This window comes from Dendropsophus ebraccatus, chromosome 4, assembly GCF_027789765.1.
Source record: "Dendropsophus ebraccatus isolate aDenEbr1 chromosome 4, aDenEbr1.pat, whole genome shotgun sequence".
NCBI classification, from domain to species: domain Eukaryota; kingdom Metazoa; phylum Chordata; class Amphibia; order Anura; family Hylidae; genus Dendropsophus; species Dendropsophus ebraccatus.
This window is the reverse complement of record NC_091457.1, coordinates 97,082,903-97,154,991: the sequence shown is the minus strand read 5'-3', so window position 1 is coordinate 97,154,991 and position 72,089 is coordinate 97,082,903. Positions and strand designations below refer to the sequence as shown.

Genomic DNA, 72,089 nt, shown 5'->3' with positions numbered 1-72,089 from the left:
ACAAGCAACAGTGTATACTTACATCTGCACTGCTTGTGATCTGGCAACCATGTCTCCAGTCCTCCAGCCACCTCCAGAACAATTAACAGCCAGATGAGGTGGGACCTAAAGACAGTGTTGGACTGGGGTAACTTGGGCCCACCAGGGAATTTGATTATAGGGGCCCACCCATAGGTGGATTATAATGAGGGCAGATTGCCAGATGGCCCTCATTATAACGCCACCGCCAACCTGCTTCTCTGCTTGCCCGGTGAACGGGTCCGCGGCCGCCAGATCCGCTGTCCCTTTAAATCCAGCTCCAATTCCAGCAGACGTGCCGCATGCAGGCACGTCTGCAAGATCGTCCTCTGACCGGTGACGTCACTTCTTGGATGCACCAGCGCGGAGGAGCAAGGAGCAGCAAGCAGAGAAGCCAGACGTCGGCAGGCTGCAGCAGCAGGAGGATCTGTCAAAAACTGCCTGGCACCAAGAGCAGATAGGCACTGCTGGGGAGCGCTGTGAGAGGGAGTATACTTTTATTTTTATATTTTTTTTTTTCCATGGGGGCTACACAGAGGGAGCTACACAGAGGGGGCTACTCCAGGTCACTATATAGAGGCAGCATGTGACCAGGTGACAGGCATGTGCTGCATGGCTAAAGGATTATATTTTGTCCTGGAGCTGCTAAACATGGAGGCCTACCTCCTGCTCAGGGGCCCTCCAAGGGGTAGAGCCCACCAGGGGAATTCCCCTGCTCTCCTGTGGGCCAGTCCGAGCCTGCCTAAAGATACGGCAGACAGAAGACGGTAGACCTGGATGCTGGATCACAAGCAGTAAGGATGTAAGTATACACTGCTGTTTGTGATCTTTACTAGGTTCACACTACGTAAGTTTCCAGCCGTAGAGCGCTCCGTGAATAAGCTGCCGGAGATTTACATAGTTTGCGTACAATGGAATGTATACGATCTACGGCTGCACAGTTCACACTACGTAAGAACTTACGCCCGGATCGTATGCGGTGCCGTAAAAAATGAACCAGACCATTGTTTCGGGACGGAAATGCTGTAACTTACGCCCGTAGCGTAACATGCGGTCCCGTACGGAGTGGTGATTTCTTCTTTTTTACACTTTGATTTGCCGATCCAAAAGGTTCTGTGGGGTGTCCGGGGCTAGCCGAAGATATCCAAGTAAAATACCGCTGTCAGATCGCTACGTACGCCGCTCGGGAAGCGTACATAGCTTACGGGCGTAAATTCGCGGACCGTACGTAGCCAGCCGCAACTTGCGAAAAATATGCGGCCGGACATATACGTAGTGTGAACATAGCCTTAAACTGACAGTACAGATATACACATGTCTGTGCTGTCAGTTTCCCGGGCTGCATGAACCATCCAAGGATAGTTCGTGCAGCTTGGGCTATTGCTATTGGGTGCTGAAAATTGTTGGGTGACAGAGACACATTAGGTGTGGGGACTCTATAACTTGCCAAGAGTTGTACAGGTATACTGTTTAGGGTAGGGAACCATCTGTATCAAGTTGCCTTGTTGTATAGAACGGTCTCTCAGAATTCCATCAAATTGCAACAATTTCACAATTATAAGTATAAAGCAGCGATGCAATATAAAATAATATATTTTTGCATATCTTAGCACCCGCAGGATGCTGCTGTGCCTTTGCATTTGTTTTTGCATTATGGTTACAGCTATTTATTACACATGGTTTAGAGGTGCTTCCCGGGGCAGTTGTGTAGTTACTGCGGTCCCAGCGGTCGCCAAGAGGGAGGCTGGGACGGGCCCCCGGCTGACGCGCGGCTCTCGGCTGTGTCCTATCCCTGGCAGCACAGCACCAGTGACCTCTGTGTGCGCCGGGAAAGTACTTCCGGCGCAGGGAGCGTCTATAACAAGCCCCCTGACCTGGAAGTAACATCCCTGACAGAGGGAGGTGGAGACAAGCTCCGGATGCCTATGTTAATCTTGGGGGTTTTAAAACTTAACTTTTATTAACTTTACTATATACAAAAATAGTGCTCAAATATAATTTACACCAGTGAAAAAGTGTTTTAAAATATGTGTGAGTCGACTATTGTAGCTTGGAAGATAATGGGCTATAATGGGGTTTACAGATTGTGTTACCCCTTGGGTTATGCTGCGGAAGCCGGTGATCTGGTCGGGTTACTCTGGCCACAGGTACTAAACAGATAGTATTGAATTTTCAAAACACACTAGATCAGTGATAAAGCTCAAGACACACTGTCCAGATAGGTAACAGACGCTGCTCACTTGCTAACAATCTGAGGCTAACAGCTAAAAAGTCTTAAGGACTCTAACTAGATGCGATTTAGTATACGCATCATGACCACCCCATGCTTGCTAAAGTCGCTCTACACATAACTAAAATACTTTCTTTCTGCCATCAGTCAGGTCTAACATGTTTCGCTGACACCTCGTCAGCTTTTTCAAAGAAAATGGCAGGGCACTCCAGCAGTTCAGGTAAACAAAAGTGAATTTATTGTGGTGAATCTGAACTGCCGGAGTGCCGCGGGATTTCCTGGGGGGGCCAAGTTGACCTCTTGCACCAGGGCCCAGAAGACATTAGCTACGCCCTTGGGTGCTGGCTAACTTTCTCTTTGCAAATTCCGCTCTTGTTTATCTGGATTATAATCGTTTTTGCATTTAATGTGATAAGGGCAGAATAGCCTGCAAAAAATATCCTGGAACAGCGAGTGTGGGGCCCACGGGGGACACATCTACAGCATCATTCCATGTGCAATTAATATCTGGCTGGAGTATAGACTATCACATAAAGTATCAGGTATCTGCAATGCCGGGGTGTGCTCTGTACTCCCCCCCCCCCTCATCTTATAAATCATTACTATCTGGGGTGATGACCCTGCCATGTACAGTTCTCTAAATGTCATTTTCTTTACTTTAATCTCCTCTGATCCTCTATCTCCTCAATTTTCCCTTTATCTATTTAGAAGCGTCTTAGCTGTCCAAGAGAAATATGGGCGACAACTTCTCTAATCAGGGGTGTACTACTGGCAAGACTCCAGTTGTATCATTCTGTTATTAATACAGCTATATTGTTGCATACTTAGGCATATTTAACATTCAGGGGTCTGGGAAAGCAGTGTTAATAGATGTGAAATGATTCGTTGCTGCCCCAGAGTGCTTTGTAATGTACAATGACATCGAGGTAGCTGTGGGGCTGCAGCTGGGTTCAGCTGAGTTCCTTGCTGATTTACAAGGCAGCAGTGATGACTGTGACAGGTCCAGCCTAATAAAACGGGCAATAAGTGCTCCTTAAAGACCGCGGATGACGCAGATTGCTAAATCCTCCTCACTGCTCTGTGCATTCTGCCTGTTCACATGATCAGGGGTCCCAGATGTGCGAATCAGGTGGAGACTCTGTTGGTATCATACAAAATATCTGATGCATAAACATGTGGAAAAATAGTAGTCAGTTTAAGTTAGGACTCATTTAGGCCATAATTTGTACGTCTGAGGTACAAATACATGGGAAATTGTCAAAATGAAATGCCAACATATCCCTACTGGGACAGACATGGGCCCAGTTCGTTTTCTGACTCTACCCAAGTTTTGGCTTTGACTAAGGGTGGTTTGCTGCACTTTTCAGTCTTTGGCAAAACCCAGATATGTTTAAAAAACAGACCCGAATGTAGTCACTAGCTGCCCTTAGGCCATTGAATGAATGGAGTATGTGTCTGTATGCCGTGGCTCGGGTTGCTGGAACTGATGTTGGGTCTGCTGGTGGGTTCTGGTGTTTTGGAGGCTACTTGTCACGGCGGCCAGGACAAGTAGTTTGGTTAGGATTTAGGATGAGTCGAACTTTAAGCAACTTTCAAACTTTCTTTGAAAAGGTCAAAAATAGGTCAAGTGCTCAGGTACTTAGTGCAAAACAGTGAAAAACATTGTTCAGGTACTTACTGCAAAAATCAATAATACTGATCCAACAGATAGATGAGCTGATAGAAGTAACAGTAACAGGAGTCAGGAATCGGATAGGAGGGCCCCTTGCCTAACGTACTATGCACTCTGCCAGGATGTGGATAGGTGTCTCTTTAGTGTTTGAAGAATATGCTCGTACGCACGTATGGATGACTCCCAGCTATCTCACCTAACCGCCTTCTGCCCCACAATGTCGGGTTTCTGTCCTACTGGGGTAGGATGAATCCCAGGTCTCTGGTTTGGGTGAAGCTGGCTTGTAGAACCCTTCCTACAAAGCTGAGCGTCATCAGTAAAGAGCGGCTTGCTGGCACTGTGCTCTACCACAGGTCCATTCTTGATCCGTCCCTTTTCTCTAAGGTGCTCGACTGTCCTATTTTAGTAAATAGGATCCATGGCATTGGCAAGGGTTGAGACTCCCTTGTCTCCGGTTTCCCTAGGGGTCTAGTCTAGTGACCCATAGAGGTTGGGTAACTAGCGGCAGCAACAACTATGTACAGGTCCTGCCTGGCCTGAAGCCAGGCACTAACAAACAAGTAAAGGGAATTAGTTACTATAAAGGGAAGTGTGTGTAGGTAGACCTAATGTTAGCTGCAGCTGTGCTGTGAGATTGTGACATCTAGTGGTAGGAGTAAGGAACAGCAGCCTCCTGTCCTAATCTGTGACACTTTTGAGTGAGACACATTTATCAAGCTGTAAGAAGAAAAAGAAAACACATAGTGGGACACTACATACTCCTCCACTTGTCTCCAGCCTCCAGCTGTCCCCAGCCTAACACTTGGGGAAAAGAAGAGAAAGACAGTGGCACAGCAAAAATTAGCATTATACAACAATATATATATATATATATATCTATATACAATAAGGCAAAAGTTCATGCAATAGCCAATATTAACTCCTTAAGGTCAAAGCCAATTTTCATTTTTGCACTTTTGCTTTTTCCACTTTATGTTTAAAAGTCCATAGCGCTTGCATTTTTTCACCTAGAGATGTATATGAGCGCTTATTCTTTGCTAAACCAATTGTACTTTGCAATGACAGGCATTATTTTTCCATAACATATGCTGCGAAACCGGAAAAAAATCATTTGCGCTGTCAAATTGAAAAAAAAAAGGAATTTGTTTTGATTTCGGGGAGTTTTGCATTTACGCCGTTCGCCCTATGGTAAAACTGACTGGTTATGCATGTTCCTCAAGTCGTTACGATTACAACGATATATAACATGTATAACTTTTATATTATCTGATGGCTTGTAAAAAATTGTTCCTTAAAATTGCTCTATTCCCATGCTTACAGCGCTTTTATCCTTTGGTCTATGGGGCTGTGTGAGGTGTCATTCTTTGCGCCATGATGTGTTCTTTCTATCGGTACCTTGATTGCGCATATATGACTTTTTGATCACTTTTTATTACATTTTTTCTGGATTTGATGCAACCAAAAATGCGCAATTTTGCACTTTGGAATTTTTTTGCGCTTACGCCGTTTACCGTGCGAGTTCAGTAATGTGATTAATTAATAGTTCGGGCGATTACGTGATTACCAAACATGTTTGTTTATTTATTTATTTATATTTATAAAATGGGAAAAGGGGGGTGATTTGGACTTTTAATAGGGGAGGGGATTTTTTTATTAATAAAAAAACATTTTTACTTTACTTTTTACTTTAACTAGAAGTCCACCTGGGGGACTTGTATATAGACAGCACTGATCTCTCATAGAGATCAATGCTGTGTATATACACAGCAAAGATCGATCAGATCGGTCATAGATTGCTATGGCCTGCTGCAGGCCATAGCAATCTATTGCCGAGCCGGGATCAGCGTCATTCTGACGCTGAGGCCCAGCACGGGCAGAAGAACGGATCTCCCCCCCGCGATCGCATTGCGGGGGGGAGATCCGTCCCACTAGACACCAGGGACAGCTACCAGGTTTGACAGCTGCACTTAGAGGCTTAATTAGCCGGCGCGGCAACGGGACCCGAGCCGGCTAATAGAGGCACTGCCCGGTTGCACGGCACGCGCACGCGCGGCACCATGATGTATCAGATACGTCATGGGTCGCTAAGGGGTTACAATTGTCCATAATACACATAATAACACCACTAGGCAATAGTTATATCGTCCATAGTAGGCTACAAACTTTAATAAAAGACAACACTACTGGGCAACGGTGAGATTGTCCATAGTAGGGCACACGCTTGTTAAGGGGTAACAACAAAACAAAAAAACATCACGCTGTAGGTACAGATAGAGACTCTCTCTCCATTAAGATGGCGGCCCACAACACCATGCCATGAAGGCTCTTGTGGTAAACAGTCCTTGATGAGGTGAAAAACTTGGAACCTTGAGGAGGTACCTACTGTAGAGTCCTTGTCCAGCCACACAGTGACCCACAACACTGCACAGTGGAGGCTCTGGTGTAGAGTAAGATCCTGGGTGCAGCAAACAAACGGCACCTTGGCTCTAGGTGCCTGGGATGCCCTTCAAACATGGCTGTAGGTCTGTAAGAGTCCAATCCTTGTTGGAACAGCACCCACTATGCAAAACAACAGCATTTCACAGGAACATTCTTCATTGATTTTATATGTTCATTTTGACTTTGTGATCCATGCCCAACATTTGTGCACTTTTCTTGGTTTTGTTTGCCTTCTTCATCCCTTCCTCTTTAGTCTCCTGTTAATGTTTGTCTCCATATTGTGCCACATAGTGCTAGACACATAGGACATCCAGTTGATCCGGTCGCATTCTTCTACCACGGCTACTTGGCCCACATAGTGCAGGGCACACATGTCTTTCATTATGTGGATCTTATGTAACATGGTGCATGGCATATATGTCATCTATGTTGTAGCTTTGGTCCCATCATTGTTAGAATTCTTCTACCATGGTTTCTTGTGCAACATAGTTACCCGGATTGTGGATATGGTCACACATTAGTTGGTACTTTTGAAGTATTGCTTGCATACAGGGCTGTTTCTCCTGCATTCTGGCCCCTTTCCTTCCTTCTCATTGGACATTCTGTAACCTGGTACAAAGAAAGTATAGATGTATGAATTAAAGGTGCAACGTCATATAGGCTTATTACTACAGAGTGGGCACAAAGATGTATTAGTCCCACCACATGTGTTTTGTGTCTCTCCTTTGAACCTCTCAAAAAAGCTTCTTACTCCAGGTTAAGTGGTGATAAAGGTATTTTTAAAGGGAACCTGTCACCAGGGATGCGGGCACAGAGCCCGCCTGACACCCCCCCCCCCCCCCCCCCCGGTGCAGCCCCCGGATACTTACCCTTTCCGACGAGTCCTGTTTCTGGAGCCGGTCCCGGGACGAAGATATCAGCATCCGAAGCGCGCCGCTGAGTCCGACACCCATAGAGAATGACGGCGGGCTCTGTACCCCCATCCCGGTGACAGGTTCCCTTTAAGGTTTCATTACTGGATTTCAGTATCTTCTATATGTGTATTCTTATGTATAGCACAGCTGAAGGTTCTAATGGGTTGATGTTTTCTGTGTACCAGGTGTTCTTATTGTCCTATAATAAGTGCTCTTTCCTAGCCTATTATCTTTTTTTCTTTCTTTTCCACACACTCCTTTCCACCACTCACAGGGCAGATTACTTAGCCCCTGTAGGAAGTTGTTACTTGTTGCATTTACAAAGCCCCTATGCTGCCAGGACAGTGAAATACGCCACACAAGTGACCCCATTCTGGAAACTTCACCCCTCAAGGAATCTAACAAGGGGTGCAGCAGGGATATGGACCCCTTGGTGATGGGCACATTTGTGCCGTGAAAATGAAAAAATTGTATTTTTCATTTTCAAAGCACATGTTTTACATATGTGCCTGTCACCAGTGGGGTCCATAGGCTCACTGCACCCCTTGGGTGTAGTTTCCAGAATGGGGTCACTTGTAAGGGGTTTCCACTGTCCTGGCAGCACAGGGACTTTGTAAATGCAACATGGCCTCCATCCTCCATTCCAGCCTCTAAATGGTGCTCTGACCCTTTGGTGGCTTGCTTTGTGTCCATAGAGCACGATATGTCCACATGTGGGGTGTTTACATACTCAGGGAAAATTACTCTACATATTTTGTGTTTTGTTTTCTTTTTTTTTAACCCCTTGTGCAAATGAAAAAAAAAAAATCTAAGCTAGACCAACATTTAGTGTAAAGAAATATTTTTTACACTAAATCATTGATCTAGCCTTGATTTTTTCATTTTCACAAGGGGTTAAAAGATTTAAAAAAAAAACACACAAAATGTGTAGAGCAATGTCCTCCAAGTACAGAAATACCCCACATGTGGACATAAAGTGCCATGCGGGTGCAGGGTAAGCCTCCAAAGGGAAGGAGCGCCATTTGGGTAGAACGGATGGGGAAAGCCATGTCGCATTTACAAAGCCTCTGTGCTGCCAAGACAGTGGAAACCCCCCCAAAAAGACCCCATTCTGGAAACTACACCCCTTAAGGTATCTAACAAGGGGTGCAGCGAGCATTTAGATCAATAGTGACTGGCACATAAAAATGAAATATAAATTGTTTTACACTATGAGGCTATGTTCACATTACGGGAACGGCCGTTCTCTGCCCGGCAAGATGATCTTTCCGGCTGCAGGGTTCTGATTCGGGCGCATCAAAACCTCCCACAGCACACAATGAAGCAAGCGTCCGGAGCCGTTCGCTTCATTGTGTGAACTGACAGGGTTTCCTACGGCCGCAATTCATTGAATTGCGGCCGCAGAAAACTGACATGTCAGTTATTTGCGGCGCTGCACGGGATCCCGGCCGGAGCGTATGCACATTATATAGGCTCAGGCCGGGATCCCATAGATCAATAGGCAGTGTTCACAGGCGCATAAAGGGGAGGAGGGACAGAGAGGTTGTGCAAAGTTAGGGCACAGATATTCCCGTTTGGCACTGGGCTTCAAGTTTAAGGGTGCGCTCACACCTACAGGATCCGCAGCAGATCTGCAGCAGATCCGCAGCAGATTTGATGGTGCAGATTTGATGCTGTGTTCAGTTATTTAAATGAAATCTGCTGTGGATCTGCTGCGGATCCGGTAAGTGTGAACATACCCTAAAAGTATATTTTTAGTACAATAACTGCATCACCAGCCGAAGGGACTGCAGGACAGATCTTGGATTAAAAGCAGATATCCGAAGGTACAAGTGGTTTGGGGGGGGGGGGGGGGGGTCAGATTGTGGGTACAGAGACGCCTTAGGCCAGTTTTCAATCCAGTTACAGACTAAACTTTCCAAACCCTTAGACCTTTAATTACCCATCAGACGCCCATGAGTGACTGTTTCAAATGCTTTTCCAAAATCCAGGTACACTATATCCACAGCCGCCCCCCTTATCCAGGCTTCTACTCACCGCTTCATAAAAACATATAAGGTTTGGTTTGACAGCTTCTATCCTTAGTAAAACCAAGCTTGTTATCACTTATAATACTTTTAGCCACTACATATTCCTGGATGTAGTCCCTTATAGGCCCCTCAAATAGTTTCCCCACAATGGACGTTAAGCTTACAGATCTATAGTTCCCTGGGGAAGTTCTAAAGCCCTTTTTGAAGATTGGCACTACATTTGCCTTACGCCAGTCCCTCGGCACAATACCAGTAACCAAAGAATCACTGAATATTTCATACAAGGGTAAAGAAATTACAGAACTGAGTTCCCTAAGAACTGTGGGGTATAATCCATCAGCCCCTGGAGCTTTGGGTACATTGACTTTATTTAATTTATCTTGGATCATATCTATAGTAAGCCAGTTCAGTACATTACATGTGTTAGCAGTATTGGCCCTGCCCACCTCAGCACTGGCCCCACCTACCCCAACTCCATCCTCTTCTTTTGTATATACAGAGCTCAAGAACCCATTAAGTAACTCGGCTTTCTTCTGATCCCCAATTATTACCTTCCCGTCACTATTTATTATTACTATTTAGGGGTCCTACATGCTCTGACCTTAGTTTTTTTGCATTAATATATTTGAAGAATTTTGGGGGGTACTTGGCAATACAGTTATTTAATGTGGATTTGAAGATTTCCCATTTATTAGCTGTATCAGTATGTGACAGCAGCCGCTCCCAGTCTATGCCCTGAAGTTCACCTCTTGAAAGGGTATTCGCCCAGGAGCTAAAAAAAATAAAATTCTCCCAAACCTAGCTGGTCTTACTTACCAAGTCCCCCTGAGTATTTTTAGCCATCTCTTGCCTTTCTAGCTGCTTCCGTTCCATAGTTACAAGTTTTTTAAAAAGCCGATCTATATCCAACATGGCGCTGGCCAGAAAACTACATCTCCCATCATGTAATGCTTATGCCTGATTGGTCCATGATGTAGCAGAGCAGATATCAACAAGACATAGCAGAGTTGAGGGATTGACATAGCAAAGTTGAGGCAGTGACATAGCAGAGTTGATGCCGTGACATAGCAGAGTTGAAGCCGTGACATAGCAGAGTTGAGGCTGTGACATAGTAGAATTCAGGCAGTAACATAGCAGAGTTGAGATAGTGACATAGCAGAGTTGAGGAAGGGGGCGGTGGGTGAACACGGGGGTGGGGGGACGCGGGTAAGCACGGGGGTGGGGGGCCGCGGGTGAACGGTGGGGGGAGGACGTGAGTTAACCGCATGGGGGCCGCAAATGAGCTGTAGAGGGGGTCGCGAGTGAGCAATGACGTATGTAAATCCCTGGCATTAGTAACCATACACTTTATAGTATAGGATTCTCTCCCCCAGCACAGTGGACCCCCTTCCATTCAGGTGCAAATTATGTGTGGAAAACAGATTGTACCCCAATGAAAAGTCAGCCCAGTGCTCTAGAAACCCAAACCCTTCTCCCCTACACCACGACTTCAGCCATGCATTTAACTTCCTAAACTCCTGCTGTCTGTCCTGCAATGCGCATGGCCCAGGAAGTATTCCACAAAAAAAAAACCTTGAAGGTCCTTCCCTTTAACTTAGCACCTAGTTCTAGTAAGAAACACCTACTGTGTATCCTGTCATTGGTTCCCACATGGACCACGATAGCTGGGTCATCCCCAGCCCCCCAAGTAATTTGTCCACCCTTTCAAACCATTCGGTTGAGGCTGTCTTGGCGACCACTTTTGCATTATGACTTCTCTACACAGGTGTAAACGGTTAATTTTGCAGTTTTCATACTTTATTTTATATCATACGTTATGTTGCTTGTCCCAATAAAAAGTGACCTTTTATAATCTGCAGATTGTGCTACATGGGCAAGGCTATAAAGCATCAGTGCCACTTAGCCCCGCCCACATCACCACCCACCTTCCGTCATTGCACATAGGCCACACCCCTTGGTGGCCATTGGTATGGGCTGACCTAGAGGGGGTGGGGCCTAGATCTTTAGGCCAGCTTATTACAATGGCCTAGGGGGACAGGGCCTAGATGGTGTCACAGAGGGGAGCTCTATGGTGCCGTTGTGGGCGGGACTAAGTGGCACTTCAGTCGAGAAGCCCCGCCCAGGTAGCACAATCCACAAATGATAAAAGATCACTTTTTATTGGAACAAGCCCCATTAGGTATGATATAAAATAAAGTATGAAAACTGCAAAATTTACCCTTTACACCTGTGTAGAGAAGTCATAATGCAAAAAGGGGGTGACAGTGTCACTTTAAATGTTTACAGGTCTCATACTGCATGGGGTTGGGAAAAATGGGCGCTCTTACCTAACTGCAGTCATGTAAGAAGATGAAGGGGCTTATTAGTTCTTGTAGGATCATCTCTACTAAGGTACATAGGGATATCAAGTGGGGCAGATCATTACTACAGGGAGGAGGGGGGTCATCACTATTATGTGGCAAAATAGAGGGCATTATTACTACTTGGTGAGCGAGATGGGGGTATTGCTATTTCAGGGCACAGAAGGGGGGGATTATTGAAATTTCTGGGCACAGAAAGGGTGAACCTAACAATGGGTACTTTAACAACTTGTCCCCAATGACATAAAAAATTCCTCCTATTCTCTCTTTGCACAGACTTTAACCTCCAAGTGCACCCAAGAAGTCTAGGCCTACACTAGGGAAGCAGCGAGAAAGGCTGCTCTACTCTCTTCCTCACACTTCTCTAGACTACACCTGGATCAGAAGAAACAGGAATTCCTTCCCCTGGACTGGACTGAGGGAGTCTAGGCTCGGGGAGAGTCCTCCCACTTTTTAGGGCTTTCCCAAAGTCTATAGTCTAATGACTATGTACAGTAGAGTGGTACTCTAGTTTAAGAGTAACTTGGATTAAGAACATTTTGCAAGAAGATCTCACAGTTTTTCAAAATTGGTTTAGGTGATTTGCTTTGGGTTAAGATCTTCCTGTACTGGGTGGGAGGGTGAGTTGGGCAGGGGCACAGGGTGGTCTACAGCACTGTACTCTGACCCAGGAAGTCTCCCTTACCTTCCAAATCATAGCAGATCCACTTCAGGCTAGGGCTTGCATCAGGGTACAGGACTGTGGAGGTAATCTCTTCATAGCTGTAACCCCTCTCTCCCCGGACAGAGTGTGCTGTATGTATGTGCCTACATATGCCCTGCTCATTCCTTCATGCAGTCTCTGTCAGTCGTTGAGTTCCCCATCCTCCCCATTCCTGCTATAATGTGCCTGCACTCACACTCAGCTATACACACTGCTGCTATAATGTGCCTGCACTCACACTTAGCTATACACACTGCTGTATAGAAAAGTTTCTGTCACTGTCCTCCTCCACAGCTCTGTGATTCTTACTTCCTGATTGGTCCATGCTGAACACCACCCACCCCTATTGCTGCCATGTGACCCCACAGACCTCTATTCTAGCCTGTTGTACTACGCTACTGTATTATGGGGATCTGCAGTTCCATCCTGTATATACAAACTGCTGCTGTTTTTTTATTCTTATGCACTTACTATACATGAATATGCAAAAGAGGAGTCCGTGGAGCCTCATTGAAGAGTCTCAAAACACAGGACTAGCCAGATATCCCTCCGGGAAGGACCCAGCCAAGGGGCAGCTCCTGTTAGGAAACCACCAAATCCACCATATTAAGTGGCCCTATAAGTCAGTGTAATGACAAGGGATAAACCAAGGCTAGGTAACCATCCACATACAGCTGTTTTGGGGTGTTGCCCCTCATCAGTGTGGAGCAGGAATCTGGCTAGGTGGGAGCAATGCCTAGTAGAGCCATAAGAGAAACAGATTGCTGAACTCAGGGAGACCAGCCAAATGACAACACTGACGGCTGCTAGTGAAAGCACTCAATGCAGTGAAGTCCTAGGTGCATTGCCCCCTGGGAAACATGAATATGCAAAAGAGAAGTCCGTGCAGCCTCATTGAAGTCTCAAAACACAGGACTAGCCAGATATCCCTCCGGGAAGGACCAAGCCAAGGGGCAGCTCCTGTTAGGAAACCACCAAATCCACCATATTAAGTGGCCCTATAAGTCAGTGTAATGACAAGGGATAAACCAAGGCTAGGTAACCATCCACATACAGCTGTTTCGGGGTGTTGCCCCTCATCAGTGTTGAGCAGGATTTACTATACATGATACTCCCCATGCTGATTGCTATACTGTACAGTAACTTATAATATGACATATTCTGCTGTTTCTCATTGTTTAATCTGTTCTACATGTTATTCAGAATAAAAAAAAAATCATTATTTTTGGGGTGTGGAACCATTTCAATGGTTTCTTATGGGAAAATTTGCTTTGGTTTAAGAGTGGATTTGGATTACAAGCATGATCCCGAAACAAATTATGCTTATAATCCAAGGCACCACTGTATATTGCTTTTTAGGCCTGCAGTCTTTACAAAGCACTGACAGTAGTTATGCTGTCACCAGTAGGTGACAGCATAACACAACAGCTAAAGGGAAATTCCCATCTCAAATACCAAAGTTTAACTTGAACGGTTTGTCAAGTAAAATATTTTTACAAATACATTCATCTTGCCTTCTTTTTCTGATACGCTGCTCTTTCCCTTCATTTTTTAGTTTACAGTACAGGCCACCACTCTGCTCTAAAAGCGGTGGTCTGGCTTGTGTATATATAGCCGTAGTCAGTGGCGTAGTGACCGCCGCGACCGGGCCGCTACCAAGGGGGGGCCTGTGAGGCCCCCCCTTGCCACCACACTGCCCCCCCTCCCATTCCCTCTTGTCACCATAAGCAGTGTTTTGCTTGCGGTCACAAGAGGGAGGCATGAACTTACCTGCGCCTCCCCGGCTCCTTCCCGTCCCAGCCCCGGCAACACACCAACAACAGAGCTCCGTGGTGCTGCCGGGGCTGGGACCATAAGGAGTCGGGGAGCTGCTGGTCAGCCAAGGGCCAGTTCCAGCCTGCAGGAGAGAAGAGCCACGACGGTGGAACGAGTTGTCAGGTGAGTTGTTGTTTTTAATTTTTTTTACCTGCGTTGCACAGACAAGGGGGCATCTATAAAGGGGATAACTAGGGGGGGGGGATAATGGGGGGGCATCTATAAGGGGGATAACTAGGGGGCATCTATAAGGGGATAATGGGGGGCATCTATAAGGGGGATAACGGGGGGCATCTATAAGGGGGATAACGGGGGGGCATCTATAAGGGGGATAACTAGGGGGCATGTATAAAGGGGATAACCAGGGGGGACCATCTATTAGGGGGATAACCAGGGGGCATCTATAAGGGGGATACAGAGGGGACCATCTATAAGGAGGATAACTAAGGGGCATCTATAAGGGGGATAATGGGGGGGGGCATCTATAAGGGGGATAACCAGGGGGCATCCATAAAGGGGGTACAGGGGGGACCATCTATAAGGGGGATAACTAGGGGGCATTTATAAGGGGGATACTGGGGGGACCATCTATAAGGGGATAACCAGGGGCATCTATATGGGGGATACAGGGGGGACCATCTATAAGGGGGATAACCAGGGGGCATCTATAAGGGGAATAACCAGGGGGCATCTATAAGGGGGATACAGGGGGGACCATCTATAATGGGGATAACCAGGGGGCATCTATGAGGGGGATAACCATGGTGCATCTATAAGGGGGATAACCAGGGGGCATCTATAAGGGGGATACAAGGAGGACCATCTATAAGGGGGATAACCAGGGGCATCTATATGGGGGACACAGGGGGGACCATCTATAAGGGGGATAACCAGGGGGCATCTATAAGGGGGATACAAGGAGGACCATCTATAAGGGGGATAACCAGGGGCATCTATATGGGGGATACAGGGGGGACCATCTATAAGGGGGATAACCAGGGGGCATCTATAAGGGGAATAACCAGGGGGCATCTATAAGGGGGATACAGGGGGGACCATCTATAATGGGGATAACCAGGGGGCATCTATGAGGGGGATAACCATGGTGCATCTATAAGGGGGATAACCAGGGGGCATCTATAAGGGGGATACAAGGAGGACCATCTATAAGGGGGATAACCAGGGGGCATCTATAAGGGGGATACAGGGGGACCATCTAAAAGGGGGATAACTAGGGGGCATCTATAAGGGGGATAACCAGGGGGCATCTATAAGGGGGATAACCAGGGGGCATCTATAAGGGGGATAACCAGGGGGCATCTATAAGGGGGATACAGGGGGGACCATCTATAAGGGGGATAACCAGGGGGCATCTATAAGGGGGATACAGGGGGACCATCTATAAGGGGGATAACCAGGGGGCATCTATAAGGGGGATAACCAGGGGGCATCTAAAAGGGGGATAACTAGGGGGCATCTATAAGGGGGATAACCAGGGGGCATCTATAAGGGGGATAACCAGGGGGCATCTATAAGGGGGATACAGGGGGGACCATCTATAAAGGGGATAACATAGGGGGGGCATCTATAAGGGGGGTAACATAGGGGGAGCATCTATAAGGGAGATAACATAGGGGGGGCATCTATAAGGGGGGTAACATAGGGGGAGCATCTATAAGGGAGATAACATGGGGGGCATCTATAAGGGGGACTCCATGGAGGGTGTATGCAATAGGGCATGTACTATAGTGGACTACACAGAGGGGGCATAAACTATAAGGGTGATCACATAGCGCCAGTCTACCCACCTAATGAGGGCACAATGGGGACAAGACAGATGTGCAGTGTGTATAGTGATGAGGATGGTGTCAGAGTGAGGAGCCTAATATGTCTGTCTGGCAGATTCTGTGGATTTGTGGTTCGGAGAAGTTCTCATAATGGCCCAGGGCAGATGGAGAAGAGGATGAAAAGGGAAGAACTCCGATCAGAGAAGACGTCCCCTGTGAGTCACCGGATATAACTGCACTGTAATGTATATGTAATGTAAAGAACCTGTGTAGAGCTGAGGCTACCTCTATATGACTGGATGAGGTGATATTGGTCTTTGTACAGTGGATGTTATTCAGTAGCAGCGGTTGTATTAGTCAATATGTGGTGATGTTAGTCAGTAGCAGCGGTGGTGTTAGTTAGTATACGGTGGTATAAGTCAGTAGCAGCAGTGGTGTTAGTCAGTATGTGGTGGTATTTGTTACTTGTAATCTGGTACTTTGGATTGGATTTAGTGTACTGGATTTGGTCAGTAACAATATGGTGGCCATAGTGTGGCAGTAATATTTGCCCCTTGTATACTGTTATTATTGGTACTATTGGTCTCAGTATACAGGATTTGGTTAGAAACAGTATGGCAGTAATATGTATGGTGATTATATTTCCTATATACTGGTATTATTGGTAATATCAGTCTTGATATATATATATATATATACCAATAGCATAGCTTGGTCGAGGAGGGGGGGGGGGGCAAAAATAACCTCTTGCACCAGGGCCCAAGAGACATTAGCTACGCCCCTGGCCGTAGTATCCATATGTATATTATGTTGTATATATACACAATGGGGGAAATTTATCAAGCCTGGCGTACCAGTACTTTTGCCTAGTTTATGCCTGTATCCAGGTGTAAACCTTTATAAATCAGGCATGGGAGGAGGCAATTCTAGCTTTTCTGCTACCTAAGGCGAGGACTGAAATAGCCCCCCCCCCCCATACTGAGATTAACATCATATAAACACTAGAGATGAGCGAGCATGCTGGTCCGAGCTTTGTACTCGTTCAAGTATTAGGGTACTCGATGGTGCTCGTTACTCAGATGAGCATCTTGCGATACTTGAGACAATGTCATCTTCCTTTTCCTGCATGTTTGGCGGCTTTTTCTCAGCCAATCATCATGCAGGAGAGTCTTTGGGACCTCCTAGCATCATGTGGGAACCCTACATGTCGATAGCAGTGATTGGCTGGCCAGATCAGATGACCTGGGCATATAAGTATCAGGTCCCGCTATGCTCGCTTCAGACGCAGGCTGGATGAGCTTAGGGAGAGAGCTATTGTCTGTCAGGGAGAGTGTTAGGGTGGGGAAAATAATGTCTGTTAGGCAGGAATCATTCACAAAGAACCCAACAGTCCTTCTAAGGTCTACAACTAAATTTTTTTTGGGCCTCCTCGTGGCTGCTGGCTGGGACTTGTAGTGCAGCTACCGCCATCTTGGCTGCACGCAGAGCAACTGGTGCCAGAAAGAGGACAGCAGGTAGTCCACATAGACCCCAAATAAATTGCCCAAAGTTCTCTCAGTACTCATTTTTGCTGCTGCTGTACCTTGGCTTGCTGGGACCTGTAGTACAGCTACACCTATCCTGGCTGTGCAGTGTGCAGTGTAATGGGTGCTCTAAAACAAACAGCACCTGGTACCTGGTACACACAGACTCCATAGACTACACCAAAAGTCCAACTAGTTGCACTTAGTTGGGTGCTTTCCTAACATATGCCAGCACATGTGCCTTGCCCATCTTGGTCTGGGTCAGCAAAATTGTATTGAAGGCCACCACCCAGCTTCTGCCCATAATTTGGTGTAATTTTGCGATTAGCCAGCCCCAGAGGCATCCATGCATGCTGCCCCTGCTGTTTCCTGTCCATTTCCATGTTGTTTCCATCATTTTCTGAGGTTTCCAGGTTTTCAGGCAACCTTCCCTGTGCAGAGCTTTGGTCCCCTGCAAAAATGCTCGAGTTTCAATGGGGTTCGTTACTTGAAACGAGCACCCAAGTATCGGGAAATATTTGTCTCGAGAATCGAGCGCCCGAACATTTTAGTATTCGCTCATCTCTAATAAACAACAAATTATACACATCCTGAACACACTACCCCTGCTTAATGACTGATCAATACCACCAGTTCTGCTACTGACTTAAAAACCACTGTATAGAGTTCAGCATTACCCCCACACAGTGACAGTACAGTGGTCAGGGTACAGTTACATACAGTGAATCACTGGTGACGTCTTCTCTAATCAGAGTGGTTCACTTTCTCTTTTCTCCTCCATTCGGATCCGGCTCCATCATGAAGACTTCTGTTAGCTATGACTTGTCCCCGCAGCATCTATCGGACAGAGATTTTAAGCTCCACAATTTACCAACACTCTCTTCACTCCTACAATACCCTATCTATAGTGCCACAACATGAATAGTTCCCCCTATTTGACACCCACACAGTAACTAGCCTCTTCTCTTCCTCCATGCTATAAATATCTCCCTTTTGCCCAGACACTTAATGAGATCCCTTCTGGACCTCCACACTATTATGATACCCCCATGTAGTCATAATCCCCCTCCAATGTCCCCATTTAGTCATAATCCCCCTCCCATGTAGTTATAATCCCCGTCTCCTCATGTAGTCATAATCCCCCTCCCATGTCCCCATGTAGTCATAATCCCCCCTACTCTGTCCATCTCAAAATCCCAATCACCTCATAGTCGCCTCTGCGTCTTCCATCACCTTATAATCTCTTCCGCCAGTGTCCCCCAATTTCCTCATATTCCTCCCTGTATCCCCATCTCCTCATTGTCCTCCTGTGTCCTCCATCTATTCATAATCCCCCGTGTCTCCCCATCTCCTCATATTCCCTCCTGTGTCCCCATCTCATAATTTCTCCTGTGTCCCCCATCACATCATATTCCCCCTGTCTAACACAGCCTGCCATCTAGAAGTGAATGGCACAGAGCAGAGAGCTGATGATGTGAGAGGAGTGCGGGCGCCATGGAGCTGGACAGGCATGACCCGGTAAGCCCCACCCCCATCGCGGTAAGCCCCGCCCCCGGCACCCACCGCGCGGCTAACCAGCAGAGTACACAGGGCCAGAGGAGGAGAGACGCCATGGACAACAGGAAATATGGTAAGTATAATGGGTCAGTCTCTTACCATATTTCCTGTTGTCCATGGCGTCTCTCCTCCTCTGGCCCTGTGTACTCTGCTGGTTAGTTAGCGTTGCGGTGGGTGCCGGGGGCGGGGCTTACCAGGTCATACTGTTGGCAACTATGGAAGCCTGCACCAGAAGCTCCACCAGATTGATTACTAAGGGGCATATAAGGGGGTACTAAGGGGCATACTAAGAACGTACATTAAGGGGCATACTAAGAAGGTACTAAAGGGCATACTAAGGGGGTACTAAGGGGCATACTAAGGGGGTACTAAAGGGCATACTAAGGGGGTACTAAGGGGCATACTAAGGGGGTACTTAAGGGCATACTAACGGGGTATTAAGGGGGTACTAAGAGGCATACTAACGGGATACTAAGAGGCATACTAAGAAGGTACTAAGGGGGTACTAAGGGGCATACTAAGGGGGTACTAAGGGGTACTAAGGGGCATACTAAGAAGGTACTAAGGGGCATACTAAGGGGTACTAAGGGGCATACTAAGGGGGTACTAAGGGGCATACTAAGGGGGTACTAAGGGGCATACTAAGAAGGTACTAAGGGGTACTAAGGGGCATACTAAGAAGGTACTAAGGGGGTACTAAGGGGCATACTAAGGGGTACTAAGGGGCATACTAAGAAGGTACTAAGGGGCATACAAAGGGGGTACTAAGGGGCATACTAAGGGGGTACTAAAGGGCATACTAAGGGGGTACTAAGGGGCATACTAAGAGGGTACTAAGGGGCATACTAAGAGGGTACTAAAGGGCATACTAAGGGGCATACTAAGGGGGTACTAAGGGGCATACTAAGGGGGTATTAAGGGGCATACTAAGGGGGTACTAAAGGGCATACTAAGGGGGTAGTAAAGGGGGTACTAAAGGGCATATTAAGGGGGTACTAAAGGGCATACTAAGGGGGTACTAAAGGGTATACTAAGGGGGTACTAAAGGGCATACTAAGGGGCATACTAAGGAGGTACTAAAGGGCATACTAAGGGGGTACTAAAGGGCATACTAAGGGGGTACTAAAGGGCATACTAAGGGGCATACTAAGGGGTTACTAAACGGCATACTAAGGGGGTACTAAAGGGCATACTAAGGGGGTACTAAAGGGCATACTAAGGGGCATACTAAGGGGGTACTAAAGGGCATACTAAGGGGGTACTAAGAGGCATACTAAGGGGGTACTAAAGGGAATACTAAGGGGGTACTAAAGGGCATACTAAGGGGGTACTAAAGGGCATACTAAGGGGGTACTAAAGGGCATACTAAGGGGGTACTAAGGGGCATACTAAGGGGGTACTAAGAAGGTAAAAAGGGGGGTACTAAAGGGCATACTGAGGGGGTACTAAGGGGCATACTAAAGGGATACTAAGAGGCATACAACATAGGGGCATACTATATACCATGTGGGGGCTAAAAAGGAGGGGTTATATTATGTGGGGGCTACAAAAGGGGTTATACTATGTGCTTTTGGGGGGCTCCTGCACAGGAATGGGGCCTATACTATATGGGGGCTGCTACGGGGGAGGGCTATACTCTAAGGGAACTGCTGCACAAGGGGAGGGGTAAGATGGTAAGAAACGCAAAACCGAAGCAGAGAAAACGTCCCCTGTGAGTCACTGAATACCGGCAATACAATCACCTATAAGGTCTGCAGGTGTACAGCCTAATCTACTGCTATATGGTCACTGCTGAGGGAGAGTACTGCTCTGTGTAAAGCCTCATCTACCGCTATATGGTCACTGCTGAGGGAGAGTACTGCTCTGTGTACAGCCTCATCTACCGCTATATGGTGACTACTGAGGGAGAGTACTGCTCTGTGTACAGCCTCATCTACCGCTATATGGTGACTGCTGAGGGAGAGTACTGCTCTGTGTATAGTGGATGTTATGTAGTAATGGTATAAGGGGGATAAGTCACTACGTGGTGAAGATCTGGTGATAATATTTGTTTCTTATGTAATGGTAATAGGTGATGCGGTTATGAGGGGCGTGGCTATGGGGGGGCGTGTCTACGGGGGCGTGGCACATTGCCGTGACTGTCCCTCTTTCCTCTGCACAAAAGTTGGGAGGTATGATAAAGGAGCAGAGACATCAGTCTATGGCTGATCTCTCGGCTCCTATAGTTAGTGAGCGGTCATGCATAGTAGGCTAGGTTCACACTGCGTTTTTGCAATTGTTTTTTTGCAAAAAAACAGATGAAAAAAACGATGCATTTGTGTGCATCCGTTTTGATCCATTTTTCCATTGACTTCCATTGTATAAAAAACCCCAGATCAAAACGGATCCGCTGCACCTGCGGCTCCGGACCCGTTCCTCTGTCAGACGGCTGGTGGTGAGTCTGCTGGCTATACCTCACCCCTGCCTGCCCTGTCTGTCTCTCCGGCCCCCCCGCACCTCTCGGGCTCCCCCATACCGGACTCTGCTGTAGCGGGGGACACGGACCCGATCACTTCCGGCGCAGCCAGTGAAGGATGGGCTCCATCTTGCCCCGCTGCATCCGGCTCCTCCAGCAACCCTCCCGGACGGGTGTCAGCTCCTCTAAGTCTCTACAGCTACCTGTGGAGGACTGGCCACTTCTCTCTCCTCTTCCCAGGCAGCAGGGCTATTCAGTAGGCCTAATATGTCCAACAAGGGGCCGTTGAATAAATCACAAGATGGCAGCGCTACGCAATCAACCGCAGGGGCTCCCTCCCTTAATCCATCTGCAGCTCCCTTTGGACCATCCAGGTCTGAGTCTGCCATGGCCTCAGCTCTTGATGTAGATACGGCTAACTGGGATTGGAAGGAGCATGTTGAGCAACTGCCTACGAGGCGTGACATGGAAAAATTTATTGAACGTTTAGAAAATTCATACAAACAAGAGATTTCTTCTATTTAAGCTACTGTGCAAGATCTGGATGCTAAGGTGGATGATTTGACGTCAGGCTATGACTCTCTCTCCTCTCAGGTCTCCAATATCCAGGCTAAATGTGACTTACACGACCAGCATATTCAACATCTGTATCGCCTGCAGGATGATGCGGAAAACCGCAGCAGGCGCAACAACATATAGGCTGGGTTCACACGCTGTAACTGTGCGGCTGTATTTTTTATGCGGCTGTAAATGTGCGGGTGAAACTCCGGCCGTGGGAAAAAATAGACATGCGGCTCAAAACATACGGTCATTTACTTGGAAATCTGGTTCAACTAAAAATAACAAATAAAATGTTAAGAAAGTGATGGAAACACCTCTGGATGCATCTGGGAAAGCAGGGAACACAGTTTACATGAATCGCTATTACCGGGGTTTGCGATCCTCTGCACTATAGCCGATGTCTCTCATGGTTAATATATTGAATTAATAAAACACATTTTCTGTCTAATAAAGTCCCTTTTATTGTTCAATAATTAAATGTAAACGATTCCATCATTTTGCAATTAAATATACTGTTAAAATAAATATATATATAAATAAATGTATATTTACATATATATTTATTTTTTGACAGTATATTGAATTGCACAATGATGGATTCGTTAGAATTAAATTATTGAACAAAGAAACTGTATTTATTTAAACGAAAATGTGTTTTCTTAATTAAATATTAATTAGTACAGGAAGCTCTATAAGCCGGTAATTCATATTCCCGGCAATAGAGCATTCTGTACTAATCATCACTTTACTTTACTCAAAACATCAAATGTTTCTTCTAATTATGTTGTGACAATAACATTATTAGAAGAAACATTTAGAATTATATGTGCGCTCAGCTGATTGGCTGTTCGGCTGAGCGCACATATAATAAGCCGGTCCGCAGTACAGTGACTTCATTGTGCTGCGGACCAGCGAAGAGGACACATCGGGGTGAGTATAGAGCTCTCCACACCCCCTCCCCAGCACTGCACCCCTCCCAGCAAGGAAGGGGGGTCAGTTAACCCCTTCCTTGCTGGGATGGGTGCAGTCTGACATCAGTCTGGCCCCCCGGGGTTAAGGGGGATGCAATACATCCTCCCTTAACCCCTTGGGGGTCAGACTGTAAGCAGCGATCTGTAAAGATGCTGCATACTGTAAGGAGCACAACACCGCTTACAATGATGGGTGTTGTGCTCCTGTTTGTGTGTTTTTTGTGTGTTTCTCCCTTTTTGTTTTTCAGATATCGGTATCCTGGGGATTACGTCGGATTCCGTGGACTACGTCGATGACCAGCGGTTGTTCTTTGAATTTTTTAAATAAAATGGTCAATGAGGGGTGTGGGGGTGTTTTTATTTGAATAAAAAAAAATTTAAACTTGTGTCTTGTCTTTATTTCTTTACTTTTTAGACTTAGTAGTGGAAGCCGTCTAATAGACGGAATCCATTACTAAGTTGGGGCCTAGTGTTAGCCGGTATAAAATGGCTAACACTAACCCCCCATTATTACCCCAGTACCCAATGCCACCAGGGGTACTGGGAAGAGCCGGGTGCCAGTGGTCCCGGAGCGTCAAAATTGGCGCTCCTGGACCGGGCGGCAGCAGGCTGGTAAGATTTAGGCTGGGGAGGGCCTAAACCAATGGCTCTTCCCACCCTGGTGTTACCAGGCTGCTGTCGTTTGGTTTTTAACCCGGCTGGTTATAAAAATAGGGGGGACCCTATGCGTTTTTTTAAAATTATTTATTTATTTAAAAAAAAACGCATAGGGTCCCCCCTATTTTTATAACCAGCCGGGTTAAAAACCAAACGACAGCAGCCTGGTAACACCAGGGTGGGAAGAGCCATTGGTTTAGGCCCTCCCCAGCCTATATATTACCAGCCTGCTGCCGCCCGGTCCAGGAGCGCCAATTTTGACGCTCCGGGACCACTGGCACCCGGCTCTTCCCAGTACCCCTGGTGGCATTGGGTACTGGGGTAATAATAGGGGGTTAGCCATTTTATACCGGCTAACACTAGGCCCCAACTTAGTAATGGATTCCGTCTATTAGACGGCTTCCACTACTAAGTCTAAAAAGTAAAGAAATAAAGACAAGACACAAGTTTTAAATTTTTTTTATTCAAATAAAAACACCCCCACACCCCTCATTGACCATTTTATTTAAAAAATTCAAAGAACAACCGCTGGTCATCGACGTAGTCCATGGAATCCGACGTAATCCCCAGGATACCGATATCTGAAAAACAAAAAGGGAGAAACACACAAAAAAAACACAAACAGGAGCACAACACCCATCATTGTGAGCGGTGTTGTGCTCCTTACAGTATGCAGCATCTTTACAGATCGCTGCTTACAGTCTGACCCCCAAGGGGTTAAGGGAGGATGTATTGCATCCCCCTTAACCCCCGGGGGGCCAGACTGATGTCAGACTGCACCCATCCCAGCAAGGAAGGGGTTAACTGACCCCCCCTTCCTTGCTGGGAGGGGTGCAGTGCCGGGGAGGGGGTGGGGAGAGCTCTATACTCACCCCGATGTGTCCTCTTCGCTGGTCCGCAGCACAATGAAGTGACTGTACTGCGGACCGGCTTATTATATGTGCGCTCAGCCGAACAGCCAATCAGCTGAGCGCACATATAATTCTAAATGTTTCTTCTAATAATGTTATTGTCATAACATAATTAGAAGAAACATTTGATGTTTTCATTAAAGTAAAGTGATGATTAGTACAGAATGCTCTATTGCCGGCATATGAATTCACGGCTTATAGAGCTTCCTGTACTAATTAATATTTAATGAATAAAACACATTTTCTTGGAAATAAATTCAGTTTCGTTGGTCAATAATTTAATTCTAACGAATCCATCATTGTGCAATTCAATATACTGTCAAAAAATAAATATATAGATAAATATACATTTATTTATATATCTATTTTTTTTAACAGTATATTTAATTGCAAAATGATGGATTCGTTAGAAATAAATTATTGATCAACGAAAGTGTCTTGATTACAAATAAAATGTCTTTGATTAATTTAATATATTAACTATTAGAGGCATCGGCATTCGGCATCATTGCCGGCTATTTTTGAAGTACTCCGTACGGACCGCCTGTCAATCCACGGCCGCATGTCCAGCCGCAAACAATGGTCTTGTTCATTTTTTACGGGTCCGTTTACGATAGGGCCGTAGATTCAGAGATAGTGTGCACTGTGCAGCCGCATATCCTATACTTCCCAGCATACACACGAACCATCAAAAATACCGCCGCACAATTACAGCCGCACATACCGCCGCACTCTTACAACGTGTGAACCGAGCCCCCGGGTGCGGGGGTTGCCCGAAGCTGTAAAATCCCCTGATCTGGTTCTGACACTACAGGACGTTTTCAATAAGATCTTAAACCGTCCCATTGCAGGCGACATGGAAATTGACGGGGCTCACAGAACCTTGGGACCAGTTAGTCAGGATCCAGATAGGCCACGGGACGTCATCTGCCGTTTGCATCATTATAGGGTTAAGGAGGAGATCAGGCGGGCCGTTCGCAACGTGGACAACGTGGTCGTCTACGAAGATATTTCCCTGACCCTCCTTCAGGACCTGTACCCTACTTCAACGTAAAGCCTTGAGACCCCTGCTGGATCTCTTGAGGGAAAAGGACATACCGTACGCCTGGGGTTTCCCATTTCATCTAATTGTGCGAAGGAATGGCAGGCGCTACGAGCTGCGGAACCCGACTGGTTTACCCGACTTCCTCTCCGCGGTTGATTTTCCGCCAGTGACTTTGCCTACATGGACAATGGTTCCTTCCTTGCCTGGTCGCTCGGGTTCCGGAAATGCTGCAGAGGCTGCCCCCTGAGGGAGCCGCTCTGAGTTGTTATATTCTTTATGCCCTTCTCCGGATGACGGAGGGTCTGGCCCTTTATCTTCCAGATGCAACCAATGACTGTGCCTTATATATTGTGTTGTATTGTTCTGCTTTTGCTATATTCTGGGGTTCACAATATGCTGTTATTTGCCCTTTTCTTATTGTGTTTGATCAAGGGGCCCTCTGGTCTTTAACTTGCTAACTTGATTGGCTGCTGGGTAGGGGTGGCGGGCTACCTAGGTTGATGCCACAGGCGTTGTCCCCTGATTACCGGGAGTCTTATTTCTGCAAGAGGTTAGCTCTCTTGCAGCTGCGGGAACCAGTCTATTGGTTGTCTGTGTTCTACTGCGCTCCCTTTCCGTTTCTTTTGCTTTTTTGTCTCCTCCCCCTTTTTTTGTGTTTTTTGTGTTTTTTTTGTCTTAAATGTATTGTCTTCCATTTTTTTTGTCACAGTCATCTCTTTCCTCCTCTCCTCTCCGTCTGAGGCTTTGGTGGTTAGCTATGGCCTTATTATCATTGAAATTGGCATCTTTGAATGCTCAAGGGCTCAACGAGCCATCAAAACGCTCCCGCATCACCTATTATATGCATAGACAGCGAGTGCATATTTTGCTGCTCCAGGAAACGCATTTCCAGACTAATCATGTACCGGTGATGCGCTCTCCTCATTATCCCTACTGGCTTCATAGCTCATATCCAGGCTCTAAATCCAGGGGTGTCTCAATCGCCATTCACAAGTCTGTGCAGCACCAGGTCCTGGACACACTAGTAAGCCCAGATGGCACATTCGCCTTCCTGAAAGTTTGTATATCCAACACTAAATACACCATAGGCAATGTCTATCTCCCTAATTCTAATCAGGGGTCTGTCCTCAGAGACATCTTGTTAGAGGTGGACTCATTTGTGGAAGGGGTGTTCATCTTGGGGGGGGGGGGGGGGACTTTAATTTGGCTATAGACCATCGGTGGATACCTCTACTGGTAGATCTATAGTCCCCCGGGCGTCTAGGAGCCTGGCGCTCAAGGGACACCAAATGCATCGGTTAGTTGATGTCTGGCGAATTCTCCATCCAGTTGACAAGGATTTTACCTATTTTTCCCCTGCACATGGCTCACATAGTAGATTAGATATGTTTTTTGTATCACAGCTGACTCTTCTTTCTCATCCTACGATAGGTACAGCGGTGTGGTCGGATCACGCCCCTGTGTATCTATCTGTTGCTGTGCCTGGTGGGGAGCCGCGGGAGTGGACCTGGCACCTTAACGAGACACTTCTGAAAGACGTGGTATGTAAAGCTGAGGTTGAGAGGACAATTGCCACATTTATAGCCACACATGAATCGGATCAGACTTCTCCCCCTATCCAGTGGGAGGCCCTAAAGTGCGTAGTTAGAGGTGTCCTTGTACAACAGGGGGCGCGTTTGAAGGGGGAACGGGGTGCCAAGCTTAAGTCCTTGTGTGAGGAATTGACCTCAGCAGTACAAGCCCACAAAACTTCCTCCACCCCTGACCTGTGGGCCCAGATCACTTCACTACGGGAACGAATTAAGGATTTCATTTATTTAACTGCGGCTAGGAGACAGGAGAGGTTTCGCAGTTACTTGTATGAACAGGCTAACAAGTGTGGTCGGGCCTTGGCTAGGTACCTACACCCACAAACCTCTTCCATGTATGTCCCGTATGTGCCTTGATCCACAATCCAAGAGACATAGCAAATGCTTTCGGGGCTTTTTATAAAGACCTGTATAACCTCCGGGGGGCTTACTCTGATATGTTCGGCTCTGCCCTGGACGCTAGAATTCGGGACTACGTCCAAGAGACGGCTCTACCAGGAGGACGAGGTAGAACTATTAGATTCCCCTTTCTCTACTGCGGAAATTGAGATGGCTATCTCTGCCCTCAAGAATGGTAAAAGCCTGGGGCCAGACGGGTTTACCGCCCCATTCTACAAGACCTTCAAATCCACTCTTATACTTTTAATGTTTAAGGCCTTTAATAGCATCTCTCCCTCCTGTCCCTTTCCCCGTCAATCTCTGGAGGCCCATGTGGTGGTGCTGCCTAAGCCGAATAAAGATCCTTTGGTATGCGGGAGTTATCGCCCTATCTCCTTACTTAATTGTGACATCAAACTCTATTCTAAACTCCTTGCTAACCGCTTAAGCATTGTCATCCCAAATGTAGTTCATTTGGACCAGGTGTGATTTGTCTTGTGCCGAGAGGCTCGGGATAATACCCTGAGGACACTTACCTTGATTGCTCATGCTCAAAAGAAGAAGACACCATTCTGCCTTCTTTCGGTTGATGCCGAGAAGGCCTTCGACAGGGTGCACTGGCAATTTCTCCGTTCCTCTCTGGCGCAGATAGGTGCGGGCCAATCATTCATCAGCCGAGTCATGGCTCTTTATGCAAATCCCAGTGCGAGAGTGAGGTCGGAGGTCTTCTGCATTCGGAATGGCACGAGGCAGGGCTGCCCCCTGTCGCCCCTTCTATATGTTCTCACTATGGAACACCTGGCGACTGCTTTGCGGCGCAATCCCGATGTGAAGGGTTTGGAGGTCGGGCAGGGCCACCACAAGTTGGCCCTGTATGCGGATGACTTGTTGTTATACGTGACTTCCCCTCAAGTATCCTTTCCTTCCATTCTCTCCAAATTTGACAGATTTGGCAAGTTGAGTAATTTCCAAGCAAATCTGTCAAAAACGGAGGCACTTAACAAGTCCCTTTCTTCTCATACCCTTGGCGGGCTCCAACACGGCTTTGCTTTTAAGTGGAAGGAGGAAAGTATCACTTATCTTGGCATCCAAATTCCCTCTAAACTCCACCTTCTTTTCCCTCTCAACTACGCCCCATTGCAGTCTAAGATACTCTCGTTGCTAGTGACCTACCACACTAAATACTTATCGTGGTTTGGCCGAATGGCTGTACTTAAAATGGACATACTCCCTAGGTTGCTGTACCTTTTCCAAACTGTCCCCATTCATGTGTCGGCAGTCCTTTTTAAGACGCTTCAGCGTGCGTTCATGTACTTCGTCTGGTCAGCATCGCGTCCAAGAGTGGGGCGCAAGATTCTATCCAAACCATGGCTATTGGGAGGAGTGGGCATCCCGGACCTCCAACTATATCATGAGGCAGCGATTCTCACCCGCCTACTGGATTGGTCGCATGCTGCTCAGGCGAAGTTGTGGGTACAGCTGGAGGGGTCGCTCGCCCCTTCTGCTCTGATCATGGCCCCATGGCTTGTGCCTAGCGATCGAGGCGAGTCGACCTCTTGGCCCTTCCTTGTTCCTCATGTATTTTGCATATGGGACAAATGGGTGCGCAAACACGGTATCTCCTCACAACCTGGCTGGATGTCTCCGCTCTTTGAGAATCCTGGGTTTCAGCCCGGATTGCATAGACACACCTTCTTGGAATGGGATAGCTCCTCAGGGGTGCGCTTGTACCAGGTGTTTCCACAGGGAGCTTTGCCTTCTAGGGATTCACTTGAATCAGCTCACCCTGATGTAGCAATTTCATGGCTAGAAAATAACCAACTCCAATCTTTCTTCCACGCTACTATGTCAGGCGCGGCTTCCCCCAGGGCACTTTCTGATTTCGACCAGTGGGTTCTCTCTGATGCGTCGGGGCCACAGACCCTCTCTAGGCTTTACTAGCTGCTCCAATCACTTAGCAATGTAGGTCGTGCCCATTTCTTCAGCAAATGGGAAGCCGACTGCTCCATAACTTTCTCTGAGGAACAGGTTCAGAAAATCTGCACCCTTACACATGGTCTCTTTGTGGCCTCCCACGTTAAGGAAAAAAACTATAAAATCCTGTTGAGGTGGTATAGGTGCCCTGCTGATATTCACAGCATGTATCCGTCTGCTTCAAGTGCTTGTTGGAGGTGTGGGGCGGTGGATGGGGGCATTTTGCATGTCTGGTGGGCCTGCCCTGTCATAAAAACTTTCAAATGTTCAAGTGTTTCAAATGTATGAAACTTACTCAGGGAAGAAAATAGCTAACACGCCTCAATGTGCCCTGCTAAGCCTTTTCCCCGGATCTATCTCCTCAATCAAGAAGGGTGTCTTGAGACATTTCTTGACGACAGCCCGTGTGGTCATCCCTAGACATTGGAAACTTAATGCGATTAGTAGATATGAGGAGATCATTGCTGAAGACCATGATTGGAATGCTGCCTACTCTAAAGTGTGGAGGGGTTGGATCTCGTTCAAAGATTCGCCTGAATTCCTTCGCCTACTTGGCTGAGCTCCCCTGACCCAGATGGCTGTAGTAGATTGGACTCGGAGGCGGTCTCCGAGCCCCTCACATATGCGGTCCTTGGTCTCAGACGGAGAGGAGCTCTATGTGTCAATTCCTGCTTTCCCTTTTTCTTTTGTCTGTCTTGTCTATTTTATGTGACGTGTCCCCCATTGCTGTTGAGTGGACACTGAATATGATACTTATTGCCTTGTTTTCTAATTGATGGTTTTCTTTTATATCATCGCAGTGGTATTTACCTCAATGGTTCGTTACCTGCAAGTGCCTAGTTGCTAAGTGTTATTGCATTTATGATACCGGAAGTTGTTGACTTCTCATTTACGTTTCTGTTCCAATTAGGCCAACCTGCGGTGGTTGTTACACATGGCCATTGCTTTGTATTTGTTGGTGTACTTTGTTTTTCCAAAAATTTATAATAATAAAACCAGATTTCACATAAAAGTATTTAACTTGACAACTCCTAGGGTGGGTTTACGCAGAAAGATTTATCTGACAGATTTTGGAAGCCAAAGCCAGGAATGGATTTAAAAAGAGGATAGATCCCAGTCTTTCCTTTATGACCTGATCCCTGTTTATAGTCTGTTCCTGGCTTTGGCTTCAAAGATCTTTCAGATAAATCTGTCTGTGTAAACGCACCACTACTATGTTCAATCATTAAACAATGTGTTGCCTATCTGGTAATCGAGTTAAACTCATTGCAGATCGAATTGACAGATTACTGATAGGGATTTTGACAGCAAACCTAAAGGGGTACTCCGGAGAAAAAAAAGTTATCAAATCAACTGACGCCAAAAAGCTATACAGATTTGTAAATTACTTTGTTTTAAAAATCACAAGTCTTCCAGTACTTATCAGCTGCTGCTGCTTATGTCCTGCAGGAAGTGGTATTCTTTCCAGTCTGAAACAGTGCTTTCTGATGCCACCTCTATCTGTGACAGGAACTGTCCAGAGCAATAGAGGTTTTCTATGGGGATTTGCTTTTTTCTGGCACAAATTGATTTGAAAACATTTTTTTTCTCTGGAGTACCCCTTTAAGGTAAGGATCTACAAGGTAACATTTTCCGAAATATTGCCTGTACCACGTGCCACACCAGAGAGGCAGTGGGAGTTTAGAGAGATAAATAAGTGGCTGAAGAGCTGGTGCAGAATAAAGGGGTTTGTGTTCATGGAGAACTGTGCAGACTGTACGGTAGGGACAGGCAGCACCTGAATGGGAAGGGTTCAGGTGTGCTAGGGGAAAAGATGGCTAAGAGGTTAAAGGTTTATAAACAATGCTAACCACTCAGTGCTAATGATTTGTTACTACTGTATCCAGTTTAGTCACTGATTATGGAGCTAAGCCTCCAGGATTCCAGACTAATATACATTGTAGCAAGCCCTCAGATGTGTAATGCCGGAAATGCCACACTCCTCCCATAGTGGTTTGTTCAGTGCGCTCCAGCAGAAAGGCAGCACATGTAATTTAGAAATTTATATCAGACCACACGTCAACTCCTCCCCCCCCCCCCCCCCCCCCCATTTAGTCTACTAATGTGACTGGCTGGCTGTACCAGCTGCTGTTGCTGGCCATGGAGGCAAAGCTGCTGAGGGGCTGGGAGCAGGACAACGAGGAGCGGGAGCTTGGGGAGGACGTGCTGCTTCTGCTCACCATGGCGTCACTGCATCTGGCCTTTTCCTTCCATCAGCGCTTCACTCTGTGGGAGCACCTGGAGCAGAGAAGCCGCCTGGAGGTAAATGGGGAACGGGCTCAGACAAATGTGTTCTTCATAGCTGTCTAAACCGCCTGCCACCTGTAACCTTCACCTGGTGGCGGCTGTTCAGAGCACCACTTTTTGGCATTTTCAGGGGCCTCAGTAATAAGTCTATGGTTTAGTGGCCCTCTAGGCACTATAGATAATGTGGTGTTGTGTGGGTAAAGCTGGGGCAGGCCTCCACCAGTGACCCTTTTAAGTTGAAACCTGTGCTGTGATTAGTAGTTATGGGAACAGTGTTATGTAAATATTTTTCTTTAGACAGTTTTCATAAATGGGCCCAGTGTGTTCATCGCTTTACACTATCCTCATGTTACTGCTTGTGTTGTGGACATGAGCTTTGGTCTCCTAACACTACTTGCAGACTCAATGTCTGTACAGAGCACCCCCCAACACCCCCCCAGTGTTTGGCGATGTCATACGTTTTGTGTTGTGCATGGCGGAGGGGGGCCCCATACAGTTTTCTGCTAAAAATAGTTTCACACAGGGTGCCATCTACCCTAATACAAGCAAGTGGTTCAGGGTTTTTCTGGAAAAAGAAAAATGTTCTCTAGAGCTAGGGGTGGTAGAAAAGTAATAAACATGGTATTTTTTCCCTTTTTAAAGGGGTAGTGCGGTGCTAAGAAATTATTCACAAAATAACACACATTACAAAGTTATACAACTTTGTAATGTATGTTATGTATGTGAATCGCCCCCTTCCCAGTGTTCCCCCACCCCCGCAAGCGGACCCGGAAGTGTAGTGTACCATACATACCTGACGCGCGTCCGCGTCATCAGCTGCTCAGCCGCGATTGGCTGAGCACAGTTATGCTCAGCCAATCGCGGCTGAACAGCTGATGACGCGGCAGAGGGGGGCCAGCATCTGGGAGGGCTGCAGCGATTCGTCCGGCCTCCCGAAGATTACGTCGTTGACAGAAGATCGGGGTTGGGGACGACACGCATCAGGTATGTATGGTACACTACACATCCGGGTCCGCTTGCGGGGGTGGGGGAACACTGGGAAAGGGGCGATTTACATACATAACATACATTACAAAGTTGTATAACTTTGTAATGTGTGTTATTTTGTGAATAATTTCTTAGCGCCGCACTACCCCTTTAAGGCAGGGATAGGGAACCTTCGACCCTCCAGCTGTTGCAAAATAACAATTCCCATAATGCCTCGAAAGACAAATCTTTAGAGGCAAGGCAGGCGCAGGTCCCACTGGTGTAACTAAGAGACATGCGCCTCTTAATAAATCCGGTGGGGTAAATGGGAGGCAGGGCTTGTTATAAGTTCTTGATAAATCTTCCTCAATGTGTAATACCACAAACTAAACAGCAGAAACTTGTGTGTAGGTCATAGGTATAGTAAAAAGCAATACAAAGGCAATTGGGAACTTGCAGGACAGCAGAGTTTCCTTGACATTGTCATCTAATACGGTGACGATATTATACTAATATATCTTAAGGGTGCGTTCACACCTACAGGATCTGCGGCAGATCTGCAGCAGATTTGATGGTGCAGATTTGATGCTGTTTTCAGTTATTTAGATCAAAACAGTGTCTGATCCCCAGCAGAAAATCCGCTGCGATACGGTGTGTGTGAAGCTACCCTAAGGGTGTGTTCACACGTACAGGATCTGCAGCAGATTTGAAGATGCAGGTTCAATGCAAAGTAACTCTGGGTCATCAAATCTTTTGCAGATTTGCTGCAGATTCAAATCTGCGCCATCAAATCTGCTGCTAGATATGAGAGCATTAGGGCTGTACATGTTTTGTTTTAGCTAATATAGATCTCTCTACTCTTAAGCTACTAGACAAGATGTTTCCACTTCTCTACACTAGTGGTCGGAAGATTTTGGTGAGACACTTCCTGGTAAAGGTTTGTATAATATGAACATGAGTATGTAGATATGTATTATCCCATAATTGTTGCTGAGCTTAGTCATCAGGGCTGGAGCCCTAATACATTTTCCAAGGCTTTCAGAATTATTTTTTATCAAATTTGGTAATAAGCTATAAGATTTTTTTAAAAACTATATCTATGGTCATGTGACCCTGGTAATCACGATTACTCACACCGATGATTATGCACACCATAGGGCAAAGTCCAAGGCCATGATATCTCATTTCATGTTATCTGATGGAGACTCATTTATATAGAGCAATCTTATTAGTCAATTTGTGGAATTTTATTTGAGGTGTGATAATAAAAGCAGTGAGAATACTTTATAATTTCTATAGTGGTAGATCATACAGACATAGGATTTAACCCTTCTCTGACTTCAAGACTGTGTGATCTTAACTTTTGACGAGCGATCTGTGAAATGTTAAAGGAGTTATCCACAATCAGAAATACATAGCTACTTCTGTCCTTAGTTTCTGTGCAGTATTAAAGGTTAGTTCCACTAGTTCTACTGTTTTTGTGTGTTTCTAATCATGGGTAACCCCATTAACATAAATTTCAGTTATGTTTAAAGTAGGTCCCCCCCACCAATAGGCGAATATGTTCTTAAGTAGATACCCCCCCAAGTAAACGGGTACAGACTAAGGTAGGTAGATATTTCTCTCCAGGCAGGAGTATTGTTGGGTACCCCTCCCAATATTCATGTATGTCCTTAGGTCAGTAGTGCCCACAAGGAGTGCCATGGCACAAGAGGAGTGCTATTTCTGGAAGAAATTGGCCATGTTTTTCTAAGCCTGGATATCTCCTTAAAGGGAATGTACCATCTACCATCAAGTAGGGCCCTTGGATAGAACGGCAACAGCGCGGGGAAGCTGGTGCCGCAGTCCTTTTTTTTGAACCGCAGCCCGGTTCCTGTTTACGGTGCCGTTCTATTTACGGGCACTGGGCCAGGAGTAGGAGCAAACCCCCGCCCCTTTATGACGTGGAAACATTAGAATAAATAGAGCCACATCATAGAAGGGTGGGGGTTTATTCACACTGGGGCGGTCTGGCCTGCCTCCAATGCTTCACCCCCGACCTGGTGCCTGTGAATAGAACGGTGCTGTACACAGGAACCAGGCTGCAGTTCAAAAAAAGGACCACAGCCCCGGCTTTTCCGCACTGGTGCCGTTCTATACATGGACGTGGTGACCGTGGTGGTCGCATCCTTCAGTTCCCAACCGCCGGGATGATGTTATGTCGGTGGTTGGAATATAGCTCAGCCAGAGAGGATGTAGTCGTGATGCCAGTGCTTACTCAGCATACAGGTGTGATATAGCTGCTTTTAGTGTGTGGCTGGCTATACTGCTCCCCAATGGACGGTGACCTGCCGGGCTGTGATGGGTCCCTTGGGCTCTTATCACGGTAGGGAGATGACCAACCCGGACTGTTGGTACCGCCACCCACAGAAAGGGTAAAATGACCCAAGGACAGTGTAGTGTCTCAGAAGTGTAAATAAGGTGATTTTTACTGAAAAGTCTCTGACACTACAGGATAGTGGTGTAACAAGTGACTTCTGAGATACAGACTTGAGTTAACTGAATCTGCACTGAGAGATGCTGGCATGCTGAGGTAGGATAGAAGAGTTCTGGTTCAGATGAGTGCTGAGTAGAGTAGAGAAGTTCAGAAGAGTAGAGGGGAGTTTGTCGGGAGAGCCCCAAGCCAGTTTAGTAATGCGCTCTGCCAGAACTTGTGAGAAGAAATACTTGGAAGATACTTGAGAAGAAGAGAATACTTGTGTCCGTGTTTCGACCTGAATGTCGCTATAACCAACTTCTGCCCTGTAGTGTCGGGTTACCCGTCCTATGAGGATGACACAAGCCCCAGTCTTGGTTACCTGAGTGTAGTTAAGTGTTCAAGCATGTCCCGGTTTCACCTGCGCTGCGAGATACGTAGGCCTTGGATATGGCTGCTTTGCTCTATCCGGGTCAGTTCCTCTGTCTAGGATACCGCCCTTCTCTTTTAAGAGAGGTTCTCGGCGTGGGCTGGGGTGTTCTCTGACTTGTCCTCTTTAGCTGTTTAGCACTGCATCTTGTCTATAGTAATATCTTTAAAAGGAAAGTCTTTGCGTTCTCCATACGTGTGTCCACCACCACAGCTGGTCTGTCGTGGACAGGGAACCTGGCAGAGCCAGGCCCTGGCTAAGTTCAGCAGGGATGCCTGATCTGTGTGTGTGTCCTAGTCCTCAGAGAATCAGAGGGAAACTAAACTAAAGTGGCGCTACACTTCCTCTCCCCATGTGACAACTTCCTACAGGGTATGTAAAAGTCCCTGTGAGTGGTGGAGAAGAATAGAGGATAGAGATAGGTAGAAGAAAAAGAGCATCTCTCAGAATCGCATAACAAGACAGTAACTCTATAGTGACTTCAGCTGTGCAACATATACAAGACTTAACATAGTGACATCTAGTGGCAAAACTCTTTAGATTACAAGGCTTTTGTGACAGGTGTTCAGAGTAGAAACACCCGTGATGGGACACAACATGGGCAATACTTAAAGCGAATGTTCCCATAGATACATATGAGAACTGCAGAGCGGAAACACATAAAAAACACACTGAAAAAAAAAAAGTATGAGTTGTGCCTTACTTGCAGCAGCTGCCAAATAATGATTTAACAAGAATCTTTCTTTATGATGTAGAGAAAAATAGCATTATGAGGGGCAACATTTTATTAGTATTACAAATAGAAAAAGGTGCAAATTGTGATGCAAACCACCTCTTAATAAATTTTCTAATACATTTCAGTTTGATTTGCATATAATACCAGTCTTGATAATTCACCACAAAGTCTATTACAAAGTTGCAGAACTCCATAGTGGTTGAACAGTTTTTACTGTACATGAATGTGTCAGATGATTTTGTTACGACGTAAAGACTCCTCTTTTGTGCATACTCCTCTGAGTTTATGTCCCATAAGCTATCAGTAAACATCTAGGTAATGGTGAATGACAGTGATTGGTGAACACTTATCTCCATGTGATTGACTTGTGACTCCAGCTGCTGCACCTCCTCCTGTCAACTTTTGTGTCACTGCAGTTTACATTCTGATCACTGATTTTTTTTTTGTAACTTTGCTCCAGCGAGGTGGCGAGGAGGGGGCAACGTGGGGTGATTGGCAGCAGGGTTGTTGGCGTCAGTGACCTGTTCTTGTTGACAGATCACAATAATGAAGCTTTGTGAGGGAATTATGGACATGGAATTACCAGATTACTCAGAGACCCTGGACTCTACGTACACCATGTTGGAATTCGACAGTATTCGAGTGCTGCCGACTAATGCAGGTGAGGAGCAAAGGTTCATATAATAGGATCCAGAACCCGATGGAATGATGGGATTATAAACCAGGCCTATGCTGAGAACATGCTTGAACTCGTAGTCCCCTAAAAATGGCTGAGAAACCAAAATATGATCATGTAATTGTATGTATCTAATTTTGTATATTTAGGGTGCGTTCACACCTACAGGATCTGCAGCTGATTTTCTGCAGCAGATTTCAGTTAAATAACTGAACACAGCATCAAATCTGATGCTGTGTTCAGTTATTTAACTGAAATCTGCTGCAGAAAATCAGCTGCAGATCCTGTAGGTGTGAACGCCCCATTAACATGTATTATATGAACAGATACTCCCATCCTCCAGTGGAGGAAGTTGCTTACAATTGTATACTTCCATATTTGCCAAGGACTTCAATAGATGTAAGATGCCACATTATAGGCTGTGCTGCTATCTTAATAATAGATGAGTGAATTTACAGTAATAACATAGCAAATCACTTTGTTAGCTCGGCAGTGGGCTTATCAGTCTGCTGCTTTTGAAGTCTGTGCCGCTCCTCCCCGGGTGTCGGAGAAAAGCGGAATCCAGTCCTGGGAAACTGGAAGTAGTTTTTCAGGGCTGTATCCAGCTGTTCCAGGTACCCAAGGAGGAGCAGCAGGAAGGGGCACAGACTTCAAAGGTAGCAGATTGATAAGCCGACTGCCGAGCTAACAAAGCCATTTGCTACATTTTTAATGTAAATTCGCTCATCCCTAATCTTAATATCCCTCTTTTTACGTTAATCTATATACAGTATATTCAGAATTCTGCATGAATTCATGCTATATTATAGCTTGATGATACATTCTGGCTGCCTGCAGCCACCATTTGGGTGATATACTTTTGTATTTTGAAGTTTTGTAATTGCATGAAAAAGTAACAAAGAAACTTTGGTGTCCTGTTAATTTGTATATACCATTGGGGGGAGATCAATGATTGAGGTATTGAGTTTAATGTAAAGTTTTATTACTTTTCGCAGAGCTAGGGTAGATTTCAGAACTTAATAAATCGCAGAAGCTGAAACCAGCCGCATGGTCTTGATAAATTCCCCCATAGTCTATTAGAAAGTTGCAAAGCTTATCATTTATTAAAGACACAACTCAGGCTATTCACCACTTTTATTCAAAACACGGTCTCAGCATGTATGTTGTCATTAGACGGTGGGCAGTAGGGTCTCAGTGGTCACCACCCTATCTTATTTATTAATCATACCTTTTTATTTATGCTGGAATTTCTTTACTTGCTTTCCCCTATAGATGGTGGACCCTCTGTATACCAGTGTGTTGTGTAACCTGCTCAGTAAATACATGAAAGCTAGTGGCAGAGGGGTCAAGGGTTGTGTACAGGGTCATGCTCGCTGTTGCTGGGTCACATTTACTTTGTATTATTTGCTATGGGGTTAATGAGTTATGTTTTTATCATCTTGTTTGTGATACTTAATAACAACTGTTGTTTTAGGGAAAAGATGCGAGCAGAAAATTGTGCCCAATATAAGTGCCTGGTTGGTAGGTAGGCTACTATTATGTAGAAAGCTTGGGGCATCTATTTCTATGTAAAAAAAAAAATTAAGTGGCCTGCCTAAATATGACTGACTGGTCTGGGGATTTGTATGAGTCTGTTATTGTCATTCACAAGACTGTAACTACATTCGCCTGTAAGTATAGAATGTAAAGGTAACTACTTTGGGTCCAGGAGTGAAAGGCCTTCAATTAGATTACATCATTTCCTATAGGTAGTGTGGATCTGCCTAGGGTCCTATCATTTTTGCAAGAGGTGCTGGGAGAGACAACAATTGGAGTCTTCTTTTCCAGGATGATGGGAATCATATCTGACAATACTATGGTTACAATGTTTTCCTTTTGCCAGTCTCATTCTATGGGCGGTTTCCAAAATAGGGCAATGCAAGGTGGTGACGTCTCCTCCAATCTGTGACCTTTGATACCATTAGTTACATTTATGGTAGTTGGAATTTAATGGTGCCATAAAACTGGATTGCACACAGATTTCTCCCTGAAGATCCGGGCCCCAGAGACAATGGGAGACGAAATGTTTCCCAAAATGCACTGTGACTAGAGCCCATCATATATTTCTACCAATAGCATCATCATGTTCCTGATTAAGAAGCCAGTGCAGTAAGTAAGGTTATACGCAGAGGCTAGACTTCCCTGCACCTGTGGTATATTTCCAGTTTGTTATCCCCAATGGGGTTTTAGTGTAGGTTAGAACAAAGCAAATCATTGTTCTGTCTCACAAGGCACACTTTCTTTTTACATGGTGGACTGAGGATCTTAATACACTAGTGAAGCAGCTTCTAATGGGGCACCAAAACCACCACGAAACCACGTAAAGTCAAATTGCTGATGGTTTGCCAACAGGCTGCTTAGTGTGACCACCTGCAAGAGCTCTCTTAAGCCCTTCTAACATACAGTCTCATGAAAAGGACATTACTTCCCTCCCTCAGCCAAATCCAATACACATACAGTATACAAAGATTACCACCCTCTTCTTAGTCACCTATAAATAAAGCTATGCCCATAATATACAACGAAAAAGGTTGTCTGCATTTACAGCAGCATGTTCCTGACAGGCCCATAGACTTCAATGGATCAACAGAGTCAATTAGTAACTGCTTTCAGTCAATTTTCCAAACATATAGGCTCTTCTAATAAATAGTCTCATGTAAATAACACTTCTACTCCAACTTGCAGTCCCATGTAAATAACATCACTCCTATGTTCTCTCTCTTGCCCCTCTGCGTCCCAGCATACTGCTTGTGCCTTCAGCATTACCAAGCTGCTCCTACTTCCTGTTTCAGCAGTTCATTGTAACCCAGGAGGCCCTGTCCCTTTTATTACACCATGGGGGAGCAGCGGTGTAAATGAGCGCCAATCTGCTAGATTGGCTGTCGCTTTAAAAGCCTATTACATATCTCGAAAATTGTGCAGCCAGGGCTGCACAATATCGCTAGGATGTTTTGTTCAGCCCTTTACGCTAATCAGCCATTGGCTATACATATCTTTTAACAGGGACAGTGGATTATCTTTTGACAGGTTTAGACTATGTTCACATGCTGTACAAACATTGACAGTTCCGCTGTGAATGGTCGCTGTTTAACGAAACCTATGACCGGAATTAATGATTATGATCAGAATTAATGATTAATTAATGATTAATGATCAGAATTAATGATTGTGATCATTAATTCTGGCCGTGGGTATCGTTAAACACTGACCATTCACGGCGGAACGGTCAATGTTTGTACAGCTTGTGAACATAGACTTAAAGTGAGTGATCAGCAACACTGCTATTCTGTTGGCCGACCCCAAAGCCTCCCAATCTTTGTGCCTGGGCACATTTCCCCTTCTAGCTATGCACATAGTTTAACCACATCATTGCATGCTGGTACTAAATCAAACCTTCAACTAGATACACCCATTGCAGATCTGCCTTTGGCACATTTTCTGCTGACGAAAATCTGCAGTACAAGGTAATCCAGCTGTACAGAGAAATAATAATGAAAGTGTTATACTTTCCCTTCCAGTTGTACATGTACATATGTACATATACATTTTTTGATGCATAAACATATGCAGTAAAAAAAAAACGTATTTTCCATTCAAATACATTGTAAAAAAAAAAAAATATATAGCAATGAATGTGCTTTTGCATCTAGCAAAAATAACCTGACAGAAAGGTATGTAAAAAAATGTGTTTCCTTAATGAGGAAAACATTAAGTCCTCCATTTTAATTTCAAAGAACGGATGTTGTTTTCAGTCTTCAATTATTTCAATTGAAGTCTATGGAAACAACGGCCGTTGGTTCACACAAAATAATGTCAAATAAATGTTCATATAATTAATTAAAGGGGTATTCCACCCGAGAGCTTAAAAAATTAAATGCTCCCAAGCCTAGCAGGTCTTACTAACCAAGTCCCCGAGTATTTTGAGCTTACTCCCATCTAGTTGCCACCTTCCTGAGTTCCAAGTTATTCTAAGGGTACAAACCCACTTGACGTATTTGCTGCGTGAATCAGTCTTAAAAATAAGCAGGCAAAACGCAGGTTGGCTTTATACAATTGTTCTGCGTTAAAATACGCAATTGCGTATTTTTGAAGCGTGAAGCTTGTTGTTAGCAAAGCATCATTTGTTAACAACCTGTGCGAAAAACGCATGTAGCTTCACGCTTCAAAAATACGCAATTGCGTATTTTAACGCAGAACAATTGTATAAAGCTAACCTGCGTTTTGCCTGCTTATTTTTAAGACTGATTCACGCAGCAAATACGTCAAGTGGGTTTGAACCCTAAAAGCTGGTCTATATCTAATATGGTGCTGGCCAGGAAACTACATCTCCCAGCATGCACTATACCTCAGAGCCAACTGCCAAGTATTCACCTCATCTTGTAGTATTTGCCCATCGCTGGCTCAATCTGCTTCTGCTTTAGGCAGGGTTCACACTACGTATATTTCAGTCAGTATTGTGGTCCTCATATTGCAACCAAAACCAGGAGTGGATTAAAAACACAGAAAGGATCTGTTCACACAATGTTGAAATTGAGTGGATGGCCGCCATTTAATGGCAAATATTTGCTGTTATTTTAAAACAACATTGTGTGGACAGAGCCTTTCTGTGTTTTTAATCCACTCCTGGTTTTGGTTGCAATATGAGGACCACAATACTGACTGAAATATACGTAGTGTGAACCCAGCCTAAGGGTACAAACCCACTTGACGTAATTGCTGCGTGAATCAGTCTTAAAAATAAGCAGGCAAAACGCAGGTTGGCTTTATACAATTGTTCTGCATTAAAATACGCAATTGCGTATTTTTGAAGCGTGAAGCTTGTTGTTAGCAAAGCATCAGTTGTTAACAACCTGTGCGAAAAACGCATGTAGCTTCACGCTTCAAAAATATGCAATTGCGTATTTTAACGCAGAACAATTGTATAAAGCCAACCTGCGTTTTGCCTGCTTATTTTTAAGACTGATTCACGCAGCAAATACATCAAGTGGGTTTGTACCCTTACACTGTAAACAAAATATCTATCTATTTATCTATGCATCTACATAGATAGATTAGAAAGAGAGCAATAGATGAAACAAATGTGTTTCCTTTTCCCTGCACTGCTCAGCAGGCTGTCACTGTTTTGTTGTTGCCCCTCTCCTTGGCCAGGTGCTCACTGATTGGTGTGATGTCAGTGGAGGTCAGGGTTACAGATGAGGTGTTACAGCTAAGGCTTCGTTCACGCTGAGTAAAACTGGCGGAATTTCGCGGTGGAGAAGTCCCACCAGCCTCCATGTCATAATGACAGTCTATGGGAGGCTCACGCACCTCCTCTCTCCATGCTGAAGAATGAACATGAGCACGAGCCTCCCATAGGCTCCTGCAGACATACGGCCCAATTCATGTAATAGAAACCTATAACAAACAAACTTAGATTATGGGTAGGAATTCAACTGGGTTAAATTTTCTTAAGTGGAGTACCCCTTTAATTTGCGGCCGTTATTTTATGTTATTCACCTGTTGCTTTTTTTTTTTTTTTTACACCATGCTTTCACTGTAATTTCCACTATATTGAATAGGACTTTAAAATAGCCACACCAAAAAGGGTGTGAAAAGACGGCCATAGTGAACATAACCTTGAAAAATGTACCGGCAGCCGTCATAGTAATGACAGATGCCAAAGTATGTTGAACCATCCCTCTACCCCCAGGATGCTCTGAGCGTGGGAAGAGTGGTCTGTGAGAGCCGTCCCTGCCGAGAGCCACTCTGAGGGAATACTGGGGGAAGGGAGGAGTTGCCCACATGTGCATGCTGCTTTGGGATGCTGCTGAGGGTGGTGAACTGTCAGCTAGTTGAACTTGCAGATAATACTTGCAGGCCACAACCTCTCACATCAGGCCCATAGCAGCTGCGTGGTCTGCCTTCATGGTAGCTACGCCACTGGCCAATATTTGATGCTCAAAATGACGGCTGTAGTTTTGAGTATTAAATAATGGCCATTCAAAATCATTGTTTGAATACAGCCTTAGGGTAGCTTCACACGTACCGTATCGATGCGTGTTTAACGCTGCGTTTTTGCTGCGTTTTTTACATGCACGTTTTGATTTTCACATGATTTTCCTGTGAAAATCAAAACTCGCATTTAAAAATCGCACCAAAAACGTAGCGTTAAACACGCACCGTTAAACACGCAGCGATACGGTACGTGTGAGGCTACCCTTATAAGCAATTTCCCCCACAAAGTTATGAATGCAATTCCAGGTAATGTGGAATCTCCTTTGTGTCAATATCTGAAAAGAACAGGTTGATCAGAATCTGTAGGTCATGATAACCTGTCCTGACCCCAGGGTGGAGCCTTTGACCATCGCATATCATCCGCCTCTAGCATCAGATGTGATTGTGGTTACAAAACTTCAGTAAGGCTTTGTTCGCACACTAAGGTTTTAACTGGAATTCAATACACAGCCAGGTACAGATCATAAATGGAAGACACATAAAAGGAAGATTAAGGGATCTATTTATAACTTGTGCATTTTTTTTTTTTTGCACTAGTGCACTTTTTACATGCTGCGCCAAAACTCACAGACCTTGCTCAAAATGAATCTGCACATTTTATGTGTGCTTGCAGAATTTTTTTTTTTAAACAGTTTCAATATTGTATGCTGGGTGCCTGCCGCCCCACCTTGGTCCACAGGTGTAGTCAATTATAGTAGAAAATGACCGCAGCACTCCAGGATTGTAGTGTAGAAATCAGTGAATAATTTATTCCATAAAAATGCCCACAGGAAAAACAGCAACATTTCGCTCCATCTATAGGAGATTTTTCAAGCCAGTGGATACACATAGTTAAACAAGTGTTTTATATCATCAATTTATATCATTAATTCAATCGTGACGTGAACATGTGTGGGCGTGATAAACATTCATGTGTCAAAATAATATCAATCAAAGTTTCAATACATACATATATGTATTGAAACTTTGATATTATTTTGACACATGTTTATCATGCCTACACATGTTCAAGTCACAATTAGATTAATCAAGGATGATATAAAACACTTGTTTAACCTATAGATGGAGCGAAACATCGCTGTTTTTCCTGTGGCCATTTTTATGGAATAAATTATTTACTGATTTCTTCACTACAAACCTTAAGTGCTGCGGTCATTTTCTACTATATTTATATATCCAAATGATGTCAGATTCCAAGTCCTTTTCGGAAGTGGAGGCAGGATTGTTCAGTGTTCAGCGCGAAAAGGTAAGAATAGTCTGTTTGTTATGTTCCACCCCCTTATTTTATTTTTATTTTTTTACAGTTATTTAGACATTTACTTTAAATTTCACTGTAAATTAGTATAGGCGTTTTAATCTCTAAGGCTTTAGCCCCTGTGTTTGCATTACAAAGCCAGGAGATTCTTTCATTATTACAACATTTCTATTGACTAAATGGAACAAATAACAATATGCATATAGACGTGGCTTTTTTCCTGGTGTTTTTATATATTTTAATATATCTGTAAAAAGAAAAAAAAGACTGAGAGGGTAAAGTGCTTAGATTTGCAAAACTGCAAACACCGTAAAAAAAAACCACCAAAAAACATCATGTGGATATTGCATTCAAATTTTTGGAACGTCGACGTGACCACATCAGAGTCCAGGGGACAGCAAGGTCCTGAGAACTTCTCAGCATATTATAAAACATCTCATCAGTTTAGCTGGGGTTCCATGGTTGGTGTTCTCCAGATTTAGAGCCATGATATGCATATATAAAAGTCTCTATGATGTCGTAGTCGTGTGACTGTTGTGATTCATGATGATGATGATGATGATGATGATGATGTTGCTCATGCTGTACAATCTGTAAAGGTGTCTGTTGTTTCTGGCAGAGATAATAACAGTGGAGTCAGAGAGCCCAGGATCCCTCAGTAATGGCGTCAGCACCTTGTGCGCAATTTGTGGAGACCGAGCTACAGGGAAACACTATGGAGCGTCCAGCTGTGATGGCTGCAAAGGGTTTTTCCGAAGAAGTGTCCGCAAGAATCATATGTACGCCTGCAGGTAATAAGAGTTTGCTTCCTAGATGATCAGCACACTTGTCTCCTGAAATACTATGTGCTGCTGTGAAAACTGCCGCTTTCACTAATATTCTCTTAAATTTGGGCTAGAGCAGTTAGTACACAGTGATGTTCTGTTTCCAGGACCTCTCATTATAGCTGCAGCCCTTGTTCCTCGGGCTCTGGGTGTAGAAGTGGAAATGATTTGTGTATTCTTTCTGTGTACTGTAACAACTCCTAGCGAAAAAAAAAACCTGCCATAAAGTCTTGGAACTTCTCATCAGATTAGTCAGAGGCTGAAGCTATGTACAGATTAATTCTTCTCACGGCTGAGGGTTTGGGACAATGCATCATTGTAGATTAACAGTACAGATCTCGCCTGTCCAGATTTTTACCTGTTTAGTAACAAACGCTTTAAGACCGCACTTACACAGTGCAGTACTGCATCAAACAGTACTGCATAAACATATTTTTATATAGTCTAACTTATTATGATCCACCCCTGAAAACAGTGAAAATCCGCTAGTTCAGCAAGATTTCTTTTCTTTCAAAACAACTGTTGCCAGAAAGTGCCAGAGATTTGTACTTCTATTAAAAAATACAAAGTCTTCCAATACTTATCAGCTGCTGTATATTGTGCAGGAAGTGGTGTGTTCTTTCCACTCTAAAGAGCAGGAGAGGTTTTCTATGGGGATTTGCTATTACTCTGGACAGTTCCGGACATGGACAGAGTTGGCAGCAAAGAGCACTGTGTCAGACTGGAAAGAATACACAACTTCCTGCAGGACATACAACAGCTGATAAGTACTGCACAACTTAGTAGATTACAAATCACTGGCATTTTCTGGCACGAGTTGATTTGCAAGAAGATTCTTTGCTGAACTACCCCTTTAAAAATTGGATGTATTTATGGTCCAGTATTGCACTGTGTAAGAGCGGCCTAACTCAGAGAATGATCTACAGTAGATATAAATAGATACAGTTTTCTATCTCTTGTGGATCTTGATTTTGGATTTTGTTAGATTCTGTATTTTTTAAAGAAATTTGCCATGTTTCTGCAGCTAAACAAGCATGAACAAAGTAGTGATCATTTGTGCAGCCCTGCATTGACAATAACTGAGCCTTGTAAAGTCTCCTTTACAGCAATATTGTCACTTTGAAGGAGTGACATTGCACAGATACCTGTGTTAGAAAGGTCCAGGGCTTCTTTTTGCTAGAAAACGAAACTCCTGCCTGCCTCAGTGTGCCATAGCCTGTCTATGGGAGGGCTCGCGCGCCTCTGCTGCAGCGGCTCTCTGCACAAAAAATTGTCAATTCTTTGCGTGGAGAGCAGCGGGAGTGGAGGCGCGCAAGCCGTCCCATAGACATGGCATGGCCGTTCCGGTACATGTACTCAGTGTGAACATACACTTAAAGTGCCATTATTGCAGTGTCCCAGAGTAGGTGTGGCCCCTGCTATGCCTCTGCCCACATGTAGTAAGGTACCTTCATATAGTACCCTCTGGGTGAAGGGAATCTGCACTCTGCATGTATTTCCTATTAATACCTGTATTTCCCATTTCTGGCTGCACTTCCTATTTTCTACTATTAGATGTCACTGTATTGTATGCACAGCTGAAGGAGATTGTTCACAAAGGGTTAACTGTCCAACAGCCACTGTTGTATGGGGGGATTCCCCTGACCAATTAATGAGCTGGGTACCTCATGTAATCTCAACAATCACTGGGCCAGCGGTAAAGCCTTCCAGCTGGTTTCTGCCCAATCAGGGAGTACTTTATTCCCTGAGGGAGATCTCTGGGAGGGAACTGCTGCTATGGCTCCCCTGTACAAGACCCCAAACCAAGGACTCCTTCATTATTTCTTATCAAGCACCTAGTACCTTAGGGTCTAGGTTAGTGTTTCTAAACTCCAGTCCTCAAGACCCACCAACAGTTCATGTTTTGCGGATATCCCTTAGGGTGCCTTCACACACCGGACCTGCAGCAGATTTGATGCAGTGTTCAGTTATTTAGATCAAATCAGCTGCGGATCCGCAGCAGAAAATTCGCTGCGATACGGTGTGTGTGAAGCTACTTTAGGGCCCTATTCCACGGGCCGAGCAACGATGTAAACGAGCGCCGATCTGCTCCTGTGGAGTAGGGCCCTTACAAGGAACAGCTGTGCCAGTTAGGGTCCTATTACACTGAGCGATTTTTAACGATTAACGTCTAACTATAAACGATCGCAAATGAGATTGTTTATCGTTATGCTGCATTTACACGGAACGATAATTGTTCGAATTTTAACATAAGCGATCACATTTAAAGGGGTAGTGCGGCAGTAAATAATTATTCACAGAGTAACACACATTACAAAGTTATACAACTTTGTAATGTATGTTATGTCTGTGAATGGCCCCCTTCCCCGTGTCCCACCACCCCCACCCGTGTACCCGGAAGTGAGGTGCGCTATACATACCTGTCACGTGCCGACTCGTCTCCGATCTTCAGTCTGCGATGTCGTCTTCGGACGGCCCGGCCGAAGCCGGCCGCCCTCTGCCGCGTCATCGGCTGCTCTGCCGCGTCATCGGGTGCTCATCCGCGATTGGCTGAGCATAACTGTGCTCAGGCTGAGCAGCCGATGACGCGGCCGCGTCATCAGCTGCTCAGCCGCGATTTGCTGAGCCAAACTGTGCTCAGCCAATCACTGCTGAGCATCTGATGAGGCTGGAGAGGGCGGCCGGCACTCAGGACGCTCGGAGGGATTCCGAAGACGACATCGCAGACTGAAGATCGAAGACGAGTCGGCACGTGACAGGTATGTATAGCGCACCTCACTTCCGGGTACACGGGTGGGGGTGGTGGAACATGGGGAAGGGGGCCATTCACAGACATAACATACATTACAAAGTTGTATAACTTTGTAATGTGTGTTATTCTGTGAATAATTGTTTACCGCCGCACTACCCCTTTAAGCGATAATCGTACTGTGTAAACACAGCGAGCGATCAAACGATGAGCGAGAAATTGTTCATTTTGATCTTTCAACATGTTCTTAAATCGTCGTTCGCTGAAAATTCGCTGATCGCTTTGTGTAAACAGTCTTTCACCGATTTACCCTATGTAAAAGATGGGCTTAAGCGATCTTAAAAATGATCGCAATAACAATTTTTCTTACGAATTTTCAAACAATTTTTCTAACTATTTATTCATCTAAATGCTGATCGTTATAAAAACCAAATCGTTGCTTCAAAATCGTTAAACAATTGATTGGGTGAATTATCGCTTTGTGTAAACGTAGCATTAACCTGAAATCGTTCACCATATTGTTTATTCCTTCTGATCCCAGAAAAACAATGAACAATGTGCTATTACACTGAACGATTAGTGAAAAAATGTGGAACTTGAGCAAACGAATGTGGAATTACAGCGAACGATTGACGATAATTTTAGGTTCAGATCTAATGCTGCGTTTACACGTAACGATTATTGGCCCGATCGTACGATTAGCAATGTCGGATTTACGATTTTTTTTTTATAACGATCAGCGTTTAGATGGTACGATATATCGTACGAAAATTCGCACTGCGATCGTTTTGTGATCGTTTAAGCCTATCTCACACATTGGTTAAATCGGCGAACGACTGTTCACACGGAACGATTTGCGAATTTTTTGCGTACGATGAACGACGATTTGATGACCTGATGAAAGATCAAAATGTACGATTTATCGTGCGTCGTTCGATCGTTCGCTGTGTTTACATGTACGATTATCGTTCGAATTCGACCGTTATCGCGAAAATTCGCACGATAATCGTTACGTGTAAACGCAGCATAAATCAATGACATAAGAATGATTTTCCGATCGTTGCCTGCAATTACACAGAACGATTATCGTTTAAAGTCGAACGATTTAACAATTGTTTTGCACGATAATCATCCCGTGTAACAGGGCCCTTACTGGTGCACTGACTACAATTATAACACCTGTGAAATCCTCAAAACATGACCTGTTGGTGGGTCTTGAGGACTGTAGTTGAGAAACACTGGTTTAGGTAGAGCCCCCAATGTCCCTGAAGTAGCCCTCAAGTCTACTCCTCCCTAGCTAAAGCCAGTCTATCCAAGTAAGTGCAAGCTGCAGTACTAAAGACTTTTCAAGTAAATAAACTACTATTCCTCCAGCTAGAAGCTGTGATCTAAATTTTACAGTTGGGAAAATGCTCTGGATTTAGGGCTTGTTATGTTGCTTCTTTTTTCTTTGTGGGTAATGTGTAAGTTAAAAATGGAAAATAAAGATTAAGGGTACCTTCACACACACTGTATTGCAGCGAATTTTCTGCTGCGGATCCGCAGCAGATTAGATCTTATTATCTGAACACAGCATCAAATCTGCTGCGGATCTGGTGTGTGTAAAGGCACCCTAAATAAAAAAAAGAAGCTGTGATCTAAACTAATATTCCTTGAGCGAGAAGCTGTATTTAAGTCCAAGTACCCAGCTCAAGGGATTGAGTTTCCTTTATTCATTGTACCTCTACTGGAAAAAGAGAACTATAAATTGTGTATTGCATTTAAGAATCTACAGTAAATTGGTTCCTGTTCCTCCTTCACTCTACATCTACACCTATATTAAAAAGTGTGTGTTGGTATATCCAGGGGTGGGCATATACCACTTCTGGCCACCGTGACAAGTGCCTCAGGGGTACACCACCATCTTGCCCAGCTATATAACACCACCTAGCAACCCCTGGTCACCACATACTCATCTGTAGGGTGTACTGCTATGTTGCCTAGTGACCACTTTACTTCCTGTTTGGGTGACCACCATTTACATACAGAGAGCAACATGTCATGACATCTTTAGAAGCTCAGGATAGACAAAACTATTGGCATATTTGTAGAACAAGAAAAAGAAACAAGCCTCATAAAAAGAAAAATAAACCAAGCTGCTGTACCTAAGCCCTTCATGTTGGATACAGTTTGCAGAGTTCCTGTATTGCAGTAGACTGTATTGTATTTGAAGAGTTTAAAGGGGTTATTCAGGCTTAAAAAAAACATGGCTACTTTCTACCAGAAACAGCATCATTCTTGTCTCCAGTTTGGATGGGATTTTGCAAATAAACTCCATTTACTTCAATGTGACTAAATAGCCAAACTATTTCATACTGTTTCAGGAAGAAAGTGGCCATGTTTTTCTAAGCCTGACCAACCTCTTTAAACTCTTGAAATGCAATATAGTCTACTTAGCTGCTGTCGTGTGATATTAGATGCAGCCCATGACTAACAGGCAGCTTCTTTCCCCTTTGAAGGTTCAGCAGACAATGCATCGTAGATAAAGACAAGAGGAATCAGTGTCGCTACTGTCGCCTACGAAAATGTTTCCGAGTGGGGATGAAAAAAGAAGGTTTGTACAATGTACAATTGTGAATCACAAAACCTAAGAGGCCAGCAACCCTTGAGTATGACGCACCTTAGTAGTCAGAGTCACTGGAGGGGCTCCTGTAGACTCCATACCTGCTTCACACAGGAGAAGTGAAAAATAACATATAGTGTGATGATGCCCCTCAATGAACCCCCCTCCCCTGATCACAAGGGATCATTCAGTTATTGCTGCTCCAGTTTAGAGGTCCTCACCTGACTGTTAGATCAGGGAGACACACAGTACTTTTATATCTGTCTGTGCCTTCAGAATGAAGAAACATGTTTTATTTCCCTCTGTCAAATAGGTTTTTCCAAGCCCCTGAATTTCTGTTAGCTAGAATGCCTCCTCAGTCCCCCTCCTATCTTTAACAGTCAGCTGGTCCACATTTCCAAATCTCTCTCTGGTGTTGTGCATACAAATTGTGCACTGGTGTAAGATTTGGAATCAGGTCTCAGCTTCTAGCTGTCAATCAAGCAATGATAGGGAATGGAGGAGGCATTCCAGCTATCATCACTTCAGGGGCTTGAGAAATCCTCTGGTGCAGAGTCAAACAGCATGTCCCTACTTTATAGAAGCACAGACGACAAAAGGTACCATGTGTCTCCATGCTCTATCAGTTATCGAACAATGTCAGTGGTTTTTATAGCAAATTCACAGATATGACATAAAATATTTATTTAATAGCTGAACATTCAGGATTCATGAAACATACCTCAAACAAATGAAATGTAATTATATCATAAGTGACATGTTTTTCTAGGTCAATTAAAGGGAAAAAAATTTATGGAATCACCTTGTAATTTGCATTTTTATAACAAATGCGGACATAAGTCTGAAAACTTGAATGTCAAATTAGCCTATAACTAAAATGGAAAGTCTTTGCAGACCATACCAAGCTCTGCCCAACAAGAGAGATGGATTATAAAACTCACTCCAGACAGAAAATCCAACACAGAATGCTGGATTAATCTAAAGTCTCTCTGTATTTTTTTGTTCCCAGGAGCTTGATTTTTTAAAAAGTAGCCCGTGTTGTCATTTAGGGTGCGTTCATACTATGGAATCCGTGTGGTGAGCGGTAGAATCCACTGGAAGTTCTCCACGCAGATTCCGTAGTGTTAACGCACCCTAACAGAGAAGTGATCATCAAGCATTGAGGACTGGATTACAGTGATGTTCAATGGTGAACTGTCACTTGGCCAAGGGCATGATGCTGGAACTTTTGTTAAAACATATAAAGATGACACCTGAAGAAAACAATCACGTTTTCTGTAATTGATGATATGGGATTACATGTCAGGTAAAGAACAAGGAGAGATGACGATCATTACCACAACAGTCACTGCACAGGTGAACTTAGACAATTTGGCCACTTTTCTCAATAATAGAAAATAGGTTTGTCGATGAATCATCTTTTCAGGATGATAATGAATCTTGCCACAGAGCGAAGAGCGTTAGAGCTTTTCTTCAGGAAAGGAAATTAACTCCAAGATGTGGCCAGCAAACAGTCCACATCTCAATCCAACTAAAAATTTATAGTGGAAAATAGAACAAACTGGTCGATGACAAGACTCCATCCTGCAGAGCTGAGCTGTCACTGTGCTTACAGAAAGTTGGAATCAGCTAGAATATTGTTTATCATTAGGGAAGTCCAGGCCTCTAAGGATTCAGGAAGTCATAAAAGCCAGAGGAGGAAAAACAAAGTACTGAGTGGGATTTTTGTTGTTGATGATCCCATCATCTTTTTTTTCTCTACTTGATCTGGAAAAGCATACATCATTAATTACAAAATGTATGTCCGAGAAGCCGTTCAGCTATGTTTTGTTTCAGATCTGTGATTTATTTATTTGCAATGAAAAAGCTAAGCGACCGTCCTCTAAGGGTGGGGATTCTATAAGGGAGGATTCACATGTGACATAATTATGTGTAACAGACAAGTGCATGTACCCTGCAATATAAAGATTTAATGTAAGGCCAATATCACCCTATGTAATAGGGACAAAGATCAGGCGACAAACAAGCAAACATTTGATAATCTCTTGAATGGGTTGCTTTGACCCAATGAAAAAACACTGACCATTGGCCACACTCTCCTCAATCTCCCCATATAATAGGGAATGTGTAATTGACATCTGACTGCAGCAAAGGAACAATACAGTGATCATTCCTGTGGCCCCACCCACCCAAAACTTAAGCTGTGTCTATGATCTATGAGATCGGCGATCTTTTACACAGTGGAGTCTGACCATGTAATAGGACCCCTAAAACACAAGGATTTTGCAGTGGACTTGTTTGTGGTGTAGGGTTACACCATGTGTAAGTCCACCCTCATTTCTGCCCCAATATTGGGTATGATCTGTTGAAACATATGATATCCACAAAACAATGTACAAAGCATGTTTCATGAAGCCAGAATGTTGGACTGTAAAACCCTCAAGGGTAAAACCTATTTTCGATTTTCAGGATATGGGGATTTTTTTTCTCAGCACTATGAAAGCTGTTACTTTATTTTTCCATTGATGTAGTCAGAGGAGGGCTCGTTTTATTTGCACAAAAAAAAGCTTTAAATTACAATGTCACCACATTTGAGGCACTTATAAGTCATCTTTTATTAGCTCTTTCTCAGGGGAAAAATGTCATTTCCACCATTTTGTTGTGTGTCATATCACACATTTTGTACTGATTAATGTGTTGGATAAATAACATGTTGGCTTTACTCAGCAGGTTGGTTCAGTTGGAGTAATACCAAATTAATATAGTTTTTTTTATGTTTTACAACTTTTGTTGTGCAGGAAGAGCTTGTTTCTTTCTTTTTTTTTGTGTGTAACAAACACTAGTGTTTAGGAGTACATTAAGTTCTTGATCAAATTCATTCCATTTGTGGGAGACAGGCTGAACAAAAAAATTCCATATATTTTTATGGCTTACCACTGTGTGGCATAGATGACATATCAGAATTATTTTGTGGGTTGTTGATGTTGCAGAGTAGTTTTCATTTATTTTGTGCAAAAAAAAAAAAACAGCTCCACAAGCTTTTTCTAGAGTATAACACTGCCACACACTGTGTCCCCTAATAACAGCTCCATACATTATGCCCCGTGAAATTGATACTGCCACATACTGTAACTTTAGAATAAAGGACACATCATACTATGCCCCTTAAATAAAACAAATGCATAGGGAGTGCCACATACTATGCCACCTAAAAATAGCACTACTCCTAGTGCCCCTGAAATAATATACACCATGCCCCTTGTATTACATTATAATACACAGTGTTCCCCCTGACATGAATTAATACACACAGTGTCCCCACATTTATCCATCAGACTAAGGTTATATTCACACAACGTATAAACAATGACAGTTATTTGGCACTTAAAACAACAGATGTTCTTTTGAGGATCAAACAATGGCCATTATTTTAAATGAAAATCACACTAAAGTCTATGGACAACGGCCGGAAATAATTGACATGATCATTACTTTGACGGCTGTAAAAAAACAACAGCCGTTGTTTAATACATTGTAATTGATAACGGACGTTCTTTAATAATGTAATTTTTTAATAATGTTTAATAATGTAATTGATAACGGACGTTCTTTTCATAAAAAGAATGTTGTGTGAACGTAGCCTAAAACCAGAACTGTCTGCTTTTGCCCAAAGCAACCAATCACAGTTTTCATATCTTAACGAGCGCTGGTAAATTGAAAGCTGAGTTATGATTGGTTGCTATGGGCCAAACAAGTTTTTGAGCAGATCGATAAATCTGGACCACTGTGTCCCTAGTCCTCATAATGTAATGGTATGTCATGGGGCAGTAAGGGGTTAAATAAACATTGTGCTGTGCCATGGTTGTGCTTTGTGTATTTGCTATGAAGTAAAAAAAAACAAAATAAAGAAAACTGGGTAACTATTGTCTGTGAGCGCGGATTCCATAATATTTGCCAGGGGATGTAGCTATCTGTCAGGACAGCATAGAGATTTGTGCTGCATGATCACCTCTGTTCACCTCGTAGGGAATTGTTAGGATACAGTTCTAATGAACCAATATTAAAAGGGTTATCCCACAAATATTTTTTTGTGGGATAACCCTTTTAATAGTGGACTATAAGAGAAACAGATTGCTGAACTCAGGGAGACCAGCCAAATGACAACACTGCCGGCTGCTAGTGAAAGCGCTCAATGCAGTGAAGTCCTAGGTGCATTGCCCCCTGGGAAACATGAATATGCAAAATAGGAGCCCGTGGAGCCTCATTGAAGAGTCTCAAAACACAGGACTAGCCATATATCCCTCGGGGAAGGACCCAGCCAAGGGGCAGCTCCTGTTAGGAAACCACCAAAACCACTATATTAAGTGGCCCTATAAGTCAATGTAATGACAAGGGATAAACCAAGGCTAGGACTATGAAAACCATGAGTTTCATTCCCAGCATATGAATAAAGTTTTCTCCAGTTACAAAAAATTTTTCTGACAAGCGTGACTTACACAAACAGGGTTGTGGCATTGTGCATTAGAACTGAAGACAGAAACACAGTTTACCATTTTTTGGCACACATTTTGGTGCACATTGCTCGGGACAGTACAGGTAAGACCATTTCTGTTTCCCGGGCAATCCCATGAAATAGCCAGTACTGATCTGAGAATGGATCTTTGTGCAGTGCTATTTTTCTCTCTCTTTACATATACAGGCTTATAGACATGCATGGAGATAGTACTAGGTATCAGCTGTATTCAGGGGAGATTATCTGTACTGGTCAGTGGAGGGAGAGAGTAGAACAACGCCATAGTAAGTCGGTACTATGGGCCAGACTGCAACCCACTCCTGGGAAATATGGTAGCCTCCTGGTCACATGATCACACCAGGGCCCCGCCTCCTCAGAGGTAAACTAGAATGTTTACATTTACTAATTGCTGAGATTGTAAAAACTTTAAGAAACTGAAGTCTATTTGAAGACTACAAAACGTATTATACACTTCCTGCTCTCACCATATTAATATTGTTAGGGTGCAGGCTCTCTGGAGGGACACAGGACATCCCTTACCATGCTTGCTGTTGTTTCAGCTGTACAGAATGAGAGAGACCGGATCAGCATGAGGAGAAGCAGCTTCGAGGACAATGGCTCACTATCCATCAGCATACTGACCCAGGCAGAAGCCATGACACAGCAGGTGGGGCTCCTTATACTGTAGCTGAAATACAAGGAATATCCATGAGAAGGAGAGATCTGCACTAATGCTGCTGACACTGAATAAGGGAAGAGTTTAGGTTTTGTATAGTCAGTTCCCTGTGGATACAAATCAGCAGCAAATCTTTGCTTCTGATAGATGTAACTGGCACTGATACATTGTAATAAGCTATCAGGCTGCAGTCCAGAGGATAGTATAGACTGGATACAACTATAAAACAAACCCTCATGTACTTAGGCCCCCTTCACACGTCCATGTCAGTTTTTACTGTCCGGAAATCCTGATCAGGAGGCCCCAAAAGGCTTCAGGAAACCATCACAACTTCCTGACAGTAATCCAGCATTGACCACCACACACATACCAGTAGATAAGTATACCATATGCATACATTCCAGTGTTATGCATAATAATCCCTCCTGCCTCTGCCAAGACCCTTAATAACAGCCAGTCCTCCCCCCCCCCCCAAGACCCCTAATATAGGTCCTCATACAATATAGGCCTCCTCTGCGCAGCCTCCCCCTCATATAGTATAGGCCTCCTCTTTGCAGCCTCCCCTTCATATAGCATAGGCCTCCTCTGCGCAGGCTCCCCCTCATATAGTATAGGCCTCCTCTTTGCAGCCTCCCCCTCATAACGTATAGGGCTCCTCTGTTCAGCCTCCCCTGCATATAGTATAGGCCTCCTCTTTGCAGCCTCCCCCTCATAACGTATAGGCCTCCTCTGTTCAGCCTCCCCTGCATATAGTATAGGCCTCCTCTGTGCAGCCTCCCACTTCTAAAACAAACACAATACTCATAGCCACAAACAAACACAATACTTATAACAAACAAACAAACACAATACTCCCACAAAGCTCTTGTCTGGTGATCTCTTCTCTGCTCAGAGATCCCTGGCTGATTGGCGGCTGGTAGCAGTGTGAGTGTGGCCCTCCCTTAAGCTGCAACCAATCCTGAATTCCAGACACTTTCCTGGTGTGCAGAAAATAGGACAGGATCTATAAAATCCTGACCTATTTTCCAGAATGGACACCCTTCAGGAAAAAGAGTGTCCGTGGCTAATGTAACCCTATGAGTCTGAAAATCCCTCCCGATTTCCTTATAAGAAATCTTGACAAATTCTTCAGTCATGTGAAGGGGGCCTTAGAAGTGAAGGAGTAATAGTGCCACATTACAAGGTCATTACAGGACATTCGGCTGGAGGTGCAGACTTTAGAACATTGGACACAGTGTCCCGATTGTGATTGGTGCTGGAATAAGAGATGGGGAATCTGGTTAATTCCTGGTAGACAGAACCTTGAAACTCTGACCATAGGAACTATAAATAATTGGATGTTACCACAAATATAATACTGTGCTTTGGAGCTGCAATCTAATAAGATTACTAGGCCCTGCCCATGGCGCCTGTATTTTTTTTAATAATATATTCATGGCTTAATTTTTATTTTTCACAGACTAAACACAGAGAGTGAATATTTACTGTTATATCAGTCTGAAGGTCTGAACTCATTTAATCCATATGGAGACTCTGGAAGTGATATTGGGGTTGATAGTGCTTTCTGCCATGTTGAGGACTGCTGGTTTGGTGCCAGTAATATATCTCAGTGGTGTCAGGACGTAGCTCTGCATATAGCTGTCTTGTCTTATCTGCTGCCAAATTTAAAAAAGGCGATTGTAAAGTGACAGCAAAGGAAGAAATATGTCCCAGAGCAATAGTACTCACTGATACAGACTGTGCACAGCGCCACCTTGTGGTCACAGCAGTGGGGTGGCAGGTTACCGTCAATGTATATAATATGTATATTCTAGCAATGCTGATTTAGTCCCACTCCTTCCCATCACTAAGATTTTAAGGGGATCAGTTAATATACTGAATTTGTTGCCTTAATTTGTCACCCTCCTATTCCATTTCCAGTTTTCCTGCCTCAGTCCAACATCTGTGGGTGATATATCATTGAAGAAAATTGCTACAATTAGTGATGTATGCGAGTCCATGAAACAACAGCTCCTCCTGCTGGTTGAGTGGGCAAAGTACATCCCGGCATTCTGCGAGCTTCCTTTGGATGATCAGGTAACACTGTCCCCACAGAAAACTGTGTGTTACTAAATATCCTGCATAACAGATGCAATACATGGAACACACATGCATTGTGAGCAGCACATGCCCACCTTGCTGCTAAATTTATAACTTTTACTGCACATTTACTGAAACCTAAAAAAGGAATCTCTTAACACCAAGGTTCTCTTGGTACTTTTTTATTATTTTGGGAATCCTGTGCCTTCACCTACCCCCACTTCCACTCTCTATTGCCAGGTGGCATTGCTACGGGCACACGCTGGTGCTCATCTCTTGCTCGGTGTGGCCAAGCGCTCCCTCCCTTACAAGGATTTCCTGCTTCTGGGTAAGAATAAAAGTGTAATTTTATCAACTTTTTTCTTCAAGACTCTCCGATCAGATATATCTTAGCTGCACTTGAGGATACATCAACAGCCCCACTATCTATATATAATGGTCTGAGGTCTCTTACAAACATCTAACAAATGCCACTTTCAGTCACTCTAAAGCCACAACTTTAGGGAATTTTCTATGAGAGAAAAACAAATAATAATTGTCCAAAATGTGTGAGGACAGGTGAGCCACAATACCCACATATTTGTAAAACAAAATTTGAATTTGTGCAGTAATTTGGGATTAATACTACATTTAAAGGGCAATAGATTTTTTTTTCTGTTTTGGGCCTATAGCAAACTACTTTTAGGGCTGGTAAAGAAAGAAATAATGTCAGGATTGAGTCTATCTATGGTTGGGTTTACACCCTAACCAAGACCTCCATTACCATTAGGTACTCACCTCTCCAAATCCCCCGTTTTTGTTACTCTCTTGGTTGCTAATTTACAATCGAGTGTGATGTCACCATCCTTGTATCATGTGACCACTATCACTAGATATCTGGATCTGATTGGTCTTTATCTTCCTCTCTACAGGTAATGACTTCATTATTGATATGCAGTGTCCCGAGTTGGAAATTGCCCGCGTTGCTGTAAGGATCCTGGATGAGCTGGTGAAGCCACTACGGGAAATCCAAATTGATGACAATGAGTATGCCTGTCTGAAAGCCATTATATTTTTTGATCCAGGTAACTATTATGCAAGGTAGAGGAACCCAACTAGTCCAACGGTCAAGTGACCTGCCAGAAGGGATTCCAAGAGCTTGGTTATAGTGATTGTTTAGCCTCGTCCCTTTATTCAGTATTTCAGGGGACAAATATTGCTGGATATGGTACAGGCTCTAAATGCTGCCTTGTGTCTTCTCAGATTGTAAGGGGCTCAGTGACTCCAGTAAAGTGAAGACTATGCGGTTCCAGGTGCAGGTAAACTTAGAAGATTACATCAATGACCGTCAGTATGACTCCAGGGGGCGCTTCAGCGACATCCTCCTCCTCCTCCCCCCTCTGCAAAGCATAACCTGGCAGATGATCGAGCAGGTGCAATTTGCCAAGCTCTTTGGAATGGCACGGATAGACAGCCTGCTGCAGGAGATGTTACTGGGAGGTAAAGTATCACCGTCTGATTACACATGACTATATTGTAATGATTGTAGGAGACACTGAGGTCCAGACAACCAGAACCACATTTGCCAGATACTTTGCTATATATATATATATATATTTAGTATGTAAAAGGGTCAGTGCAGTCTTCTGTGAATAAAGCTTCATGCTGATCAACTATTGATGAACTGGTGCCAAAACTATCAAGCGGATATAATGACTGACACAGAATCTCTATTACAGGGTCAGCAGGAGATGGTGGACATTACCTGCATGCAGCTCCCTCCAGTCTCAGCCTTGAGCTCCTCCCTGCTCACACACTGCACTCTGTCCCCCAGGTCCTATCCTCAGGTGAGCCCCCCTTTTGATGATTCTCATTCTCTTAGGAAGATGAAAAGATATGTATATGTTCACACATAAAAGCTAAATAAGACCGTAATTTTGAGTGATAATATGTGTCAACAGGTGAAAAAAAGCTGTATTTTGTAAAAGCAGGTGGCAAATAATTAGCATATTTATTATTTGGACGGTCATAATCAATTCTGGCCATTATTGTATATGTGTGCACGGATTCTCATTTCTCATTGACTTCAATGAAAAGCATTATTACATTGAAATTAAGGCCATATTTACCTCAAGTAATATGCACACAGAGTAAGGCTGGGTTTACACTACGTTTTTTGGAAAAAACGGATTGCAAAACGTAGTGTGAACCCAGCCTAATTCTCACAGAAAACTCTGTGCGGAATCCGCTACACATTCCTGCGTGCTCCTGCTTCCCTCTTCGCCAGCTCCAAAGACTCCATTGTATGGTCGATCGTATTCCGCTGTCCGCCCAAAGAATTGACATCTTATTCCTTTGGGCGGATGACGGAATCCGTTCTAGAATATAATGGAGTCTATGTGACAGTGGAATTTCAAGTGGGAGCGCTGGGGAGTTTTCTGAAACAATTACTCTGCTTGCATATACCCTAATATAGAAAATAATAAAGTCATACTTACCTGTCCAGGCTTCCCTGGACTTTTCCACTTTGAAACCGGCACTGAAGTGACAGGCCGCTCAGCCAATCACTGGCCGGATGGCAGAAAGACAATAAGGGAGCCTGGACAGGTAAGTATAATCTTTATTTTCTTCACACTTTCCTCAGCCGACAGCAGCACATCACTGTTACACGTAGCAATGCGCAATCAGTGACTCTTTTTAAATGTTAAAAAACAATGATTGGCCAATGATAAGCTCCTGTGAAAATTGTTGTCTTTATTACACAGAGTGATATTTGCCCCAATAGGCCTGTTTTGGCAGACTCAGAGTAATAGGGCCCTAAGACAACAAACAGCAGCATGTGATTTTATGGCAGCTTCCTAATGCTTTCTGTGTCAGAAGTGGTGATGGGATTGTTGAGAGGGGGGCCCAAGGACACTGGGGGAGCGTGGTGAGGTAAGAATAGCTTCTTTATTACTTTCCTTTTGGATTCCATGCAGATTCCACATCATACTGATCAAAAACTGACATGTCCATTCCTGATGTCCATTCCTAGCAAAGTCAATGGGATGCCAAAATCTGTGTCTAAAATCAATTAATTTCCACATAGAATGAAATTTAGATGTTTTTTTTTTTTTTTAAATTAAAATTTGTCTAGTAAAACAAGCCCTCATATGCCCTCATTCAACAAAAAATAAGGTTATGGCTCTTGGCTATGATGAAAAACTAACACAAATTGCCTGGTCATTAGGGTCTAATAAAGGCTGGTCACTAAGGGGTTAGTTTGTAACCAGTAAACTTCTTCTCTGTAGTAGTGATGTCACGATACCAGAATTTTGAGTTCGATACCGATACTAACATTTTTATTTCGGTACTCAATACCAGTTCGATACTTACTAAAATATTAAAAAAAAACACAACAATAGAAATATAATACTCCCTAGACAGCGAATATAATAAACCTGAAATGTTTTCTATACTCTTCAGGCCTGCACTATTACAGAGATACCAATTTATGGAGCTTTTTTTAATTTTATTACGTTAAAAGTAAAGGTTTGCGTTTTTTACATAATTGTGTACAGAGTACAGCGATCACTCAGACAGCTCCGCTATACACTGCTAACTCGGCTCCGCTATACACTGCTCACTCGGCTCCGCTATACACTACTTAGCCGGCTCTGCTATACACTACTCACTTGGCTCTGCTATACACTGCTCACTCGGCTCTGCTATACACATACTTATGCTGATGTCGGCACCTCACAGCCGGCTGGATCCTCACATGTGTCCTCTCTCTCGGACCTCCCGCTCTCCCTCTCCAGCCTTCTCCTCCTTCCTCCTCTCTCTTGGACCTCCCGCTCTCACTCTCCAGCCTTCTCTTCCTTCCTCCTCTCTCCCTGACCTCCCGCTCTCCCTCTCCAGCCTTCTTCTTCCTCCTCTCTCCCTGACCTCCCGCTCTCCCTCTCCAGCCTTCTCCTCCTTCCTCCTCTCTCCCTGACCTCCCGCTCTCCCTCTCCAGCCTTCTTCTCCTTCCTCCTCTCTCCCTGACCTCCCGCTCTCCCTCTCCAGCCTTCTTCTCCTTCCTCCTCTCTCCCTGACCTCCCGCTCTCCCTCTCCAGCCTTCTTCTCCTTCCTCCTCTCTCCCTGACCTCCCGCTCTCCCTCTCCAGCCTTCTCCTCCTTCCTCCTCTCTCCCTGACCTCCCGCTCTCCCTCTCCAGCCTTCTTCTCCTTCCTCCTCTCTCCCTGACCTCCCGCTCTCCCTCTCCAGCCTTCTTCTTCCTCCTCTCTCCCTCTCCAGCCTTCTTCTCCTTCCTCCTCTCTCCCTGACCTCCCGCTCTCCCTCTCCCGCCTTCTTCTCCTTCCTCCTCTCTCCCTGACCTCCCGCTCTCCCTCGCCAGCCTTCTTCTTCCTCCTCTCTCCCTGACCTCCCTCTCCAGCCTTCTCCTCCTTCCTCCTCTCTCCCTGACCTCCCGCTCTCCCTCTCCAGCCTTCTTCTCCTTCCTCCTCTCTCCCTGACCTCCCACTCCAGCCTTCTTCTCCTTCCTCCTCTCTCCCTGACCTCCCGCTCTCCCTCTCAAGCCTTCTTCTCCTTCCTCCTCTCTCCCTGACCTCCCGCTCTCCCTCTCCAGCCTTCTCCTCCTTCCTCCTATCTCCCTGACCTCCCGCTCTCCCCCTCCAGCCTTCTTCTTCTTCCTCCTCTCTCCCTGACCTCCCGCTCTCCCTCTCCTTCCTCCTCTCTCCCTGACCTCCCGCTCTCCCTCTCCAGCCTTCTTCTCCTTCCTCCTCTCTCCCTGACCTCCCACTCTCCCTCTCCAGCCTTCTTCTCCTTCCTGCTCTCTCCCTGACCTCCCGCTCTCCCTCTCCAGCCTTCTTCTCCTTCCTCCTCTCTCCCTGACCTCCCGCTCTCCCTCTCCAGCCTTCTCCTCCTTCCTCCTCTCTCCCTGACCTCCCGCTCTCCCTCTCCAGCCTTCTCCTCCTTCCTCCTCTCTCCCTCTCCAGCCGCGGAGACCTCTGTGCAGCTCCGGCTCCTCTGCATAAATTATTTCAGCGGGGGGTCTGCTACACACAGTAGCCAACCCCTGCTCCATATGGAGCGGGCTTAGGAGGGGTCAGGTGCCGCTGTCAGTGTGACAGCAGCATCTACACAGTTACATAGCTGGCACTAGCGATCGCAAAGTGTCGGCTATTTAAAATTGGCGCCGCCGGGAGCGAAAGGAGAGCGCAGAGGAGGAGACTGCAGGGGCAGTGAGAGACACACAGAGAACATGGCCGGCGCTCAGATAGCCGCCGGCCGTGTTCTCTGCTTTATACTTTATGTTAAGTTGCCTAATAGTGCAGCTTTAACATAAAGTATCGATACCAGGAAATCCTGGTACCGAACCGTTTTTTAGCCCGAAATATCGATAGTAGTATCGATATTTCGGTGCATCGTGCATCCCTACTCTGTAGTGCCTCAAGTCTATTTCAAGCCTGAATTGGAATGTATCAATAGGTGTTATTACAAACGGGTCTGACTTTTCTCTGTGTGCTTTGAAGCAATACCTGGAGACACTCTGCAATAGAAACCTATTGTATATGTTACTTCTATGTTTGTTTGATTTCGGAGCTTCTGGGTTGTTCTCCCTTTAGATTGAAGTTAGCACTTGCATTGTATTAGGTAAATAACGTACTCTGTCTAGCAAGTCTGGTAGTATTTTATATAAAACTTTTTACCCATGACTGTAAATTGTAATATGTTCTCCATTGGGTGATTGGATGGTGTAGCAACTTTCATTCTTATCAATTGGCCCACCTGCCCACCAATCGCACAGGTTAAAACTGTTTAGATGCTGTGATCACTATTGATAGCAACATCTAAACAGTTCAATGACACACACTGGAGTGATCTCCCATGTCGGTCATTACCACCAGTAGCAATCTGCAGATTACAGTTGGCACCTGCCGGGTAGGATGCAGGCCTGGCTCCCTCACCTTGTCATACTCCCTCACCTGACTGACTCTTGCTGTAACTGTACGTCATGAGTCGGGAAGCGGTGGAAGTTAAAGGAGAAGTCAAGCGAAAATTTTGATTGAAGTATTGTATTGCCCCCCAAAACTATTATAATTGGCTCAGTTGCCCCTAGCACTCAGATTCCACTTTTCATTCCTCACAGATTCTTTGAAAAATGAAAGGTGGAATCTGATTGGTTACTAGGGGCAACTAAGGCAATTCTACTTTACACCAGTTTGATTAATCTCCCCCAAAGTGCTTTTTTCCCTGCATCACTTCCTGGATAAAATGATGATGTCACGACCAGACTCCCAGAGCTGTGCAGGCTGTGGCTGTTGGACAGGATGATGGCAGGGGGACACTGAGAGACACAGGACACTGGAGGGGACACTAAGCATCCCTCTGCTATCATCCTCTCCAGCAACCACAGCCCGCACAGCTCTGGGAGTTTGGTCGTGACATCACCATGTTATCCCAGAAGTGAAGCCTTGATGCAGTAGTAAGTGCAGGGAAAAAAGCACTTTATAAGCATTTCCTGTAAAAAGTGTATATTGGTAATTTGTATAACTTTTGGGGGACAATACAATACTTTAATAAAAAATTTTGCCGGACTTCTCCTTTAATGGGGTCTGGCAGGCTCTGTTTAAGACTATTTGTGCAGAATGGCAGGTGGTTTTAGAATTTTTATGTAAAAGCAATGGGTTCTTTTCCACGCCCTGATGCAATGCCGCAAACGATCGTTGATCTTACTTTACAAGACTCAAGTTTGCAAATGATTGCTGGATCGTTCATATGGCCCCTTAACTTTATGTTGTTCCTACCTGCCGATAACCATCCTGTGTAAAAGGACTCTGATACCCCTGTACCTGCATATACATGCCTACTGTTTAGATTAAGGGGCCAAACTCTAGTCAGCAAAAAGCTTCTGACAGGTCCGTGATAAGTTTTGCAATGCTCTACTATAGATCATATTCTATATAATTCTATATACTATAGAAAATAAATGCCATTTTTATTGCAGACCCTCTAGGCTTCCATAGTCTCACACATAAACATTAGCCTATTTATTTCTATATGTTTCTTTTAGTATCTGGGCCTATAAAGACCTTCAGTGGCAGCAGCAGTGGCATGTAGTCATTACACTTGGTGAGGCTTCACAATGATAATGGCCAGTGATAGGCAGTAGTATAAAAAGGAAATCTGCTGGACATTAATTAAAACTTTATTATATATGCTGTAAATGCCTTTTATATAGGATGCTTTTAATAATACAGTAACTTTAAGTAGCATTCATTAATTTTAGGTTTATACGGATATGCATCTATTACACTAGAACCTCACCCCCTTTTGACCACCTGGTTTGGGTGGGGTGGCACCCTTTAGCTATTTAGAATGGGGTGTGTATACTATTTATGCCTAACCTATAATGTGATTGGTACAAAACGTGTTATTTTATTGCCTTGCATTTTTATATCAGTGAACAATAAAGCACCTTTTAGCAAGAGATCTTGTGATTTCTGACTGGATCCAGCTTTTCCAGGTGGAGAAAGATGAAAAATTTCTACCCAAATCATCTGAAATTTTACTCTTTAAAAAAAAACTATTCAAAAAAATGATGGAAAGTAACACTGTAATGAGTTAAATCACAAACTTAATCAGTGTCACCTATATGTATTATTCTGTTTACATTTATCTTCTCATATAGGCAAAGGCTATCTAATGATAACCTAATCCCAGGGTTAGTGGTCTTATACCATGCGTAACTCCACTTGAATTAACAGAATGTAATTTTTGTTTAACAGAATCTTCAGAAGCTTCACTCCCTTCCCCATCCACCAATACTGGCAGTGAAGACTATAAGCTAAACAATGGTGACACCATACCTGTTCTGCACCGCACTGTCATTGCCAAGAAGGAGATCTTATAGGATATGAAGCAGAAAACCTTCACAAAAAAGAAGGAATTTGTTAAATTAGCTTTTTACAAGTAGGATGATGGGTGTCACTGCCACCAGACAAATTCTACAACCTGCCACCTTAAATGCACCAGGAGGAGCAGTCTGGTACAGTATTCTATGGGCAAAGCAGCCACTGAATCAATTTGTCTATAAACAGTCTATAGCGGCACAACATGAACTGCGCAAATGGATCTGTTTCTGAGCACTTAATACCCACATGTCCTATAAGTCTTTATGGGAGGGGGAATGATATATTTGTAAAAATGAATAGATGTAAGTGTTAAGAAATCTCCCCTTTACATTAAACCTTCTAAGTGAATGGTAAACAGTCACCTCTGTAACAAGACAAGTTCATAAAAAAAAAAATACTAATACCAACTGGTTTCTCTAACCCTGTACAGGAAACACAAAAACTTCACAAATGTGCTGACACAATTTAAAGAAACCTGAACGATACAATAAATGTGGTCATTTTTATATCATGTGGTCATTTACATGGTACAGTGGAGATGCTGGTCATATATAATACTTATAATACTGTTCTCTATGTACAAGAATATAACTACTATAATGCGGCTTCTATGTACTAAACAATAATACTGGTGATATGTACAGTATGTAACTGCTAGAAGGCTATGCTCCCAAAATATTTTTTTTTGTGAAAAACTGATTTTTTTTATAATTATGGCTGACATTAATGATCATAATCATTGATAACGACCGTCATTATAAAAAAAAATCTGCCTTTTTCACCTAAAAAAAAAGATCTTGGGGGAACAAAGTCCAATACTGCCCCCTATGTACAAGAATATGACTACTATAATACTGCCCTATATGCACAAGTATAAAACCACTATAATACTGCACCTATGTACAGCAATATAACTACTATAATACAGATGATAATACAGATATGAAACCTCTATGAGACAACCACCCAATTTTGCACAAAAAACTGTCTCTTATGGGGGTGGTCTGGTCGAAGAACAAAGTATAGAAAATGCAGAATTAAGTGTCTCATTGAAGCAGGAACATGTACAGCATACATTTTACATGCATAATGTCAATACAGTCATGTATTTTATCATGTGTTGAGACAGCAATCGTACAGTAAACAGTACTGTGTTATGAACTTTTTTTTTGTACATACCTACAAATGGGAAGTATTGCCCAGCCCTCACTGATATCAGCTGTATACACGATTCTATTTCATCACTGGTATCAGTATTTATACACCATTCTATTAAATCACTGATATCAGGAGCTCTATAAACCATTCTATCACATCACTGGTATCACCTATGTATACCATTCTATTATACTGAATCAGCTCTATACACCATTCTATTACATCACTGGTATCACCTGTATACACCATTCTATTACTTTACTGGTATTAGTTGTATACGCCATTCTATTACATCCCTGGTATCAAGATCTATGCACCATTCTATTACAGTACATCACTGGTATGAGCTGCCAGTAAAGAGCGGGGAGGGGCAGAGACCGGTGCAGTGCAGTACACTCTACCAGCCCTCCCCTTTCACCCTGTCAGCCTCTGTAAACAGCCAGGACAACCCTCTCCTCTCTACCCCATCCTCCCCTTTTCTCCCTGTTGGCCTCTGTAGGCAGCAAGGACACCAGAGGCCTGAGGCCTCCGGTGTCCATGGCTACCATCAGAACTCTGTAATCACATTGCAGAGCCCCGTTGGTGAATAGAGGGAGAATTTTCCCTCTGTACGAGGAGAATTCTACCTCTGCAACCCTTTAGATGATGAGGTCATGCTGACTGTAGCATTTATAGAGTTATCTGTCAGCATCAGCGCGTGGCTCCAGTGCAGAAAGTTGTGGCGGGCTCCAGCTATCACTGACAGGAGGGTGGTCAGTCTGTGGGATCCCAGAGGCTGCTGGAGCTTTTTCTCGCAAAGTGCCACAAAGCCACTGTGGGTGCTGTTCCTGGACACTATGGCGCTCCTTCTTCCTCCTCCCAGCTCATCCATGCCTCCTACTTCTGCCCTCCAAACTCTCTGGTCCTGACAAAATCTACACAAAGAAGTGGTCTTTGGTGGGATTGGGGGGGTCCTTCCAAAAGAGAGGCATTGTTCGTAGGAAATAATGGTTAAAAAAATGAGTCTGGGGGTCTTCTCAATAATGTGGTCTGCTCAGGAGGTTTTACTGTTCTATCTCCTAAAGAGAGGGATATGACTGTCTGATTAGATAATAGTATCCAATCCAGTTTGTGTAGATTTCTATCATCACTGGGGTGTGGATGTTTTCTGTTCTCCGTTCTTTTCTTTAGTGAGGACAATTATCGGTTAATAATAATAAATTACTGTACATGATAATTGTAGGCTATAACTATACAGGTTGTTCTATGGCTTTATATAAACACCACCGATCTGGGTTACCAGATTATTGAAGTGTTACCTGTCATGGTGCTGATAAAAAAAAAAAACAACTGTACTGAAGCTTCAGTTTGTGTCTTCTTTTTTTATTCACTTCCTGGTTTGGGCTTTCCCATGATGCACTTTGTCTCCTGTGATGTCTAACTGACTCTGTAGAACTGTTAGATGGCTTACAGCTTGCTCAGCCAATCAGAGCTGAGCAACCTGTGTCATCTGACAAAGGGAGGCTGGATTAACAGGGTTTAGACCCACCTCTCTCTTGATGATGCCATTGTCACAAAATGGCTGCCACAGTGCAGCCTGGGGTCAACAGTCATTAGGTAAGAATTAGTTTACTTCACTCCCTGGTGAGGGATTGAGGGGGGAAAAGATAGGGAATAGGGGCAGATATGTCATTGAAGCATATTACATGTTATATAACTTTGTAATGTGTTTCAATTACTGTGAAAAAGCTTTTCCCTGGAGTTGTCTTTTAAGTTAGAGCAGGTTTCGAGCAACTTGCAGAGATGTTTCTACAGCAACCTGAATTTCCAGTGTAAACTTTGTCTGAATGTGGATGTTTCAGCCTATGCAGAATGACAGGTATGCGTTCAGATAAGAAGGAAAATAAAGTCCATTGTGGATGAGATATGATCCAGAGAAGAACACGACCAATGGGTGATGCACAGAAATGACAAGTAATAAGAATGGCGCCATTACACCTGCCACAGGCTGTTCTGCAGACTACACAGGAATGCAGCAAGTGATATAGCTACATTTATATAAACAACACATAACATTCAGGGCCCTGGAAAACTAGGAGATAACCAGTATGGCCATCACAGCAGCACAGAGCTAGACTGGAATGGTGGTGTCTCAGGGCTGCTGGGTGGCGTTGTAGCAGCCGCGACGGGTCGGTGGAGTATAGCTCAGCCAGATGGTATAGTGTTGTGACGCCAGTGCTGAAACAGCACACAGGTATAAAGCACACCTGCTTTTAGTTTTTTGAGGCTGGTTATACCTTTCCCCAATGGTCGGTGACCTGCTGGGTTGTGAGGGGTCCCTTGGGTGCTTATCACGGTGGTCCGGAGTCGAGTTATGACCCACCCGGACTGTCAGTACCGTCACCCACAGAAAGAGGAGATAACCCAAGTACGGTGTAACTGATGTGTAGGTGCTTGTACAATAACCACTTAGTCACGGTAAAATAAACTCTGCCTTTACTGACGAATACATTGGCATACAAGTAGACAATCCCTTTGGACTTGACTTGACTAGATCTGCACCGAGAACTGTAGAGGTAGTCAATGTAGAGTAGCAGTGCTGACTTGGTTGCGTGCTGAGAAGAATAGAGCGAGTTTAAAAGAGCAAAGAGGAATAGGTCGTGAGAGTTCAGAATAGTGGAAAGGAGTTTGTCGTGGGAGTCCCAATGTGTTACTGTGCTCTGCCGGAACTTTAGAAGAAGAAGAATACTTGTGCCCATGTTTTGACCGTTGTAGCTGTAACCACCTGTTGCCCTACAGTGTCGGGTGACCCGTCCTCCTAGGTGACACAAGCACCAGACCTTTTCACATGAGTTGAGGTGTACAAAGTTATCTGGTTTCACCTGCGTTGCGAGAGTACGTAGGCTTCTGGCTGCTTTGCTCTATCTGGATCAGTTCCTCTTTAGCTTGTGGGATACTGTCCTGCACTGTTTGAGTTGTTCATGGCGTGGGTTGGGGTGATCTCTGACTTGTCCTCTCTGTTGGTGTTTAGCACTGCCTTATTGGTAGAAGTGTTGCTTTTAAGAAGAAAAGGGTCTTTGTGTCTTCGAAACATCTGTCCACTACCACACTAGACTACACTGGACTGACTAAGTGTGCTTGACAGGGGGCATGGCAGAGCGAGGGCCTAGCTTGACTACAGCAGGGAGCGTCCTGTCTTGCATCCTCTCTCTACAGAAACTTGGCTAAGACTCACTAGGTGTGGGTGTACACTTCCTCTCCCCATGTGGCAACTTCCCTACAGGGTGTATGTAACAACCTCTGTGAGTGGTGGAGAAGAGAGTGCTAGAAGAGAGAAGGACAGAGATAGGCAGAAGAGCAGCTCTCATTGGTGTGCAGATCACAAAAGAAACAATAACCCTTACATGACTACAGCTGTACAATATACATACATATACAATACTGACATCTAGTGGTAACACTTATACATGACTTCATTACCACTTCACTTTGAGTACAGGCTTTTGTGAAGAGTGTTCAGACTAGTAACACCTGTGGTGGGACGCCACACTGGAACTATAAAACAACCAGTATGGCCATCACAGCAGCATAGAGCCAGGCTGGGACTATAAAATAACCAGGATGGCCATCACAACAGCATAGAGCCAGGCTGCGACTATAAAATGACTTAATGGCCTTCACAGCTGCATATAGCCAGGCTGGGACTATAAAGTAACCAGTATAACCATCACAGTAGCATAGAGCCAGGCTGGGACTATAAAAGAACCAGGATGGGCAGCACAAAATCAGGCTGGGACTATAAAACAAAGCTTACAGACAATCCACACACATGAGCTGCTGTAGATACAACTATGCTGTGAGTTGCATAAAGATCCTGACACTGAAGCCAACAATTTATAGCCCTGCTACTCCAGGTAAAACTCTGATAACAGTGTGTGAACAGGACAGCAGCCATATTCTACTGTATCAGCCATGTAGTGCCAACAAAAGATCAATAACAGTACAAGAATACCCATTACTCCTGTGTATTTTGCCCTCATCGTTATTAAAGGAGTAGTCTCATCACCATTACTAAATGGTGCTCATATTATTATCCTCCCCTATTAAAAAAAATCACTCTACTAACCCACGTCATCCTCCAGGTTTGCATAGAGGAATTACTAGTGAAGCCATTAATAAGCATCTGCTGCACATTTTAGTTATTTATATGGATTTTATCTGCAGCAAATGAAGTGCATGGGAACATACCCTAGCAGAAGACATGCATGTGCAGTGATGATCCGGCTATCCTCAGTCTGTCTGCCAGGTAACCATCTGAGCATGTGCAGTTTAATCCGCTCTGCCCTGCTGCATAGGGAAGATTCTTTTCTGTACAGCTAGACTCATGGATAGGTTCCTATCCTGACCAAAGATGTCAGCTATAGCCATGCAGGTATGAAGCAGGACCATCCTTCAAATACTGACTTAAAGGGGTTATCCAGGATTAGAAACACATGTTCACTTTCTTCCAGAAACAGCACCACTCTTGTCCTCAGATTAGGTTTGGTATTACAGCTCAGTTATATTGAAGGGAATGGGGCAAAGTTGTATTACCACACACAACCCAGGGAAAGATGTGGCGCTGTTTTGGGAATCAAGCAGTAATGTATTTCCAGTCCTGGATATCCCCATTAACAGTTCTCTCTTTGTGCTTGAACCAAAGAACTACTCACATTCATTCCTTAGTAGAAAAAGAATATGTGATGTATCCATCCCATAAAGTCTTGAACTTTGAATAAATATGAAATTATTTGACAAGTATAATATTGTATAAAATTATATATTCTTAGCATTTTACTTTACTCTATTACACGGAACGATTATCGTTCGAAAAATCGTTAAATCGTTCGGATTTGAACGATAATCATTTTGTGTAATAGTAGGCAACGATTAAACGACCAACAAGAAATCGTTGATCGTTTAATAGGATCCGGACCTATTTTTATCGTTTGATCGTTCGCTCAACGTTCGCACATCGTTCACATATCGTTCGGTGGAATAAGAATTCACAGCTGAAACGTACGCAATAGCGACGACTAAACGACCGCAAGAACGATCATAAATAACAATCATCGTTTTGTGTACTTGGGAGAACGATTTCGGGTCGTTTGCCTTAGCGGTCGTTTAAGATCGTTTATCGTTAGTCGTCGGAAAATTGCTTGGTGTAA

The 72,089-nt window shown here is 44.3% G+C and overlaps 1 protein-coding gene across 1 annotated transcript; it reads left to right on the top strand.

Annotated features, from left to right (window-relative positions):
* The first annotated feature begins 36,882 nt into the window (after nt 1-36,882).
* LOC138788455 (hepatocyte nuclear factor 4-beta-like) lies at nt 36,883-66,251 on the top strand. The gene is made up of 10 exons (XM_069966327.1): nt 36,883-37,123; nt 45,046-45,217; nt 50,498-50,592; nt 55,675-55,781; nt 57,711-57,866; nt 58,110-58,197; nt 58,781-58,933; nt 59,112-59,348; nt 59,588-59,695; nt 65,620-66,251. The coding sequence occupies exons 1-10, from the start codon at nt 37,009-37,011 to the stop codon at nt 65,742-65,744; spliced, it is 1,356 nt and encodes a 451-aa protein (XP_069822428.1). The 5' UTR covers nt 36,883-37,008; the 3' UTR covers nt 65,745-66,251.
* Nucleotides 66,252-72,089: the final 5,838 nt, after the last annotated feature.

Excerpts from the sequence above, each read along its gene's own strand:
- LOC138788455 (XM_069966327.1), top strand. The coding sequence starts at position 37,009 with ATGAAGCTTTGTGAGGGAATTATGGACATGGAATTACCAGATTACTCA. Across the intron at positions 59,349-59,587 it reads GCAGGAGATGTTACTGGGAG|GGTCAGCAGGAGATGGTGGA; the intron begins GTAAAGTATCAC and ends TCTCTATTACAG. Across the intron at positions 59,696-65,619 it reads CCCCCAGGTCCTATCCTCAG|AATCTTCAGAAGCTTCACTC; the intron begins GTGAGCCCCCCT and ends TTTGTTTAACAG.